This window comes from Vanessa atalanta, chromosome 10 (assembly GCF_905147765.1).
Source record: "Vanessa atalanta chromosome 10, ilVanAtal1.2, whole genome shotgun sequence".
In the NCBI taxonomy this organism is placed as follows: Eukaryota; Metazoa; Arthropoda; class Insecta; order Lepidoptera; family Nymphalidae; genus Vanessa; species Vanessa atalanta.
Window position 1 is genome coordinate 3,860,036 of NC_061880.1, and position 72,089 is coordinate 3,932,124.

The following is a 72,089-nucleotide window of genomic DNA, read 5'->3' on the forward strand; positions in this document are numbered from 1 at the left end:
AAATCGTATCAAATTTTGTTGTTTTTTTATTGGAAATTAAAAAACATATTATTAATTATTCGAGTAGGCTCATAAAAGAACTTTCAAATTAATATGTGCTCTACGTATCTTTTTTAATTTGATGTAAAGCTATCACGAGTTCGGAGATCGAGAATTTATTCTGCAGTTATTTGATTAATATTTACAACACCTGAATGTTTAACGGAGATTGCGGTTTGAGTTCCGAGGAACCGCTGAGTTTATATGTGTTTATAATTTCGGCTTATGACACATATCGCGCTCGGTGATGAAGGAAAACATCTAGAAGAAACTGCTTGTTGTAATATAAAATTTTGACTCACGTGGTGTTGTGTGTGGCTATGTGTCAACGCGGTGTAGTGGTATTAAATCCAAATCTTCTCTCAAAGAGGGGGGAGGGGCGTCATGGGCAAATTTTAAAAGATGTTACTTTACTTTTTTTTGGTCGGACTTTAATCCAGATTCTGATTCTAACTACAAATTCCTAGCTCTTTTTAAACTTAGGTAGGTATATATCTAACAGATATCTAAAAAAAATAATGTATTGTTATATTCTTTTGTGTTTGCTAAAGATTTTAGTTTGCCATTGGACTGCGAGCAAGCATTGCTAAGTCTTTACGTGCATGCTTAATTTATTTTTAACATTCATCAGTGACGAAAGAGTTCGAGAGCAAGGAGGTAGTACACCTACTAATATAATATTTTTTTTAAATATAACTGAATTATTTAAGTACAACCAATTACCGAGGTACTTTTGAATAGCCCTTTTTCATACTACCACAAATGGTATACCTACCCAATAAACTAATACTATTCTAAGTCATACAGACATATTATTTATTGTATGTGAAATAAGAGGTTTATTTCATTGTTTTTACTTTTAAGCATACAAATATTTGTTTAAGCCCTTTTTAAATAACTGAAATAAACTTTAAGAGACTTATTAATTAACAACGTAAATCAAGGAACGCAAATGAAATCGTGTACCTATATGTAGACAATGCCAGTCACAAAATGAAACGATTTGCTCTCGCCAAATCTACCCGCTGTCAAAGTTCACATACGTAATAATTAATGTGGCGACAAAACCTCATCTCGCAAGTAGTTAAAGTCAATTCCCACTGAAATTTCATCATCGTCAATCTAACTTGGTTTAATAAGTAATCCTTGAGCTGTGGGCCGTCCCAAAGCAGAGCCTGGCTGGTCCAGAGAGATGTAGTATGTCTCATCTCCCGTTGTCCTTTACCCGCGCGCTCGTATGGTAGTCTCATAGGGAAACTTCGTCGGTGACCCGTCATTACCGACCACTGAGCTCACTAATAAAATTCCCTTGCGCATTTAAAAATTCGAATCAAAAGTAAATTGGCCGTTTTGTTATTGAGTGTCGAATAATAAAATATTTTAAATTTCGAATAGTAATGCTGAAGAACGTAAGTGGCGCCACCTGCATCAGTCGCGTCGTCCCGCTCTTGAGGCGAGGGCGTGTCCCTAGGGCACCTCCCACAGTCCGCGGGGACGGACGGGGGCACCGCGATGCCCGAGCACTCGGCGGCGCGCTCCCGCGACGCTTGTTAGTGTTCCGCAAATCCACAGCGGGATCGCCCGTACAACCGGGACTCTATCCCAGAACGCTCATACGATAACACAGAGCCGCCTATCGGATAGTTATACAAATAATTTTTCAGGACGAATTTAAAAATTACTCTGTTACATTAAATATTCCGTCACTTTTATAAGTTAGATACAATTTTCGTATTTTATATAGTGTTATTTCTTTATAAATAATATTTTCATAATAAATAGTGTTTTTTTTTATTTTTTTGGTTGTAATTGATTATGCATCGGACATTTGTATAAAACAAATATCCGTTAATTTATGAAATATACAAAAACAGTGCGCGCTTAAATTTTTGAAAATCGAATCAAAACTTTAGTTCGAACGTTCGTTATTTTCCGCGAGTGTTCGTGCGCTCTCGGGCGCCTTCAGGCGTCCGCTCGTCGAGATTCGGTCGGACGAGTTGAACGCGGCGGCGGGCGGGTACACCGGCTCGCCGTGGCCGCCGCTCGAGCTCGACCCCGTGGGATGGGGCCGCAAGCTGTACCCGTCTGGAGCGCCGAGATCATCAGGTAAAGTGATGAAAAACTTTGTACAAAATTATTAAGATATTTCTTGTATTTTTTGTCAGTATTTCATAGGCACTGTAAAATATTCAAATTAAAGCTAACTATTAAGTAGTTAAGTTCCTATATTATTTGGTTTATATATTCACCAATAACACTTTGTCAGAAAATATAAAAAGTTCTGCATAGTTCTGTATACCATCTCAAGTTGAGAAATAGAAATCGAAAATAAAAAAAATTTATTTGCACAAAATTATTTAAAAATATTTTACTTGAATTCAAAAAAGTATGTTAGTGTTAGGTAGGTGGGTAGGTATTTACTTTATTGACATAAAAATAACTTCACGAAAAAAAATTAAATATTCAGATCCTTATTATACCTAAATATTTCTATCACATAATAATTATTTTCAAATTCGAAAATAGAATTTTTAAATTTAAAGCAAAATGTGTTCAAAGTTTTTTTATATAATTTTTATATAATTAAAAAAACAATACCTATTGGTATTGTTTTTTTTTATTGTTGTTAATTTTGAATAAACCTGGATGGCAGACAATGTAACTTAATATTTTATAAAGTAAGATCGCGTTAAAGTCCCACTGGTTGCGAAATGCATTTCGCCCGTTAAGGCCAGGAATTTGGAGCTTAATCCACCACTCTCAGGTTGTCGGACATTTAATTTTAGGATGTTATATACTTTCCATTAAAGCTTTAAGAGTCCAAAATGAATAACTTCAAAAATGCTATTCAGACAAATAAAAATATTATATGTAGACTACATTTTTTTTTCTATTTGACATTGTAGATAAAAAATTAAAATAAGTAAAAATAAGTATCTATTGATTTTACAAGTTAGTATGACTATTTCTAAATTAACTTATTGATATAGGTACTTAATCCTACAACTGTAGATATAACTAATGAAAATAATAGGATGAAAGTCTTTAAAAAAATATAGCCAAAATTCGTAGATAGGCAGCTACTAATTATTTCTTAATATTACCAGAGACGAATAATACAACAAGAAAGAATTACAAACTTATATTTTTTATTCATAATTAGTTTTTAAAACAAATGGAACACGTTCCATGCTTGAAATATTCTATGCTTTATATTTAAATCAGTAAAATAACGATTCAATATTGATTATAAGAGAATATACTATTCGAATAAAATATACTTTAATTTATACTCTGTGCACTTATTACTGTATAAATAATTTTCTAGTTTGCTAAAAATATTATAAAAGTAAGTTTGTTCTCAGTTTGTTTATTCTAACAGTAACATGAGTTACTCTTTGTCCTGTAAAAAATATTTACATAAAAACCTAATTTTTTTTTATCTGCCCGACCTGAATTTTGAATATAGGACCTAAGAATTTGCTGTCTTACAAACTTACCACTATATCAACGATTTCTTTTCTTTCAGTCAGTCAGTTTCTTTTAATCATGTTATAGGTATTAGTCCGTGAAAATAATAGCAAGATCGATAGAAATTTATTTCGTTATAAGATTATTGAAGGATGTATTTTTCAGGTGGTCTGATGTTTGGCCTTCACCACCAAGAGGCGGCGGGGGTTCACGCTCAGCCGCGAGGACCCGTCACTTCTCTGAAAGAAGAGCCACTCACACGAGCTTGGATGACTCCCACTTCTTTAGTTGACAATACCAAGTGAGTCGATAAAAACAGTTATGTAGAAAATAAATTGATTTATATAAATAATACATAAATGTAGAAAATCGAGACAAATATATGATATCAAAATTCTTAATCAGTACCTAAGTACGTGCTGTTGAATATAAATTCACGAATTTACACATGTAAATGTATTTACTGAATTATTTTTATTACCTATATAACCCGGTAAATATAACTAAAAGATGGAATTAATTTTTATATAACATATTTTATATTTTAATCGAAATGTGATAAAAGTGAGAAATTCTTAGAAAAGGACTCCGTCAACAACAATATCACAAGACCCGGCTGTAACGAAGCTTCTTTCGCTAATATGTTACGTATTAAATAACAGAACCAATTAAAAAAAAAAAGATTCTGAGAGAAAAAATTTAAAATAAGAATATAAATGATATAATAATAATAAATACTTTTTTTACTTGACTTTTCAAATCATTCCAAAATTAAAGTATAAATATAATTAATTCGGTAAAAATAATAGTCGTAGAGTTTTTAGTTATTGCAATACATTTGATTGAATCATTAAAGGGCAACTCTGAGCTTTTATTAACGGTTTTGATAAGCCTGTTAGTGAAAAGAGCAGCGAGCTAAATATGTTATAGCAAATTGTATTAGAATCCACAAACGGGCACAAATGTTCAGCGTTAACTGAATAGGATTAAGAGTGGATTTGTTGGGACTCGCGGTCTGTTTAGTATTAAATTGGAGTGTAAATATATTTGTTTGAATATTACCTATATACACGTACAGTGTTCGTTGTAGTATATATTTATTTTACACTTTAAAATTATGAAATTGAATAGACTGTATACATTGAGGTAATATGACTAATTGACGTTATGACTTAAGTAGAACTTAAAAGAAGTTAATTTTATTATAAAACTAATAATAAGTATATAGTAAATTCTTCGTCGCGTCATAAATATACTAGCTATCCTATATGTAGAATAATTGTCTATATAAAGTGTTTTAATCTGAGGACAAACATAAACATGAACATATAAAAGAATCATTGATTTTATTTATTTAGGTTTTTTTTTTTAAATTAAGCAGTCTTTATACGAACAGAAGAATCATTAATGTATTGAAACAACACATCATAATACAACCTGCCGATACACAATAACGTTATTACCGCATATGGGGTCCAATCAGGGGCGAGCAAATTTCGCACGGGCGATAATGAAACGCGTAGCAATAGCAAGTGTGTTCATAAACGCAAAGGGCGTTATAAATCATGACGGGCGAGCGCGGGCGAACGCGGGGCGTTTTACAGTTTCGCATGCGACTGTAGATAATGAACGGTCTATAAATTAAAATTTCAATAGCGATATATCATTATAGCGAATGATACGAAAATAGTTGCGGTGACCATGTAACGTGGCGGTACGAAGATTGAAGTTTTCGTTTAATACGATATACATTAATTTATATTTATATTAAAATATATATATTTTTAGTAAATTTACCAAACAATAAATACGAATGTTGAATCAAACAAATTCCATACGTTCGAATACTTTATTTATGTAAAACTTTTAGGTTTGATTGGAAATACTAAAACCTTAAAGTCAAATTTGATTTCAACGTTTTGATAAAACGTTTCGGAGTTCTTTTAATAATTTTTAATTATAAAAAAAATATATAAAATACAATCGAAAATATATTGACATACCTATTATTTATTTATTTTATACAATTATGCAGACACTCGACGAACCCTTAGTAAAATTGTTTACCATACCAGTAATGAAGTTGTGCAAGCCGGCATTTGGTTCCGTATAATATGACGTATTGATACTCGAATTAGTGAGCATTGTTTGCGGAGAGCTTCTACATCTGTCGTGTTTTATTTAAACACTCTTTGTGGTATATTGGGTATAGCTAAACAAATATGGAAAGAAAATATGGCTTAATAAACATTTATGTACAGTCTGTTTGATGTTTTAAAATTATACTTTTATTATAACTGGTGTTCCATCAATGTTCGAAATTCCATTGTAATTATTATTATTGAAATTTGAGGATTGTATTTACTTGCCTATAGGAATCTGCATGTTTTAAACATTAATTTATTCTAAATTTATATTCTATGTTTTTATTGATAGCACTAAAATGTATGTAGATTATCTGTAAAATCAAACAGAAATAATAATATAGATTGATAAGAAGAAAAAAGGGTAATCAGCTCTATGCCTATTTAAAGGCTAGACTTTTAAACTTCTAAAGAAAAAGATTATAATCATTATATCAATACAATTATTAAATTATTAATTCATAATATTATTTGCATAAAAATATGCTTATATTTAAAAAATCTATTTTTAAATTTTCGTATAAAATAATAACTTCAATTTTATTATGAGTTGAAAAATTAATGAAGATATTTTAGAAGTTATCAAGTAAAGTATTTTAAATAATTAAGTTAATTGCGCAGTCATCAGGAATGGGTTTGACAAATGTAGACAGATAGCCAACCGACACCACGATGACAACCTCATTCGTATAGTCGATTGTAAATCATTAACGTGCCCTAAATTACACTTACTTTTTAATAATTAGAAGCCCCTTGATTGATTAAACAATTAATTCCCTAATTGATTAAAATCTCTATGTCATAGAGAATTTATTGTACTAAAAATAGAACATTTTTAGTTCCATATGAATTTTAACACGAAAATTCGTTCTATATTCGAAAGCATATATTTTATAGTGAAAAAAAAAATCGTACAGCTCCAAAGATTGATAAATCTACAGTGATCTGTAAGCGAAAAAAGCGCTACAACCTAATCGCGGGCGCGCTGCCGAAACTGGTAGCGATAAATAAAACAATGGAGCGACGCGAGAGTATAAAATGGCAATCGCGAAACCAATTTGTTTACGCAAATTCTGCAGCGGGAGAGATGAATGGGCGACCATAGCGTAATACAGACCAGGCGGGTAATGCGACACTAGTGATGTGTAGTTTTATTGATTATTATCGATGAAACAAATTTCAACTTCATAGAATGACTATTTCTAACATTTAATAAAAATACAGTTTTTATCTGTAGCTAGGTTTAAATAACTGCAAAAGATCGTCGTGTATAGAGAGACAAATGTGTCTCACTATTTAACGTATGTCTCATCAATTTCTAAAAGATTTAAAGTTATGCATTTCTGGAATATTTCAATGACATATTTATTGTTTTTGGTGAAAGAATTGTCAAACTAACCAAAGAAAGATCATATACCATTTGTCACTACGAAATAATTCTTATTGGCGAAATGTTACTATTTTTGAAACGTTAAAAGAACTAGGCGACCATATGTCGAATTCAATGTGTGTGGTATTATTAATCCATCGTCACTTAATAAGTATTATTGATAAATTAATATCTTCGACGTCATTTTTTTTTTACTTTTGTTTAATAGTCTGAGTTTTGGACTTTGTACTTTTGTGTTGTATCTATAAACATTTGAGTTCGAAGTCAGCTCGTGGCCGTGAGAGATGCAATTTTGTTGAAATATCGGGATATAAAAAATAGGTAAAATATATTTATTGAAATATTTTTTTTAGATATCACTTATGTGGCATAAATTCAGTGATAGATAAACTTGTATTTTTTATACATATATCTACTTGTACTGATTAATTCTCTAATGTCATATAACTTTGTCCTTTTCTCGTTAAGTAAGACAGCATGTTTGTTAGAGAGTGATAGAACATAATAAACTACGGAAGATTTTACGTTCAATTGAGATGAAACCGCAAATACACCGTTCTTTTTACTACGTCCCAAATGACACAAAGTTGAAGTAAAAATCATAAGAATTTGCAAATAATCACACGACCGTAAATTATAGAAGGATTATTATCTATTCTATTGTTGTTTTTGTAACCGCATTCTGCTATCCGTGCAAACTATTAGTAATTCCGTCGAGAAACGTCTGCGTCTATTGACAAATAGGGATAAATAAAGACAACAGAGGGGTTTCAGATTTATGACTGTCTCTGTGTCTTTATATCTGTTGTCACTCAATAGAATACGGGTTTCTGGTTTATGTAAAAAAAAACAATTAACTGCCATTGGTTTACTGTTAATTTAGTTATAGGATTAGTATAAGTGGTGTTATTTTTATGTTCTATTTTAGCTTAACTAGAAGAAAAATCAGTAAGCAAGTGGATTGTAATGGTGTCGATTTTGACCTGATTTTAATTATCACGTCGATTTGAATATTACCAAGTACATTTTATTCAAGTGGCAGTACAATAATTTGGTAGTAGTTCCTATGAGGATGGTAAATATGTCATTGAATGGCTATTAATAATTTTAGCTTTAGTTCATTCGGTTTGTTTTGATGCGTCCCAAATATAGCACAGACTAAATCATATTTTTAAAAAATAAATATTATAAATTACGATCTAATATTTTTAGAATCTTTGTTTCGGAATTTAAAGAAAATGTTATCTGATTTTCGATACGGAATTTTGTTCGATGTTATCTGTCTCTATATATATATATATATTATGGTATAGGTTGGCAGACTTGTATATGTGCCATCTGAGTAAGTAGTAAGTAGTCACCACCGCCCAAAGACAATGCTGTAAGAAATATTAACCATTCCTTTCATCGCTAAGGCTAGGAACTAAGATGTTATATCCCTTGTGTCTGTAGTTACACTGGCTCAATCATCCTTCAAACAGGAACACAACAATATTAAGTCCTATTGTTTGAATATTTTATTATATTTATTTAGTTTTAAATATTCCCAGACGAATCAAATGATTGTATACTAATTGTTTTTCTATAATTTTTTTGTGAAGTCGTAGTTATTTTATTTATCTTTGTCCGTTATATAGCAGTGTGGGCGTAGGGCGCGCCCACTTCGAGAAGCAGCCGCCCAGCAATCTGCGCAAGAGCAACTTCTTCCACTTTGTCGTAGCGCTCTACGATCGCGCCGGTCAGCCGGTAGAAATAGAAAGGACCGCGTTCATAGGCTTCATTGAGAAAGATCAAGTAAGTTTTATACAACAATAATATTATAATTTAAAATAAAAATAATAATAGCACTGTGTAATTTTGTTCGAACGATCACAAATTGTTAAAAAAAAGAAAATTTCAAATTGCTATTAGATCCTCATAAATGAATAAAAATAAAAGGAAAGTCTATAAAGAAATCAATAATTTAAATTCGATTTGAGTTTTGACGAGATTATTTCAATATACATAAATTCTTTGTGTCACGTTTTAATGATGCGTTTATCATTAAATCCTGGCTGATAATCAGAATCAGTCGTTCCATCAATCAGGATCGTACGGACATCAGTTCATTGTGTACAATGTACATTTACATAATTCAGCTGCGTTGGTGGCGTGTTAAATTAATGTTGTTTTATTGTTGCGTCTCAGATGTTGATACGATATTCCTGGCAACATTCATATATTTATCTTACTTGACTTTAAATACAGAAAGAAGGTTTTAATTACCATTATTATTATTTAATGTTAACCATTTATCTTTATTACATTAGGCAATTGTTTTTTATTTTTAAATAACGTTAATAGGTTTAATTTAGTTTAATTATAGACGCTTACAAAGGGAAATAAAAATGGACAGTTATTATAACTTTATTAACGTGTTTTAATTAGCTATGTAAAATTACGAGTTTCACGATAAAATTTTGTTCTACGATTGCGTGTCACCAGCTTATAGATTTTTTTATATAGCCTTAAATGCCACCGAATACGTATGAATTATGAAAGCCTGTTAGTAGGCTACAGCGCGCGTGCCGTTTACACATCTTGTGTTTACTCCTTAACTATTCAAGCGACCGTTTTTAGCGTTGGCGGTCAAAATAGGGTACGGTATATGTATATATTTACACTCTATTCTAATTATTGATTTGTTATAAACAATTAAACTGTAACAAAAGTGGTCTCATTTTTTAACTTTTTAGATATTATCATTATTTGAAAGAAATCTTACCAAGTCAAGACTACTTTTAACCAAAACTGGACGGGAGTAACTTTTAACTAAGTAAATAGGTATATGTACCTATGTTATATGTTAACGCACACTAGACTGATTTGATGATTTAGGATGAAACCAATATAGATATATACCTACCTATATGTAAAGATAAAGTATCAGTTTTTGAATGATGGAAATTTTTAAGTCTATGTCGCCTAGTCTTAAAATCGCGAACACTTTTCATATATTTATAATAACCTGACTAAATTAAGTTGGTTGTTATAATTAAACTTACAATATATCAAATGATAAATATGAATACGTATATATAAACAATTTTTAATTGGTATCGTTATGTAAATTATTTTGATTGTTACAGGAAGCTGAAGGTCAAAAAACAAACAATGGTATTCAATATCGACTACAATTGCTTTATGCAAACGGTAAGCATAAGGATAAACATATTATTCATACATATATTTATATAAGTATATACACTCATCTACACCTAAACAATAATATTATATACAAAAATTTTTGATTGATGTTGATAGGTATTACTTGTTAAGGATTAATAGACTTCGACACCATTTGACCGATTACCAGGAAAGTTGGGACACGTTGTATTTTATCACGGAGAAGGTTTTTATACTAAACTTTGTTATAAGTCGCCGCTAGATGGCGCTGTAGCAGAATTTCCACACCGTTCAACCTATAACCATGACAATTGATATATAATTATATATATATATATATATACACAGTCGGCTTCTGATGTGTTCCACTTTGGAGAATTCCTTGCCTGAAATACCCATTATTTTTTTTTATCCGGGATTTGAATGCAAGTAAAGTAATAGACTGTAAATGTCCCACTGCTGGGCTAACTCTGTCTCCTGGAGAAGACTTGGAGCTTATTCAACCACACTCCATTGCGGGTTGGTAGATATCTATGAAATCAACTGTACTAAAGTATAAATAAAATATGAAACCATATCTAAACTATTAATGGTATACGATTAAAATGATGCTGTTAGAACTCACTTACCATCTCACTCGCGAAATCTCGAGACTGACTCCAATCGATGCGTGTGTTCTTAATTTTTCTATTATTATAAACAATGTCGCATATTTATGTCTGATATCTGATGTTCTATGTTGAGTTACGAGTTTGATCATTTTCCATTAGGTTCAGGTCAATGCACTCCTATTGTAATTTCATTGGTCTTGGACATAGTTATTTTGTTTTTTGAAGCGTAGGTACACAGGCATTTATATTTGTTGTTCTTAACTAAAACTTTGTTATTGTTCGTATAAATTATATTGTACAATTATCGGAGAACCTTCTCGCAGGTGTGTTCCAAGTATTTATGCATTACCTATGAGATATATTATGTTCAAATTATAAAAAATGCATTTTCTTGACAATTTTTAAATATTCGTCAAATTGTAATGGAAAATCAAAATTCTTCTTTATTTTCCGTTATAAGTTATTATACCTAACTTAGAAGGAGCTGAGAAGATTTACCCATTTCAAAATAATGGCATTACACAGACACTACGTTACGTTACATTTGTACATTCAAAATTCAATCTTATCTAATTGCAATAAAGGTGATAATAGATGTAAGTTAATATTGTATTCAGTATGGAGACAATGCATACGACGGACGCATTGTAAATATTTGCCGTCTTGGCCGTTACCAGGATAATGGAAAATTGGCACCGAATAGACAGGCTCTTAGACTATGAATGATCATTGTCTCAAGCTCTTAGACTATGGAGCTGAATATAATAGCGTTTGTTATTTAACATAACTACCTAGATTTATGTTAAAGATCTATAGAATAATTTTAATATTGACCTTAAGATATTATTAAGTTTAAATAATTCGTTTTCAACTAAGTTATGTTGTTAAATTGCGAAATTAATTTTCTAAAACTCGTTCATTTAATTTCATTAGCCGTTTTATTTCTATCAATATTATTCAATTTTAATCCCTAAATTCGTTTTAATTTTCCACAAAAACCCCCATAAGAGTAATTTTAATTTCGCCAAAAATTTTCCCGCCATTTTCGCATTTCCACCCCATATAGGCACAGATTAAATTACATCCGAAATGAATTTCAGTTACTTTTTAATTTTCTTGCCGTTTTAATTTCGGTCTAAGAAAAACGGAAGATGCGAGACAGTTGACGGGTTCATTGTTCTGGATATCCAGGGGTCGTCTTAATTATTATTTCATTTGTACATTTATTATTAATTAAATTAATCTATTATAATAATAACCGCACTCAACGATTCTACCGCCAAATAAAGCAATACATAGTTTATTATTGTAACTGGCTTAAAAAAAATATCTTAGCTTTCATGTAAAGAGCTGAACTTGGCAACCGCCATCAAATTCAAAAGTAAATATCCTTATTCAACACATATTTTTTATTTATATACACTTTGTTATTGATTGATAACATTCAGTACCTTTTCGGAAACAAACATCTCAGACCTGGGAAGAACCGGCGAAGGAATATATAAAAAGGGCTAATAAGACCTTTTTAAATATTGGTAAAACCAACGAATTTACTAAAAAAATTTAAGTATTTAATGGTTCACTGAAACTGAATAGACTACTGAATAAATATGAAATAGTTCTCCGTCTCTTTCTTTTAACATATTTTATCATTGAATTAAGTAAGACCATAAACTTTACGCGTATTCAGATAGCAGATAATATATTAATCCTTAAAATATAGAACTACAGAACTGTTCATTTGTTTCAGGTATACGGCAAGAACAGGACATCTTCGTTCGATTAATAGACTCTGTCACGAAACAGGTAAGCAAAAAAAAACAAACTATAACGTGATGAAATCTAGATTTTAATAGTTAATATTCCATTCAATACGAAATATAACAGTTGTTTGTTTATAATTGATTACATATAGTAGTTATTAGGACAATGAATAGGGAGTTGAAATCATATTAAACTTTTTTATTTTTCACACATAACTACGGATGCGTTCACACAGCGCAACTTATTTTAAATCGAAGTTACCTCAAAATGAGGGTCGCGCACGTGGCGAGCACGCGGCCACGTGGCTGATTGTCATCGCCGGCGCCCGATTAGACCTCATCCACACGCCTACCCGCCTCCGGTCAGCGGAATTATGTATCTGGTAGCTGGAGGCTGGTAATTAGATGCTGCAATGCATTCGTACTTAGTTGCATATTTTGAAAAATATGTACACCAGTAATCCTAAAAAATAATAGGTATATCGCGAACAATTTTTCAGGTGTATTTTTTTGTTTTATTAGAGTCATAATTTAAAAAAAAATTAATATCTCTATGCGATTCTTTGTACGAAGTTCCGTTACCATCTTTCGTAGAGTTTTGATTAAAATAAACTAGCGCATTCATAGACGCAATCGCAAGAAATATTCATGAATTTTAACTAGAACAAACGTTCATCTATAAATATGTAAGAATTATTTATCGTTATTTCCTTATAAAACGATTTTTATTTTTATACAACACTAAGATCTTACTAAACGTACTCTATGGAAATATCTACTTATTAATTATAATTACAAGTACTATAAAGAAGTATCTACATATACCTATGCTATTTCTAAACAACAAAAAACTACTAACTAAAAAAATTTAATAGTAGGTGTTTTATTCGGCCGTATCATATATTTTAATATATGTTTTGTTTATAAACAAATTTTTATAATTCTTTCTGCGTTGGAATCAATATATCAATTTTATTGGTATTGGACATTATCAAGTATTCATTTTAAGCGTAAATACAGACAATTTTTTGTATTCCATTTTTATTACATACGAAATTCTATACATAGAATTCATAGGTAAAGCAATAAAGCGCTTAAACAGCGTTATTGTTAACACTTTATATATTCGTGAAATTTTCATAAGTGTCAAGTTCGGATTTCAATGGAGCTTTGTTGGGAAACTTTAAATTTGATTGACATGGATTAGAAGGGTGACCATGCTCGATGAAATGTGAGATCTGGAATGATAAACTTTAATCCATTTCATGTATAGTGCAAATTACTATTTATAATAAAATTGCCTATTCTTGATTATTGCTGTGTCAGATTAAATAAACTTCATACTTCATCCTATAAAATAATGTAGGGTTACAGCAAAATCGTTAAAAGATCTTCTTATGGACTTTTGAATAGTCACGTGCAGTTTTACAATGTGTATACTTTATACTCTGACTTATCATCCATTTACTCACAAATTATTTACTATTGTTATTACTACCTGCAACGAGGACATAGATTATTTTAATTAAATAAAAAAATATATATATTTGTGTAAAGAATTAAAAAAATCTAGTGAATATTAACGCAAAATTTGATAATAATGTTTTAAGCTGAAATTAATATAGATATACTTGTGATAAACAAAGCCGTTTTAACAATGGCGGTGGTACACAATTATCACGTTCGCCTTTATTACATAAATAACAATTTTACCGTAAAGCCATCATGAAACTTCAGTGTACCTCACATATATAATTTCAACACGTCCCGAGCTCTTAGTGTTGTGTAACAAGAGGCCAATTACGAAAGATTTATGCCGTGAACATAATTAACTTAGGCCGAACGTTGTTAACTAAGAAAGGAATTGTGTGTGTGTCTGTACATTTATAGTGCATAGATCGTTTTTCGACTAATGAACATATGTATGTTTTGTCAAAATATTATGTAATATATTCGACACTAATATTATATGTATTGAAGTTTTGTATGAACCATTGATCAAAATTTCTGACGTACCAAGTGAATAAGATATTGGCGTGCAAAAGTTGATTTTATTATTAGTTTACGTTCGTAATAAAACAATGTAATCATTATCCTTTCTAGTCACAACAACTTAAAATTTCAATTGTAGTAACGAAAATAATAGTAACTAATATACTTTATTCTAATTTGAATATAATCTTCAAATTAAATCGTAGGTAATTGGGCAAATATTAGAGGTATTTTAGAATTCGCTCAAATACTAAAACTAAAAATGAAATATTTCGAATATGAAATGCTACCAATATTAAGCGATAGGATATCAGTTTATAACTTATAAATAATATGTGATCACAATTATTACATAGGTTTTTTATTTCATTTTATATAAGTAGGTATGTAGGCAAATGCTTAGCAAAAATACTAAAATATTTATATACGTATCAAAACTTCACTTTACGTTTTCCAATTAATACAATATAATTATTTTATGAAGCTGATTAACAATTAAATTAATATGATTACAAATTAAAGACATCAGTGTCTGACACGCAAAATAGTCGTTCACTAAAATGTCCGCAAAGATGGCGACTAGATAGTTGCGGCTTATTTAATTGTATTAAATCGTTAGGCTGAGGGCACACCGCCAATCAACTAATGCTGCATGCGAACACAGCACGACACGCAACTGTACCGAAAAAATTAGCCTGTCTTAATATTTTATGAAACTATGCACGATTATCGAAAGTGTAATAATAAATATAGGTAATTACTAAATTTATCATGTGGTCCGTTTACTCGTGCGCCATAATATTTATAAAAAAAGTGTATATTCAAATGTCAATGTAAATATCGCATATTGCTAATTTGCGTGTCCGTAGCAAAAGAATGGACGTATTTGGTATTAAATAAAATGCCAAAATAAAACAAAAACAAATATGTTTAATTATTTTAAATAAGTATGTGTATATCATATCAAAGAGTTATTATCACGACTTTTGTTGTTTAAAGAGCGGATTATTTCCGTTCACACAGTAAATCACTATCATATCAATATCTAAAATATCTGACCCTCTATTTGAGTATAGTCTTAAGATACTGATTCATGGTACACGAAATGAGATTCTGCTAAATCCTATAGAACTTCTATAGAAAGTAGCGCTGTTTGTAAAGCGGAGCGTGCGCGCGCACGTGCCCCAATGATTATGTTTACTTAACATCGTTCAAACAACATATTAATTTGGTACTTTTTGTTGGGAAAATGACTTTCGGATGCTATTTTAGATGTAATTGCAGGTTATATGTAATCCTACAACCAAATCTTTTTATCAATAGTATCGTCGTACATGTTTTTAATTGAATTGATTACGAACTAATATTTATTAGTATCATTTATATGGCATCACATTATATTACATTTAGTAGTAGTTTAATTTTTTTAATGTATTTGTATAAAAATATCTATAAGACATAATATTACAAGAACAACTTTATACAATGAAAAAAAAAATATATATTTTTTACTGTAGATGAACGTAATAGACGATGTTCTTTATTTCACTTGTTAAAGTAATTTTCATAAAATGATATTTCATATTATTTAGTATGCAAATAATATATTTCTTCCCATATATCTCGCGAGCAGCAAGTACAATAATAATAAAAATATCTACACAGCTCCTTGCCCGCTTTGTCGCGAAAGTATAAATCACTGCACTTCTGCCTTCTTTATGTCCTTCGTTTTATTTTTATTCCTTACATCTTTATTGTTTTTAAGAAATATACTTTAACGGAGTTTGTTAGTACTTTTGCATATATCATGAAAAAATATTTTGTTAAAATTTTAATTATTTAAAATTATTTAGTTATATTTTGCCGTTTTAATAAGAGTAAATTAGTATGTAGTAGTATTAAATTTTAGTTCAATTATCCATTTTAAATAGTATAAACTAGATAAATTATTATTTATATTATTACAAGTATTACTATTAGTTTATAAAAATATTATTAAAGTTTTAGTTTTATGATTTGTATATATTATAATTTTGTTAGAAATTATATTAATGGAAATGAATATAATTAATATTATTATATATTCCTTATATTCATTTCCATTAAATTTACATTCAATTAACAATACAACGATAAAATTTATACACTAAAAATCATCAGTTTAGTGTGTCCAAATAATTTTGAACTTTTCGTCGGTTAATTTATAATGTTATTAATATTGTTTTAAATATAACTATGCTTAATTGTTTTTAAAGATATATACCACTTTTTTTAATAAACGTTTTTATCGTAGTCTTGCCTTGTTAGAATATTTTAACTTCGTGTACAGTACAAATTCGCAGTCAACATTCGTTGTCGCTCATGTAAATCACGGGACAACAAATTTTCTGTGATGTTACTCGTTTTCTGTTCTTTGTGTGTGTGTTAATTACTATTTCAATATAAAATACAACAGATATTTATTTAAAAAATCTTATAAATTATATAAAATTGAATAATTGTATACCTTAATCTATTAATTTACAAAAATAATAACAAATACGAAAACATATGTACTGAAACAAATTTAAAAAATAAATACCTCAGATTACTATACTAATTTTATACCATTTTAATACTTTTAACTGTTGTGATGTTTTATTTTATTGAACTTCACGTTCAATAAAATAAAAAATTAAACTAATTAAAAAAAAAAGTTCAAACTTACCTTTCTTCTGCCCATTAGTCACAACCGCCTTTAATTCTAAAACGTGGTTTAGCGTCTGCCGTAATTAAACAATATTTCTCGCTATGTCATCGTTTATTTTGAAAAAAGATCACACATTGAAAAAGACGCATAGTCTACCTTAACATCCCTATACAACATTTATAAGTAATGGCAACTATATTTAACTGTTTTATATACATTTATAGAACCTGGTAGAGTAGCTCTGGTTTTCGGTTTTTTTTTTAAATCTCCACAAATTCCCTTGAGATTGAATCCCAGGCGACGATAGTGCATAACGGTCGCGTCGATCCTGAGGGACTCACTTCTGAGTGAACTGAAAAAATGCCCACTACTACAAGATTACTCTCGTCTAAGAGTTCTCTTGTTCATTTTATATCTCTCCGACCTATATTCACGGGTATTTTTAAAATTTCCGTACATTTTGCGTTAAATATACTATGGACTTATTAAATTGACTATAAAGATTTTCAATAGAATGAAAACGCATTGTTTACGGCGAGGTAGATTATGTAATAAAAAAAGTTTTACAAATAAATAAAAATATATAAAAAGTCATAAGTCATACTCCAAAAAAAGGAAAACATAATGCTCTTGTGTAAGAATTCACTCTGTATCTTATTTGTGAACCGACTTACGGTGATACGCAATTTGGATGCGTGTATCCTTAAAACGTATCTATACAATCTCGCATATTACTTTCAAACATTTCACGAACGTGTTCTGCGGTGATATTCGAGTTTGTATAACGTAATATGACTACAGTTTAATATTATAAAAAATGCATTTCCAGACGTATATTATGAAAAGCCCGTTGAACTAAACCATCAAAAGTAAGTCGATAGCTAATCACATGTCTACTAGCAGTCGCATATTGCTCCACACCTGATGCCATTCCCTTTTCTAAAGCCGACCCTCAAGCTATTTAGTTCCTTAAATACTTTCGTATGACCCTTGAATACATATTACAAAATGCCCTGCTTACAATCCTGATAAATCCTCTGCACAAAAGATGATAATACCCTACTATTTCATATTCAATTAAATATTTTGTTTAGGGTGAACAATTTATTTTAGGATTTTTAGGGATTTTGGCGGCTAATGTCACCCATAAATAAAAGAAGTAGGTGTAAGTAGTGCTGACTTATCCGCAACAGAAAAAGTGAGATGAAATAAATTCCAAGACATCTCCTTAAGAGAACAGGATACAGACAGTTTTACTCAGAAATACTACTTTCTTTATGACTTCAGTAGTCTTTAAATGTTTTAGTATTCAATTGCTTTGACACAAACTTTATTATTATCTCTAATAGACCGGAAAACTTCCTTACAATTATTATCAAATCAATTATGATGTATCTGATCTTATTCTAAACCAAGTAATCAATTTCAAGATTAATATATAACACTGTTTAAACCTATCGCTTTTAATTAAGGACTACCTCTTACATTTTAGGTATACTTACTTACGAGTAAATTTTTTTAGAGTGAGAGTTTTGACTGTTACAGTACCAAAACAAAATGTTTGGGGCATTGATTTCTGTCACATAAGTATTCATATTTTTTTTAGAGTGACGACTTTTGACTGTGACAGTACCAAAACAAAATTTTAGGCGCATTGATTTTTGTCACATAAGTTTATGTCTAGCTAAGAGCCAAAGACTTCACCTCACCAGTTGCAAATGCTAAGCTGTGTTTCCTGAAATAAATAATTACAGTTAAAAAGTTGAAAATATGAGGAATTGAATATTATACCGATATTAAGAGAGGTTTTGCAGTAAATTAAAAAAAAAAATGATAATATTTTATTGCTTCGTAAATACAAATTATGAAGAATTTCATGTTCAATTATAATAATATGCTTATTATTTTATAAAAAAATCATTTAATACTAGTCAATGGTAATGGTGAAAATACAATGGAAATTCGATAAAGAGTAAAAAAATGCGACTAGGATTAGCGCACACCCTGAGGGCGACCAGTAATTAGATATTAATAGATAAACGGCAGACACGTGTAGGGTACATTAAGTTACTTTGGGGGAGAAACTATGAACGTAGAGAAAAATTGTTTTGCAAGCCTACATTAAGCTAACTTTGAATTGCGACTTAATTGATAATTTCTAACATTATCAATACGTATCAAAGTAACAATTAATTATAAAAATCTCTTTGTTCATTTTTATAACAAGGTATTTTAATATTGATAGTCAAAGTTAAACCAGTAGCGATTCATAAAAGAAATATCCTAAACACGTAAAAATTTATTTAAAAATAACAGAATTAAATTAAAATATGTACCTACATCATTTTACTTTCTATATGCTAGGCTTCATAATATCGATGCTTATACAAGTATTCGATTTTCAAATATAGCAACGACTAACATATTTTTTTTTTAAATCTATTGGGGTAAGTCCTACCTATTAGTGCCAAATATCCGTACAATCGTAAAAATCAAACTCTATTGAAAACCATAATAACGATTTTTTTAACGTGTAGTGAGAGTCGAGATGGCCCAGTGGTTAGAACGCGTGCATCTTAACCGATGATTTTGGGTTCAAACCCAGGCAGGCACCACTGAAATTTAATGTGCTTAATTTGTGTTTATAATTCATCTGGTGCTCGGCGGTGAAGGAAAACACCGTGAGGAAACCTGCATGTGTTTAATTTCAACGAAATTCTGCCACATGTGTATTCCGCCAACCCGCCTTGGAGCAGCGTGGTGGAATATGCTCCAAACCTTCTCCTCAAAGGGAGAGGAGGCCTTTAGCCCATCAGTGGGACATTTACGGGCTGCTAATGCTAACGTGTAGTGTAAGAACCGCTCTTATATTTTTTTATAATACCTATCTATTGTCTTATTTTACAAGTTTATACGGTGCGTGTAAACAGCTAGTAAAAAAAGATAGGTTTCGTTATGGAACTATGCAAATGTGTTTTGGCATAGATAATAAAGCTTGATTATGTATTAAAGGGTGCATAAATTAGCAAAAAGTAATAACTTGATGAAGACGAAAAATTATCTTATCTACACGCAGATTTTTAATTAATTTAATACGCTCAATAGTATACGAGTTTCTGTTATGACGCTATCAAGGAGGACATGATTTAAATGAATAAAATGTTTTAATGTACGTGACTCTAAGTGAATTTTTCATGTTATTTTTGCTTTCAATAGTGAATAAGCCAATACGTAGGATAGATTTCTTAAGGTCACGCGGTATCATGTACATATCTTGGAGGGTATTGACCGAGAGGGTCTGAGTAAATATTCATCACTCATCATATATTTTACCATCAAGCAATACTTAGCATTAGGTACAAGGAACATAACAACGTAGTTCTCAAGGATGGTAAAACATTGTCGATGTAAGGAATGGGTTGCCAATGTCTATAGGCCGTGGTGACCACTTACCATCAGGTGGCCCATTTTCTCCTTCACCTACCAATCCCATAAAAAAACATAAAATATACTGAAATCCGTTATATATTTTTCCATGCCATGGAAAGCCGTCAAAAGTTTTCATTTAAAAATAATGTATATATTTATATATATATATACATATATATATATATATATATGTATATATATATATATATCTAGTACATAAGTCAAATCAATGATTCATCAATTATTATACAGTAAGTTGCCTTTTTACCATTAAAGCGAGAAAAGTACGGAATTCCACAGCCTTGTACTTAAATGGATCTTGATGTTCTTATTTTGTTTCAGCCCATCGTCTACGAAGGTCAGGATAAGAACCCGGAAATGTGCAGAGTGTTGCTCACACACGAAGTTATGTGCAGGTAACATATTATTATTAGATATAATTGGTTTTAATGCGCAAGTAAGCCCCTCCACTAATTCGTATACAATATTATTTTGTATACGAATTAGTGGAGTTTAATATGAAAAATAAACCAAGCGTAATTCCAACAAAGAGCCATAAAATTACATATTTATAAATGTCATTTTTCAAAACTGTCAAATCTAACTGAACTTTGCAAGTCATTCTAAAGGTTCTCAGAAAACATCACACACATCGTAGATGAATCGTCGATAATAACGGGGAGTTTTCATAGAATACAATCCCTTTTTTTTTGCTTTAACTAAATATATATCTAGCGTAAAATAAATAAGACCAAATATAATTTCCCAGCTCAAATATTTATTGTCAGTAAAATTTATGTCACGGCATCACTTTCTACGATGTTGTGGAACACTTACGTTCCTGTGACAATAACTTTCAGTAAACAAAGCGCTTCATTTGCTGTACTATATTTCAAACTCAATTCCAGCGGCTGCGTAATTACAAAACTCTAGGAACAGCCGTTGCGAAACGACAACAAGTGAACGTCCTTATTAATTTAACCATTTGTTTGGGGTGGTTTTTCCGGTCGTAACAGTAACGCGTCTCGCCACTGCACGCATGTGTGCTGTTGTGTTTGAAAACACAACGTGCCTGTGTGAGCAATTAAAATTTTATTCCACCTTAGACGCAGTATCTCTATCTCGTTGATCGCGATACATGCGTCCCACTCTGACGTCTTCAGGGGAGGAGTCTCGAGGGAGTCTGTCCTTTCAATGTCTTTGCCCTTTGCGTCAAGGAGCCACGATAGGGCGCGTGTACTGAACATCGTTCACTTAACTTAGATACGACTTCCTTGTCTGGATTTCGTTTTATTAATTTTGAAAATATTATGAAGTTAATCTAATGAAATTTGTTTAACTGTATATAACTTATGTACGACATATTTTTTAGCGGTAATTTTTACCTTATAATCGCATTTATATTACCAAATAATTTAATATGTTTATATTAAATTATTTGCTTGTTATTTTAAGTTAGTAGTTATATATTAAGATCGTTTAATACATAACTTTATGTTTGACTTTGTATAAATTCATATATCGTGCAACCATTGAAATAATTATGTAATGTCTATAATATTATTTATTTTTTTTGCCAGTCGATGTTGTGATAAGAAAAGTTGCGGCAACAGAAATGAAACTCCATCGGATCCTGTCATTATAGATCGGTAAGTCCTTATCATATTCGCGATCATGTTTATAAAATTATAATATAAAATTTCTTTGTGTTGAGATATCGTATACTAAGTGTAATACTCTAGGTTTATATTTTAGGTCCAAGTGTATTGAAGAATTAAATATTTATTGGAATAAAAATTACTCTGAACTGTAATTACTAAGCAGTCTATTGTTTTATAAGGACAACGAACTAATTATAATTTATTTAATGTTACGTTATGTTAGAAATATTATTATATATCTACATGTCACATCTATCATTACTGGCGAGCAACGTTAAAATATAATTGTTATAAGTTGTGTACCTATTCGCAATTACATATATAATATCTGTGAATTTGTTTACTCTGTGCCGCGGATAAAGCATAAATATCAACCATTTTATAAATAAATAATTCTACCACAATTTTGTAGAAAAAAAGACACTCTTTCTACATAATATAAAAAAAGTAAAAAAAATATCCCTTTTTTAAATTTTAATTCTTACGTTTTTCCTATATTTCTATCTCTACAAAAATACAGATATCAGTTTCAGCTTGCCCTTTTAACACATTTCTTTATTTATTAATAAAACTATGAACTGTTGAAGTGAAATCTTACAAGTAAACCCTAAAGTATGAATTTAAATTTAATGTACTTAGTTAAAAAACAAAATTATAAAAATACTTGAAATAATATTATTATTAGGCGTTATTATTAAACGTAAAAAAACTTACGACTCGTGACAAATTATTCTGCAAATACGAGTAAGCGTGGTGTAGCAAGGTAGAGCACTACCGGGTTGGTCTGCTTGACTTTAATTTCAGTTAACCTTGGGTTGGTGTTAGAAATAATAGGCCTACCGAATATTTTCGGAATTACGTTTATCGTCTACACGTGTATTTGATTTACATCTTATTTTTAGGTCTTATTTAAACCATTTGAAATATTTCATAAAAAAATATATTATTTGGCGTCAACTTCTTAATCATACTTGTATTTTTTGAACATTCATCAAGCGTAATGTCCGCGGACAAAGTTTGCGTCGACAAATGCATTTTTGTGATAAGGAACTTTTAACAGTTTGTAACTTTTTCAAACGTTTTTGTCACGTCTGAATATTTTTATTTTTTCTATTTAACGATAACACGTCTATGCAAAACTTATTAATATAATACTTATATTAAATATTTGAAATAATAATATTTGTATTAAAATAAACAAATGAATGTACCTATATCTTACACAATCAATTTAGAAAGCTTATTCCAAGTAAATCAAATCGAAAGAACTCATTAATATTGAACCAAACAATCGGTCATGGCTATTGTTTTGAAAAAAAAAAATTAAGCCACAATTTGCTCTTATGTCTATACCCGTAATTGCCTGAAGTCTCACGCTGAGTCATTCACTCGGATTCGATAGGGAATTGGAGGAAGCTAATCAGAGTGACAAATATCGAAATTTCAATAGAGTGAGCACTATCCAAAGGTGAGGGTAGTGAAGATCGTGCTGCTTTTATTTCCTATCCTTTTTCGGGAATTCAATTGAGATAGGCGTCTCTCTTTCCGAACGCTCGATATTTCCAATTTAGGGTTGTACCTATATCGTGCATATTAACGACAGAAATGTATCATAGGTTTATATATACTTGAATCAGTTTTAGTAGTAAAAACATTATTCTATAATTATTTATTCAAAAAAATAACTTACCTACCTACTTCTATCACTAAAATTGATTTATTGTTGTTAGAATCATTTCACTGACATTGAGCTATTACAAACGCAGCCTTATACGTGTACATTAAATTAATACAAACAAAAATTTACGAAAGTAAATATTACAAGTTTGGCATAAAAGCGTTGACAACCCTACCAATTCGTTTGTCGGTTTTGTAATTCGTTCGATTCAAATTTTTTGTACCTTGGAAACAAAAAAATTCAATGACGGCCTTTGTGCGCGAACTTTCCTTTGGTTTTCGACGGGGCATGAAGTTGATCCTGGAATTTCGCAACCACGAATAAACTTGCGATATTTATCGTTTGATGTGTCCAAATTAACCTCAACACCGTGCGAGTTATTTATAATTAGCTGTAAAAAAGCAAAATATAAATGGGAATTGAATATTCATAGCCTATTATATCTTTGAGCAACGGTAGAATGTATATCAAATCAATTCTGAAGGTCCGAACCAAATTGCCGTATACGTATGACATGATTGGCAAGTCAGTAACATCATGGAACATTAATCTATCAACCCGCCTCGCCCATGTAACGTACACTCGTGAACTAATGCGATAATTGAAATTGTGCAATTGCGTGCAAAACGTTGCTACCGAATTCATTACGGCTTTTGTACTCATGTATGCCGCCTTTCTGTATGTTGTGCTAGTATTTGTTGATGGATTAATTATTTATACATTTGTTTCAATTTCTTTTATTATCTTTTCTTTATAAAATGATGACTAAGATGTATCTTAAATAAAGTCTTTATATGAATGAAGTATATTTTGATTTGGTTCTGTTTCAAGATACCAAAAGTTCTGTTATGTTATGTCTATGTAAGTTGTATTTAGCTAAATTTTGACTTTATTGCTTATCAAAATACAGTTCTGGAATGAAAATAATTTGAATTTCAGTACTTTATGCGCGAAATAGTAAGTATCCGTGGTACCTACTATGTTAGAAATATTCACGCATATGCATCAATAATAACAACAAAGTTTCAATTATATTGGATGAAAAATGCGTTTACGCATACAATACTTTGTAAATAACATAATATAAAATAAAAAAAGTTTTTATTAAAGTATTTTATCACTAATTTGTAACGAGTAATAAAAATAAATAAAACTACTCTGACGAATGGCTCAAAACTATCGGTAGTTTTGAAGACAGATTTTCAGGCTTCGTTAGTGAATGATGAACAATTTATTCAATTACGCGTAATAAAATATCTTAATTGTTTCATATTTTCTTAGTTAAATATTTAATGGTGAAGATTATCTCGAAAGGAGCCGCGGTTGCGGAGAGAAAGCGTTTGAGTATCGATAACCAGGCGAATAACTGACGTAACGGTAAAAGCAGCCAACAATCCTGAACCCTTCGAATCAGCAGCAATTTGTTAAGTGGATTTTTGCCCGAGACACGATCGCGGCTCGTTGCGCTTCTGTACACAATTTCATTATCTCTGCCCGCCTGCCCGCCCGCCGCTGCTCGCGCCCGGCTCTACTATTAACTTATGCGATGCTGTATTCTATGGAAATTTTCACCGAACATATCTCTCACTGTTGCTTAAAACAAAAACACGTTTGCTGATAATTAAAACCGCATTCGTAAAAGTAACTAATATAAGGAGTTTTTTTATAAAAAAATAAGTTATAGCCGGTAATGTAATATTGCTGGTTGATGTCTACTTTTAAGGAGAAGACTTGAAACCACGCTGCTCCAATGCGAATCAGATTTCCTCGCTACGAGTTATAAACACAAAAACATAATTCCGAATTTGAACTGGCAATGATCAGTTGGGATTAAAGAGTTCCATGCATTGAACCTTCTCGACTTACTCACTTAAACAAAGAGATAAGAAAGAAAGTTGTAAAAGTTAAAAATTGAACATTTCTACCAACATGTCCCCTTTAAAATTGTAGCAATCTATAAAGGTACAATTACAATCACAATATCGATAGGGTGCAGGTACTTTAGGAGATGGACTTTCGAAATCAATTCCGACCCACGCAATCTGTCCCTTCTACGCAATCACTTAAGGATTTTATGAAGCGTAATGATTAAGATGTTTTGTCGTGCTTGAATTTAAAACGTTAGTTGACCGAGGGGTGGGAGTCACCCGCATTAAACTATACTCATAATAAGCATATTGTGATCGGAATAGCTATTAACGGATTAAATGGTAGGTTTAAAGGTTGTTTGTTTATTGAAAAAGGGGAAGAGATAATTGATTACATGCATGGGCACTTACGGTTCTGATTCTATTTTATTAGTGACACAAGAAAAACTCGTTCTATTAGAACATACCTTTTCCTTCGACTACTAAACGCTATGGGCTCACTCGACATATGGATGGCATCCATATTACAATGGGATCTTTACACCCTATTTCGGGTGCGACAAAATCGATTTCCAATTCGATATGACCCTCTTATGCTTGTTACTGAGAAAGAATATTTTATTGACATTAATAATATACTACTCCACGGTCATGTTTAATGTTTTTTTTCTTCATTTCATTACCTCGTAGTTTACGCTATTTCCGCATATGGTATTGTTTAATTAATGTACACTATTGAGCCTAAAAAAACAAACTAAGTAGATGTCAGTCTTAACAGAAGATTATGAGTTCAAATGTGTGGTAGCATCATTCAATTTCATTCCTGAATTGGTGTTATGAATTAAGAACGCCAGTTGTTTAGTCGATAGTGAAGACAGCTGACTTAACGTGGTGTTAATTTATACACTTAGTAGTAAATAAAGTACTGTTTTAATATTTTAAACTTTTACACGATACCGCAATGAAAAATCTATTTCGAAGGCGAAATTCTAATTTTACATTAGGGAAATGTAACGTTCTAAAACCGAGGTTTCCCCGCCTGCAGTTTTCCGGTAATTTTCGGTCCTGTGAACAGTGGTAGGAGCGAATCACGGCTATTATATTATCTCATTAGATACGCCGCGGCGCCGTGCGCCTCTCTTTTCTTTTCGCCAAATAAATTTGTTTCTGAGCGGCTGAATCCTCTATTACGTTTTTGGTATCTACTCGTTTTAAATATAGACTTTTTGTTTCAATTTAAAAGTAAAATCAATGATATCGCCTTTATACCTACGTTTGTATTTCATTTTCAGTATTCATATTAAAATAAAGTCTATAAAACGAAATATTATTTAGATCTTTTTTGATTTTTGAGATTTTTGAGATTGTTCCTTGTTTTAAGTTTGAAAGATATTAAAGTAATTTTCAAGATTTCAGAAATAGCTAGTTGTTAACACGAGCAATAAATTTATATTACAAATAGTTTGCAAACATAAGTTTGTTGGTGCGCGACCCGAACAGGTTCGCCGTTCTACTGGTAAAGTTTCGATAACTTCATAAGTCTTTATTAATAGGTTCTGCACTCGCTGTTATAAGTAGAAATAGGCGGAAATAACTTTTACATACAACTTTACCGGTGTTTAAAATAGATAATCATTGCAATTGAAACGAATAATTTTGTAGATTACTTTATTTAAAGTAAAGTATTTTGTCAAATGTTTTAGTAAAATATTAAATATATATTTATATATTTAATATTTTACTAAAACATTTGACAAAATCAGCATACAAAGTGAGACATAACAAAAAATTCGACACACTTTCAGCGTAATGTAAACCAAAAAGAAAACCAGTCCCAAAAGCGTACCCTGGGGAGGGCCGCGCTCCGCAACGGCCCGATACAGACACGACGACTGGTGATTAGGCTCCTTATCCAAAAGATAGCGACAGAAACTGTACAAGACTTAACAACTAGGACCGCTTTCTTATTCCCTCCGACCAAGCATTTTCTTGCCATGGACTTTATCTAATGTCTTCTTTAAGCTTAAAATTTGTACATAATGTTAGCGTGTTTAAGTTTGAATTTAAATATACATAATACGAGTGGTTTTTTTTTTTCAATTATATTTTATTATATGCAGAATATCGTATTCCACTTAGTTCGATAAATAAATCAAGGCAGTAATGAGACATCTCCTTTCTGATTTATATCGACGTAGGTACTCAGTGCCCCCTGATTTTTCTACTCGATAAGTCCGGGTGACGATCGTAAATTGAAATATGATAGAGTCGAAGTAATAAGCCTCGGTAATCGTATCGACCCTTCGACTGTAGAAGCTCAGTAATGACAAAATTCCATGTTAATTTATAAGTATTTTATTTTCTTTGCTATCATCATTTCTTAGCCATTTATTATAACCTAAACTTTTTTTAAATATGATATTTGAATATAGCATCATATTAAAGGAATAATCTCCTTTATTATGTATAATCAGTTTTTTTTTTAATGCCAAGTTATTAAACTAAAGGAAATCCATTGCTTTTAAGTATATTACTAGCGGTATAGTTTGAATCTGCCTACATTATTCTTATATCCACTTTTATCCTAAACCATGTACAAGTCTTCTATCTCAATTTCGACCTCATTTCGGATTCCAATACGTGATTCGTCGGTTCGGAAATTATTCGGTGAAAATTCACCATCTCGTTAGAATGTGCGATCCGGTCGGAGGCGAGCCAACCGCTTGATAAATTGTCTGGAATAATAATGATGAATTGCAACTAGTCGGAACCTCGTGTTGTTTCTAATCTATGAAGCGGTTTTTGCATTACCATTTTTATAAGGTCGAACAATTGTATTTCTGTCAATGTGGATAGTTTTATCGTTACTATTTTTATATTTTTAATATTTAATTTTAATATAAGTGTATATAAGTAAAACATTTTTACTCCTTATTTAATATTCACGTATGTAACAAACAAAAAAATGTGACACTGACAATTATTAAAAAACTAAAGTTCTAAACCTAAGGTACTTTACTACGTATTGATATGCATACAAGATACATGGACGTTTATCTTTTGATCTTTTTCTCCATCGATGTACGAGACGAATTGTAGACACAATGCTTGGATTTAAAAGAGCAGCTAGCTTTTTTTTAAATCCTCCTATGACATTTTAAGTCAATCATATATTAATTTAAATCAACCCAAGCTTTAAATATTCAATCCATATAGTTCATCTTAATAAACTTGTAATAAAGACGAAAAAGGATTTAATTTTTTGGCTGTGTTTAAATTTAATTATAAGTTTTTCATAAAATTATTTTTATTTCATTTCAATTCCAAATTAGCGAGAAATTTAATAGGAGGAGGACCTCGGCTCGGGATCTTTAATTAGTGACAGGGTTTTATCGTCCGTTTTTTGCCTTTTCGTAAAAATAATCAAGTGCTTTGAATATTTTTTACGAAAAGGCCGACTTAGAATTTTCAATATTTGAAAATGTATTATTTATATATAGGTGTAATAAGACACAAAATATACTTTCTTTGCACTAATTTCGTATATTTTATTTTACATATATTATTTATTTCACTTAAACTCACCTAAATTGTATCGTGTGGTTTTTAATGAAGTGGAATAGATTCCATCTCAATGTCTTAATAACCAATAGATATGGTGGCAGAAACCAACCAACCTGCCAACCAACAACTAAGATGTGTTAGCACAGGATGTTGGCATAAACAAGTTGGTCGTTAAAATCTGCCCAGAGTTTTTATTCTTGTTTGAAACACTATATCTAACCGAGATACATGCGATATTATTAAGCGAATAAAATAAAGAGTGAGTACCTTTTTGTAGCTGATGGTCCTACCCACTCCTCGGGTCTTGAACAAAGACAACTGGTCCACGAATAAAAATCTGTGCAAAAATAATATTATTATTCCAAAATCATTTGAAATTATACAATCATGAAATCGAATCCCAAAAATTATTAAAATGTTTGAAAAAATATTTCAATAGTTTAAATCACTTTTCAAACTTTATTAATATTAAAGTCTATTTATTAAAGCATTGTCGCTTTATCGTGTCCAAAATCTATTTCGAAGCAAAAAGTCCTCATTCAAGTTCAATTAAGACGAGTGCCACATTCAATTAGTCATCAAGATTTGGGTGTAATCATGACTTTTTATTTGATTAATGGCTCTTCAATTTCACGTTATAATTGAGGTTCTCGGATACACTAATATCATTGTTTTAATATCCATTAGCTAAATGTCAGTTTTGGTTAAATGGATTTATTTTTATCAGATACTAGCCACCCGTCTCGACTTCACACGGGTAGAATAAGTGTCATATATAAATTGTTTATACATATAAAGGAAAAACAATGTGCCTGCATCTTTCGTGCGAGTGTCTAAAACAAATCAACAAAGATTTATCACAAACGGATGAATATTTAAGGATAGGGTATAGTCCAAATTCCATTTCTTTTTTTTAATTGACACTCGCCTTTGCCACAGACAATTTCGATTTATATAAGTTTCATCTCTATTTTAAAATATAACTTAGTATGGAAATATTTTAAACGTTTTGCTTAATGAGTTTCTAAGCAATACAAATAGCAATAGGTTTAAAATTTACGTAATTATATAAAGAGTTATCATTGTATACTTTGGAAGACATAGCTTCGAAATCTTTTTTTACTTAAAGATACTTAATATTAATTAATTCATAAACTAGATGCTTTAATATTTTCTTTGACATTGTATGATATTTAGTAATAAAAACAGATAGTATAATTTAACTTATTAATAGGAAATCAATCTCAATGTATCGCGTATAGTTAGACAGCGAGCACCACTTACGGGGCCATATGCTCAGCTGTTAGTCCCCTTTGAAGCGCAAGACGTCAGCGCATTTAAGCATCAATTAATTATTAAGGAGTTTCCTTTGGCTCTTTGACGGCGTCTGTACAACAATGTGGTAGTCTTGATTGCCTGCTTTGTAAATTGCATTAGTGCAGTGCGCTTATGTTTTCACTTGTATTTTAGTAAATTTACGCCACACTTTGTTCAAAATATAGGAAATGCATATGAAAGTTCGTTCGTTAACATTACTTATTTGTTTACATTGAGAAGCGTGGTGGAATAAGCTTTAAAATCCAGAGGTGGGACATTAAAGAGCTTATGCATTTAAAAAGTAGACATTATTTTAAAAAAAAAACTTTAATATTCATATTTATGTATAATATAAATTAAAATATTTTTTCAATAATAGATAACTATAAAATACGCCAATAAGCTACGACGTAATATTTTATTATTATATTTTAAAGAAGAAAATATGAATAGCTTGCAGAGTTCTACAAGAATAGAGTGTAGTTTCGGGGAGTATTTGGGCAAACATATCGCGGGTCGCCTTTGATGGCAGCGCCTTCGATTGTCAGTGTGAATCCAATTTTCGCTTTATATCGCTTGTGTCGGGTCGAGATGCAGTAATACACCAGATATAATTCTAATTTTAGAAAAAAATCCATTCACATTCAAATTTATTGAAAAAAAATGTACATTTGACAATGAATATGTTATTTATAGAGAATGAAACAAAAATATATTTTTTGGCGAAGTTCGTTTTGAAATTATTCATAATTGATACAAAATTTAATTTTTAATCGAATTCGTATTCGTCGAACCAAACGATTTTGCCGAAAAGCAATTAGAACAAAACTATTTTTAATTAAAAAAAGTGTTTTATGTGTTAGTGAAGAAATACTGTTAAAGGAAATAGCATAAAGTTGCCATTTTTTAAATTTTCTGCTTCATAAAATAAAGTAAAATATAAATTGAAATCGAAAAGTGCATTGTAACAGAGTCACGTTGATACAAAAAAGAAATTCGGTTATAGCCGGCTGGGGTCGCTTAAATTGCATTGAGCTGGCCATTAACGCCTTGTCAGATCCGATTCCGATTTATGTTTTGATAAATGAGATAAAAATCATTGAAAGTACAGATACTGGGATTAGATGTAGACAATATCTGAGTACTTTTATTTATATTTTGCCATTAATCCTTGAATATTTTACATAAATGTATCCAACCTTTTATCCACATCTACTTTATTTAAAATGGATAATACTAACATGAATTGTACCTAGTATTTATATAATAAATTAAATTACAATGCAATCATTTGTATAATTATTTCATATAATGTTACCAGATATAAAAAAAATATATTTATTCCTTAAGTAGTAAAGATTGTTTTTTGAATAATTATCACAAATTCTAGAGCATTTGTTTCCGTTACATTTTCTTTTTATTTTAATAAATCAATGAATTAAAGTCACAGAACTCGATTAAGCCTATGCTTATGTATAGCTTTGTAAATTACAAATAAAACTACTAGACATTCATTTTCGTTTACCTTACACTTTCTCCCATTGTCACGGGGAGTTAATGAAAGAATTAGCCTTCATTACAAGTGATACGATTCGTTAAAGTGCCCCTGATCCGAACTTCACTGGAACGTGTGCCCTTCTAATCTGCTATTACAACGACATATAAAATGCCATTAGAACAAGAGATAGTATGATTTTGGCGACATTATATATTTAAACAAAATCACTCGCTGTTATAAATTTGACTTGAAATATACATAATGTAATAATAGATCACATCATATAATAACATTATTAAATCCTTCATTTAGATTTAAAAAGCGAATTTCATAAATGCAGATAAAGTAAGCGGCACTTAGATACTTGGCAGTATTAATTAGTATCGGTACATGAGTGAAGACTTACGACTTTAATGCATTAATTAAGCCGACCTCGAGTCAAGCCCCGAAAATCGTCTGGAAACTCTCTCTGCTAAATTAGTGCAGAATTCATTTTCTTTTTAATTCGTCTTCCAAATTCAAACAAGATCTCTTTTTTTATTACGCCGCGCCACATAAAAGGGTAGACCAGGATACGCCGTTCTGCCATTCACTTTCAAACGCTAATTTCTCCTGCCCCAAGATACTGATTGGACGATATATTTAACAATGCTACCGACACGCTTCTCTGCGAAAAAATATATCTAGCGAATTTACTTTTTTTTTCTCAGCGCCGGGATTCCTTATTTTCTATTTGTTTGTTCACAAAGGTCGGAAGGATCGTGACTAGTGCACGCGTTAATGACTCTAATACAAATTAGGGGAAGGCTTCGTTTGGCTTGCACTTCCGGCGGCATTTACTTTGACGTTTTTCCGGTTATACAAGCGTATTATGGGTACACTGCCCATGGAAAGCCTTAACGGGAGGTCGTTTGCTGCGCTGCCAGCTTTCTAAGATTAATGACATGACGTCAAGACGGTTTGTAAGAGACCAATTCGAAAAACTAAATGGCAATTAAGTTAATATGTTAAATTAGATTAACAAAGAGTTTTTATTTGACGTTGTATTGAAGTCACATTCGTATGAAGATCTGTATCATTATGCTAATTTGTTAATTTGTCTAAATGACAGGCGTCTATATTAATGAATCTCCGTAATACCGATAAATTTATCGGTATTACGGAGCGAAATATTAAAATCTGAAAATATATAATACATCTCGCGCTACGGCCAAAATATTATCGACTAGCCTATAAAAATTGAGAACTGATGCCAGAACAAGAAAGAATTAGATATTACAAGTATGTTAGAGAAGGACGTATATATTGTAGGATCTTTGGAAATTCGATGGTAGCGTTTGCTTTCTTTCCATCGTTTTATCGCCGTCGTTATATTTTGATAGAGCAGTTTTGTACGAGGGATCCTACCAAACGTTTATATTTTAGTTGTCCATTCGTAAAACACGAATTTTATTTTGGCTTGCTGTTTAATTCGATTTTACATTAATAAAAAATAATTCAAAAATTTCGAGCGTATGCAGAAAATAACTTTAGACTTATTTTTGTACTACTACGAATGTTCTTTGTATAAATTATAATTATTTATATAAAAATGAATATAATACACATGGAAAAGGTTTTATATAAATTCTTAAACAGCTAAAAGTTCTTAAAACACGGTAACGCCAAATGTTACTGTACAGATATTACATATTTACGTTATAATAGATGTTATTATGAATCGCACAAATATTATCACCTAGAATTTAGTGAGAAACCAGGTACCAGGACCTAAATATGCTTACCTTAAAAGTTTCCGAGTGATAAATGTACTGTAGGGTTCTCGAATATAAAATTTGTACATTCGCGATGAAAATGACTAGTTTTTCAAATTTTTAGTCTTGTCTTTTTTGGTGATTACATAAATTTTCTCTTGACTAAACTACGTTGGTAATTTATTTAATCTTAAGCAAACATTGAGTAAAGATAAATTATTATAGAAGAATGATGTCGGTGGCCTAGTGGCTAGTTTATAAGGCTGCATATTTCAAATATTCCAAGGTTCCAATTCCTGGTTGATTTAGTAAAAGTTAATGCAAGCATTTTTCTATTAAGAATTACATAAACAGCCAAAACTGGAAGTGTTTTACCTACTTTTTTCAGATATGTAGTACATTTCAGACTCTCCGGTTTTGTCTGATTGTCATAGGCTATGATATGATCACAAAAGTACTCCTTACATCACTGTGGATCTTTAGTCCGTCACTACAGCCATAATATTTTCAAGAGGGTATTGCTTTTATTTCTATATTGCGATAACATCAAGTTAATCGATCAAGTTAAAAAAAATTATGTACACTCTATGTCTACTATTTCGCTGTATTTTATTTTTATCCAAATCTCTTTCTCGCAAAATACGCTTAAATAATAACAAAGAAATTCGAAGAAATATCAACGTAAACTATAATTAGAATAAATTCGTATAATTCATTCATATATATAAATTAAGGATAATAATATTACATTACCCGATATATTAGCTGAGTTAAAATGTTAAAACGTCTTGAACGTGAGTGTAGCCTTCCTATAATAACTTGGCGAGACCCTCTTGCGAAAATGATACAGTGCGCATTGCAACTATATATTCCGTTCCCCGTTCGAACTGAGGTAACAGTAAAACATTTTAAATGTTGCTACTATAATAAAACTTTTATAGATAAATTATTAAAAAAATCTTTATGATGATTTGTTTTTTAATTTACTAATACCAAGAATGTGTGTTGTCAACATAATTTTAAAATTATAATTTTTTTACTAGTACCATATTCATTTGTAATGACCACAAATAAATGTATAATTGTGTCCAAACAAATATATTGTCTAGAGCTATGAATACAATTTTTGCTGTATTTTTACTTAAATTAATCATCTCACGCAAACTTAACTCTCGTAAGTACGAGCGGTACTCATACTAAAGCACGTCGATAGTTAACGCGAGTGAATAGAATTATGCAAAAAAAATACGCACCCATTACATAGGTACCCATTCATATTTCCAATATTTTTTTATTGCTTTACAAACCACCTCTGACACTGTTGCATTAAATGCTTTTATTATTATAGGTAGGCCAAATGTAAATAATGCAACTATGAACAAAAATCTTTGTTATAGATTGATTAATAATAAATTAAATAATTAAACGTAATTCAGGGATGATAGAAGTCGAAAATGCAAAGCGGCTAAAATGAAGGACAGTTTTTTTAACAGTCCGTTAGGTCCATTCCATCCGGAATTTCCACCTTATTTGCGATAATTTATTTAACACTTAATATGCAAGTACCGTAAAACAAGGGCTGTGAATTGAGGCATAAATGAAGCAAGCATTTTAAAAGTCATAGGTGGTTGCCCGGATCTGACATCGTGACCTTTAAATAAGATCCACATATTCAATCTACTCAGCCATCTCGGTTCTCGTGTATGCGTGTCAATAATATAATATACTGTGAGTCATCACCCTTGACCATATGTCAAATCAAGCAAACAATATTAATCCTTATTACTGATAGTAATAAGTGTCATTACATCCAGAATTTGGATAAAACAAACCCTTTATCCTCAACCCATTGTGATATGATCAATAGAGCATATGAAAACGCGTCCGAATTTCCAAATAATAAATTATCCGCCTTGTCCGCTTACCTCGGGTTAACCGGCTTTTATAAACTACCCGGGTAATTTATAACTATTACCCGGCTGAAAACGATCACGTGATATCACTTTATAGCATATTCACCCGGTAAATATGAACGCGGCGAACGTAAATACTGCGTTTTGCATAAAATGGTATACAGTTTTAAAATAGTTTTAAATATAGAATTTAGTTTTTTTTATGTTTAGGAAACATTGATCAAGATTTTAATAACAACACCTTTTTGAACGTCGGTAATAGATACATTCCGTATACTTTAAATAATATTCTCCAAATAAAACTTATTAGTATGTATAAATAAATTTGTACATATGGAGTTAATTCGTTTAAAAATAATATATTTTGTTGTAGTAAGCAATAGAGAACTACCTCTACAATTGTTTATTAATCTTTATAAGTATTTAGAGTAAGTTAATCGTCATTGAAGTTTCTAAACTTATGATTAAAGTATTATATCTACTGTTAAAATAAGTAGTTTAGGCGTGAAAGAGTAGAACATAGATAGACACAGTTAATTTCGTATTTATAATAGTAATAAAAAAACAGCTACTTTTGAAGTCAGTGTTAATTATTGATATTTTGTCTTGCCTATCAAACACCGACTCCAAAAGTAACTGCGATTGTTATTTGTAAAATCTAAACATAAATGACCATTATTTTAGAATCCTCTTTTTAATTCTAGCCGGAAAGCCTTAGAAGAGGTTTAGATGTTCATTAATCTTATTTTAGTCGAACAGAAGTAGCAGCTAATGTAAATCTAGAAAATGTATTTTTAATGACATTTTTAAGTCGAATGTGAAAGTATTTATGTGTAATGTAAAGTTATCGTATTTTTATTCGAAATTTGTATTTAAGTGAAAACTTGATATTAAAATCGATTGTACGTTTCTCGTTAATACCGAATCCTCCAAACCGAAATTTCAACTTTAAGAACTCAATAAAATTCAATTCTTGTACTAGAAATACAGAATAGAGTAATAATTAAAACTACACAACTAAGACGATTTTTGGTCGAAACTAAAACGAGTTTATTAATACTTAAATTTGCTTATCTAAACATTACCGAGGAAACAAACTATCTTACCTCGCTACAAGTACGTACTTAATGTAATCGCGCTCAATATCCTTTGTTCACTTTCAGACTCATTAAAAAGGCGATGCAATTTAATGAGTTGATAGTGTGCGTTAACCCTCGCTACGTTTGCAAATACGGTTAATTATTGCAATCAATTTAGGGCCTTAAGATACTTGAAATAGAATCGAAACTTGTTTAAAAAGATTCGTTTGTGTATTAGTATGTAGGGGTCGAAGATTAGTGGCCCACGCCTACTATCGGGAGCGCTGAGCGGCTGATGGTACCCTGGAGTGTAGTTACAATTAGAGTGGTGCCCACAATGAAGTGACGCGTAATGTTGGACCTTGTCTTTGTATGTTGATTGTGCCCGAAAGAGGTCGAGCTGAATGCGGCATTTTAGGGCAAGCGGCTCAGTACACTAGTACATTTAGATTTTAATTTTGTTATATTATTTCATAATAATATGACCAGAGTTAGTGTTTATAACATATGTTTGGAAAATGGTGCTTATAATATTTTATAATAATATATATAATCTGCAATATAGAGATTAAAATATCATAATAAACATTTTAAGTATTCGCGATAAAGATGTTTAATAATAATAATTTTATCTACTTCTAAATCATGTTTCCACTTTAAATTGATCTATACTAAGTATGACAATAAATGCTAATTATATGTCATCTAATCGTGCTCCAAGATTCGTAGAGCATTAACTCGTAGCTCATCTACGTCACTACATATAATAGGTAAACTCGTTGTAAAAAGCGGATGGTCGGGAAATATAACGTAGGTATTTTTAGCTGAGCTCCGTAGCGGGGAAAGGCTTACAAGCCACGAGCGATTGGACGATGTCAGCGAGTACTGTCAATTGGAAGATACGCCGAGCACTTTTAGACTCGGCCGTACCTCGAGGATATAGAAAATGTTAAAAATACGTTTTGGAAACGAACGTTGAAGTATCTTGTTGTGCCTTAAATTGAAAAAAATACTTTGAAAGACTTTTATAAAAAATATTATTTTAATATAGTACCTATTTATAATGATTATTATAAAATAATAAATTTATGACTTTTTTTTAATTTCTTATCTTTTATTCAAAGATGTGAAACGGAAAATTTATTTTTAAATATTGCTTGTCTGTCGTTTCCTAGTAAAATATTATCATATTTAATATTCACGAAACTGAAACAATTATCAAAATAATTGAGGCAGGATGACTGATGATATTTATTGTGAAGTTATCTCAAACTGTTACGCTTACTGCGGGGCTCTATGAAAGGAGAGGTTTTATCGCGTTACCATGACAACGACTCTTCGTCGCGATATCCTTCACTCGGCACAAAGAAAAAACTATTTTAGCTATAAAAGCTATATATACATATACCTTCTTAAGGATAATTTACGTACATAAAAAAGTATCGTCAGTTTCTCTTAAACTATTCAAATAAGTAGTCAAAACTTACGGTTATAGTATATTTGAAAAACTGTTTTGTAACCGCTCAGTTTTAATTTACGTTTGCATTTCTGCTATTTTTATAACAAATAAGTCGAGGTGATCTAGTGGCTAAAATAGTAAAAAACATCTCTATTTAATCTACATGTGTTTTATGGAATCTACCATACGTCATTCGCCAATCTGCATTGGAGTAGCATGATAGAATAAGTTCCAAGCCGTGTGTGCTTAACTAATAGTAAAAGATATTTTCTATTACATAAATAAATAATAACATTTTATATAAACAATAAAGTAAATTATAATTTATAAGCGTATGTGCTATATAACTAACTATACGTAGGTATGGTTGAACTTGAATACTCGTAACACGTAATACTAAATACGCAAGTTTCAATTTTTTAATTTAAACTTCTTAAATTCCCCAACACTTACAGAATTCATGCACATTTTCCTATGAATGATACGTATGGAAATCGTTGTTATTGTACTCTATTTACGCATCAGAGACGGGGACCAGTTAACCCTTGAATTCGTACGTACTGAAATATTAACGCTCGCTATAGGCGCACGCGGAAAAACAAAGTCGAAAACTGGGTCCGTTATAGGCCCGTCGCACGTAACCAAAGATTATTTGCCCGCACGGGTAAAGTTCGCAGAGCGGATATAACTTAACACTTAAATGTTTACGTCACAAAAATTAAATAAATTTATGGAAATAACATATTTACCCTTTTGTTGTTGATGTGTATATTATTAATGAACATATTTTTGATAAAATAAATATTTCTAAAAAAATATATTTTAAATTAAAAACATGAAATGATACTCGTCATAAAACGAAAATTATATATTCAATGCAAAAATGTTTTTTATTTATTCCTAATTTTCAAATTAAACAAAAAAGACACACCTGAATTTGTGTTTATAAATTATATTTAAATAATTCGTTCGCACATGTTTTTAGTCAATCTTCCGGCTACTTAATCTTTGGCGTCCGCATGGCGTGTCGGTATTGAGTGGAGCGGGGCGTAGGGAGTCGCGGGCCCAGGGGACCGCCTCCCGAGGGAGCAGGGGGGCGAAAGGTTAAAAGGGAAAAGTTATAAGAGACCGCTTGTTGTCAGTGCGAGTTCTTCGCGAACGTTCGATTGCCGAATGCGGTTTCGGGTTTGAATGTTTTCTGTTGCTCCAACATTTCCGACAATCGTTATTGCTCGAGTTAGTTTAGTTCAGGGTTAAGTGTGTTGTGAAAGAAAATTCAAATAAAAATAAATTAATTTTATTTCAATACAATTTGTAATGAACCTTATACTTTTACATTTGAAATGTTTTAAAAAATAAAAATAAATCTTTAAGAAAAACCAATTTTACTTGTATTTATTTTTTATAGTTAAAAAATATGTAGGTATTTTTAAATATTCAGACGTTTCTATAAATAAAAACGTGTTATATGGATTTCTTTTTAAACTATTTGAAAGGAACATCCATGCAAATAAACATAGTATATAGAGGGCGGGGTGTGAGGCGGGTGGCATTCAAGTGTACCGACTTGAAAGGCCCCTCTCCGCCCCCTCACCGCGACTTAATGCCGTAGTAGATTTTTTCCGACGTATAGTTGGGAATATGCGAGTAAAAATAAAACTATAAAATGTAAGCGTTTTATACAAAATAATGAACCAATTTAATTGTTATTAAGCCCTTTTCATACAAATATATACCAAAAGCTTAAAAGACACAGAATAATTATTATGTATAAAACATTTAAACAAAAAAATAAATGAAGATAATTATAATATTTTTTTATTATACATATTATAAAAAAATCTTAGCCCACTTGTTGAAGATATTAAAAAAAAATACCTTTCCGTAGTTCATGAAATAAATTACATCCTTCCTGTTATCCATCCTTGTTATGCTTAAAGCCTCATAAATACCCGCTCGCTTTGATTCTATCTTTTTACCGTTACTGTTGTAGCCTTCGATATATTCATAATTATATGATACCTACTCATAATAATATTTACCTTTTTAATATTATGCCAGATATAGTATCTAGTGTCCTTCAAAAGTAATTTCCCGCTTATGTGAAGGATAAGTGAGTCAGTGTTATTACATAAGGCAATAGTCTGTAAGTGATCGACTGTTAAAAGGCTAAGGTTTCCTCTGCTTGACAAGATTTTGAGCTTATTATGTAGATACACATTTTATATGACACATTTATTCACGATGTTTTTTCTTTACAAAACACTATTAAGCATCAAAATATTCAACATTGCTTGCCTGTATTTGAACCGGCAATCTTTGGGTAAGATCCGCGTTGTTGATGTTTTGAGCCATGTCGGCTTTCGTATTAATATATACCAAAGGAATAACGTTATGGCTTGTAGCACACAGCCCATGTTCTTAGTATCAGGAGGTACTCGCTCGTCAGTCTTCCTAGTATCAATAAAAAAATCAATGTCGCTTACGACATTTCGTTTGATATCAAAAGATAAGCCTTAACGGATAGGGCTATATAATATACGAGAAGGGATGAAAACCAGGGGTAGTTTTTACGACGAAAAATACAGTTACCTTTCTGTTCGTGATGCGATAGGTAAATATTTTCTATATAGGCGGGCGCTTTTATTGGGAACAGTTTGATTTTGTCGCAGTGTTTCTTACGCAACTACGAACCAACTACGGTTAGAAGTTTTTTTTTTTTCGATTGCAGTATTCCATATAAAATCTTCTTGTGTTTTTTCCAGAAACACACACAAATTGTATAAGGAAATATAAGTTGATAAATTTTATACTATAGATATTTTAAAAAAAAAACTGGTTTAAGTTTCGTACTAAAAGGTTTTATTCATATCAGACAATGTTTGTATATCTAAGTTAAATTAAACAATACATCATATATATCACACTTTACAAACCTATTAAATTTTCTATTATTAATTGTATAATATCCAAGTTAAAATAGTATTTCAATCTATCTGTACAGTTTTCATAAAATAAAGATACGATTGGAGCGTGTACATCAAAGTTCCATTGCTGGGCTAAAGTTCTCACGTGAAGAACGTTCAGAGTTTATTCCAGCACGCTAATCCAATGCGGTCAAGTTGATATGAATTATGAAATAATTACATCCATGGAAGGTTTTCCTTCTAATCCGATTAGACTTAATTCAGATGTTTCTACGTAAGTATTACTCACGTACACATGACAGTCATTTGAAACAGCAATAATTTGAATGCCTTTGTTCCGGTTTGAAGGTTAATTGAAACAGTGTAATTACACGTACAAGCGACATAATATTTCTTGTGATATTTCAAACGCTGCAATTGTAAATTTATGGATGCATGTGACCACGCTGTTATCAAACGTTGAAATAGAAAGCACCAATAAGTACGGAAATGCAGTGGTAATTACGCATCCGCGGTTAAGATATTAGTATCTCATCTACTGGGCCATCTCAACTCGATGCGTCATAAGATCATGCTCAATCATTAATGAATAGGAAATTCATGACTTTTGAATTATAAAAAACATTTCATATCAATTGTTTCTTTTTGTAAAATAAGTTTACTAAAAAAAATGTGTATAAGCTCCCTGTAATAATAAACCAACCTTTGCTCTAAGAGCTTGGAAATTAGTAATTATAAATATTATATTATAAATATGCTTATAGATGTAGAATTTAAAATGAATAAACACAACAATCATATTAAAAATAACTTTATCTACAACGATACCGCGTGTGATCATTTTTTTTAATAGTATTTGTAAGTGTACGATAGTATTTGTGAGCCGAGATGGCCCAGTGGCTATAACGCGTGCATCTTAACCGATGATTTCGGGTTCAAACCCAGGCAGGCACCACTGAAATTTCATGTGCTTAATTTGTGTTTATAATTCATCTCGTGCTCGGCGGTGAAGGAAAACATCGTGAGGAAACCTACATGTGACTAATTTCAACGAAATTCTGCCACATGTGTATTCCGCCAACCCGCATTGGAGCAGCGTGGTGGAATATGCTCCAAACCTTCTCCTCAAAGGGAGAGGATACCTTTATCCCAGCAGTGGGACATTTACGGGCTGCTAATGCTAAAAAAAAAATGTAAGCGTACGGCCAAATTGACTACTTGATGGACAGCACTGCCCATAGACAATGTGCCGTAAGAAATTTTTACCATTCCTAAATCCAATGGACCGCCATAAAAACTAAGATGCTTTAATACCCCTAGTACCTATAGTGCAATGATTTTCCGTCTTACTTTATTTCAAACTAAACCTAGATGGAACTGATTATATGTCTCTACAATAGTAATGGTTTGATATCATTATATTTGTAATTACTCAAACTATATTTAGATACAAACGTTAAAAACTAATTAGATATGAAATTGAGTATGAATTGGTAAAACTAAGTAACAAAAATAAAGAGTTACACAATGTTTCATTAGAGCAACCTCATTCAGCGGCACATAAGGCGTCGTAGTCGTAAATTACGACTTGCCTCGTATAAATTAGCACCTGTCGAGTCTCTAGTATTGCGAACAGTGCACCATGTCTAAGCTAAAGTTAGTATAAATAGTTAGTAGACTCCGACATTTTCCCTAGATACAATTTTAGTTAGTTTTCTAGTTTAACGAACGAATCTTTAAGCGAATCATCAATCAAAATATTTGAAAAAAATATATATTTATTATTCAAGTATTTTTATGTGAACTTTATTGGTTAGGTTTTTTTTATTTTTTTATATTATGTACATTATTTTAATGATATATAGTATATTGGTACCAATGCACGATAGCTTATTCGTGATAAATAAATACATTTTTAGCCTATTTATTTCTTGTTGAGAAATAAGCAGTGTCCGTCTAATAGATTTTACTTAGCGGCATTCGCTATTATCCCAGGGCTTAGGGCTGACCGCAAGAGTAATTTAAACGTACAACCGGTGTCAGTTGACCTTTGTGGATTCCTAAAGACTATACCGATTTTATATAAATGTTTCACGTATATTTTGCTATCTTCAAATAAGTATTAGTATAATTGAAAAAAAAATCTAATATGATTATGACCAAAAATTCTTATTTGAAATCTTGTTTAAAACAATGATTCCAATACAACTATTAATATTTTTAATATGACAGATACCATTCGTCTTTCCTTCTAAAATAAAATCTCCATACCTCTATTTGGTTGCGTTTGACGTGTAAACTAACTCGCAATATTGTGACATAAGGTGTTTAACATAAATAATGCGGACAGATGTGCGATGCCGCGGGCTCTACAAATACGTTCGCGGCACAATGTTCATATCTGCCCCGTGTTGACTTTTATTGAGGAGATATCACACCTCTTTTTAAACATATACGTATTATTTTTAATACCAAGATTTTATTTAAATGTTCTTTTTTTATTTAATTACAAAAAAACATCAGTGATTGTCGGTAATATGAGAAAACCGATCTAGAACACTCTTCCCTTATCAATCTATAATTGAAGGCACTTATGAAGTAATTTATGCAATGAGAACTCGTCTTAGCCATTTTAGGTATTAACATTCATGTGAATATTTATAAAGTGCGTGTGTAAGTTGTAGCAACTCTCGCTATATCCACATCTGTTGGCACAGCAATATTCGGCGTGGCGGCATTGCCGGTGCCGGAGGCTATGTAAAATATTTCTGCTAAAGCATTCATCGTGATCGCCTGCCTGATCGCGCGCTCTACGTTACGCACCAACCAACTTACTCCTCCATCCCGAGAGATCCTTAACACAACATAACAAAGCCTATTTTTGAATGTCAGAAACGTACACCCAATATTGCAAAGATCAACTATTGTGTGTAATCCGATATGCCGGTAGTTGAGCCTATAGACTTTCATTGAAAATTGTTTGATTTAGTTTAAAGCTAACAGTTTCATGTAAAAGGTTCGTAATATTTTTTCTCTACTAAATTTAGACAAAAACTTGTGAACTTCGCACTCGAACGCTTAATTGCTGTTTCACAAAAACGGGCGTGAAGGAGCGGAAGATACAAATTTGTGAACGCGAGAAACAAATTAATACTATAATAGGGAGTTTACGGTTTCTACTGAAGTGGAAACAGCTGGGAGATGTGCTCCAAAGCGATTTCGGTGCTGCGACAATAAATTGAAATCATTAATAAGTAACTTACCGAGTTAGTAGGATTATTTTTTTTTTAAATGTAAGTTTATTTTAAGCTTAAGCTTATGTTACATTGCCGGGGAATGTAGCTCCTCTTGAGGAATACGTTTGAAACCTTTTCTACCACGCTGCTCGTTTGCAACCCGTATATGGAACACACACCTGTAATTCCATCCAACTTATGCAGGTTCTTCACGGTATTTTCCCATTATCTGCGGGTGCGATATTCACTATTAATACAAATTAGGCAGATGAAAAACCACAATGGCCAGAGTTTCAATCCTGAAATTTCAATTTAGATACACAGTTAATCACTGGGCTTTCACGGCCTTAGTTTAAGATGTGCAATGTTAAAAAATATAATGGTTTATTTTTATTAATTTGTAGCTAAATATATATTTTTACTTTAGTATGTTACTTAAATATGTTTGTATTTAGACTAATGAATATCTTCCGCCCAATTAGACTTTACAACACAAGTTCACATATTTACGTTCTTAAAACCATCTTAAATTATCAACACATTTCATCATTTACAAAATAAGAAACATAAATATAAATAACGGTTTGTTTTTTGTTTCAGATTTTTTCTAAAATTCTTCCTGAAATGCAATCAAAATTGTTTGAAAAACGCCGGCAACCCGCGGGATATGAGAAGGTTTCAAGTAAGTTTTTTTTTTATTTCACATGCAAAGTCAAGTTAGAAATCGATTATGAAACAAGTGATAAGCTCGATAGCTGATTGTTTTGCATGAAAATAAATACATTTTGAAACCAATTGACGATGGAAATACTATTAATAGTTACCTGAAGCTTTGGTACTTTATCTTCTTAAAGAGAAGTATTAGAGCTTATGACACGACGCGTCTTCTATACTGGTTTTAACCAGTTTTTTTTTTACGATAATATTTAATAAATTTGATAATATTTATAAATACTTTACTATCAAGCACGAGATTAATTTTATACACAAAACGATAAACTTCGTCGTCTCGCCTGGTTCCATCCATCTCTCGGTTCCTATCTCAGTTAATAGATGTATGATTATTAAGTAACTCAGATTTTTTTGTAAATACCAGACATGGATATATAATTTTTTTTTAATTCCATTCTATATTTCTTCAAATATTGAAAGAACATGTTATTTGAATTAAAAAAGATACATTCTAATTGGAAATTCAAATTCTTGCTGTAAAATTTTTGAAATATATATTTATTTTAATAAAATTTATCACGTAAAAGTGCCGATCTTGTTTTCGACTGTATTCCTTTGACTTTGGTCTAAGTTAAGACGATTTATAAAATTATATAATGCTACGACACTATTTGAATGAAATAAATAATAATAAAATGATATATTGCTAAAATAATTTATGCGAGAATTATCTTCGAATTAATATGGTTAATAAGTGAAGTAAAGTTTTGTAAAAGTTATCAGCCATTTCTACTCGATTATAATTTATATTAATCCTAGTATAGAGACATTCGATACAACATTTTAAAATATTCGTATGTGTAGTTTTCAAGATATTATTATTTGTTTATTGACTATCTTCGAAGCTAAAAATGTATTGACAATTTCGTGCTTTAAATAGACTACATTTTTAAATAATCATCAGTTATATTTTTATATTATTTACAGATGATGATTTTAGATTTCCTTAAGATTTGTTATATTTTTCATACACACATATATATATATATATATATATATATATATATATATATATATATATATAGATATATATATATACATAATTAAAAAAATAATATCTGAAGTGACTTATACCGTTTGTAATTGTACCATTCACTCGTATCACCCTCAGCTGAAGGAAGGGTTGCATTCACGGCTGCTGAATATTTGAAGCGCCTCCAATTTAGGGGTAGGATTAAATTAAATTTATTTATGTGAGTTTATCTATTTACTCGAGATCTTTTCGTCTTTGATTTTTACTTCGTATAACCAAATCTAATTTTGGCAATTTTAAAAATTTAAATCAATTAAAAGTAAATGTCAATAATTATAATTTATTCCTTTAAGGTCTATTTTTCAATCGTCTATTAAAATGTTTGAAAAATTAGTTATATAGAAAAAATGTCAAAACATAAAATGAATATCAGATGCCTTTTTTTATTTTGACACATTTCTTTAAAAATATATTTTGAATTATCTTTAGTTATATAAATATAATTCAAGATATACATACTTACAAAATATTTTCGGCACTCTGTATAAACCGTAAAGGTGCATTCAGAGTCTACTTATGAGTACAAATTTACTTCCTCACATGCCTTCGATATATTTGTTTTACGTGTCCTCTAACCAACTTTAAGCAAATATAGAACTTAGTGTTACTTGCATATAGTGTTCATTTTAATATGCATAAGCGATTGTACATAGAACGTGTACCCTGTGTTTATATTTATCTTTCTGTGTGTCATTGAATAATTCATTGGTCTTTCCCCAACATTTCAAGGGTAAGGAATATAAGCGAGTAATGTAAACCGTGCGTTTATAATGTCTTGGATACTACGTAGTAATATTGTAGCTCTCTATAATATTTATAATTAATAATAATTTATGATTACAAGTAAATCATAATTTCAAATGATTAATGATCACACTTTAATAGTATTTACTTTTATAGGTATGAATTAAAACGACGTACTATTAAAAACAAATGATTGTATTTTCTAGAGTTATTTTTTTAATCGCGATTAACAATAATACTAGACCTAAATAATTTAATCTTGATACCTGAAGGCGTTATTGCTTTATCATTCTAATTACTCTTAGCTCACACACACAGAGCTAAGTTGAAATATTCGTTATATTGAGATCAGTAATATGTTTTTTTTTTTCATATTTTGTTTTTTTACTATCTCTATATTAATTATGATAGCAAATGGCACCTTAATATAATATTGAACATATATAGATAACTAATAAGACCACCCACATCATACACGTTTGCACAATGCACTTCCTTGCATACCTACTACTTCGTCCATTTCGAGACGCTGGCCCCACCTCCCCAGGGACTCTCCCTTTCATCCCTGTCCCTGTGTGGACGTCCATGTGTGTGTTACGTCGGAATGCGCACGTTTTTGTACGATATCGATGCAGGTCGAAAATTGGTGGGTTTTATTTTCGTATCCCTTCGCTATGATCTTGAACTTCGGGTTGAAAATAGATGACTCGTGTACGATTTCACGTAATATTTTATAAATAGAATGAAATTAACTCTGGAATGACGTTACCATGTTTTTGTATAAATTATAATCAGAGACGAAGTACAAAACAAATAAACTCTTTAGTATATCTTATTTATCCTTTTATATAAAGTATTTTCATTTATTTATTGAATACGTCATAAATGTTAATATTAATGTGAATCAAAATAAGATATATTTGCTGCTTGGTAATGTAATTAAAAGTATTTACTTCCCTATAGTGGAATGGACAGAATTTTCATACTTGAGAAGGTATAGTTTATTAATACGCAGGCTTTCACGCTTCTGAAGGATTATCGATTTGAACTAGTTGTCTTTGGTTAATAAGCAGTTGTAAAAATCATTCGATTTCACAGGTGGTGATATCAACGCAAGTCATGGTGGACGGTCCACTGCTGGCGATATCGGATAACATGTTCGTCCACAATAACAGTAAACACGGGAGACGAGCGAAGCGACTTGATCCGTCTGAAGGTACTGACGCCGCGCCCGAGCCTAATTGTACGTTTTGTTTTGTTTTTTATAATTTTCATTTTAATAATAATCTGTGGTCACGAGTACAATCGAGAAGCGAGTGAATTTTATCTAACGCTAAACCAAATGGATTATCTTTATTATTATATATTTATGTTTTCTTTTTTATTTTTCATTTATTTTAATTACATTTGTTCTTTTTTTTTCTAAATCGTGATTTAATTAATTACTTTATTTGAAATGATCGTTACTTTTAATTTTTAATTACACACAACCGTCTTATTTTCGTCGATTTTATCAGCCGTTTTTATTTTGTCACGTTGCTTTTAATATGTATAGCAGTAGGCATGTTTTGAAGCGTTAAAGCAAATATGTAAAGTCATAATACAAGATTTGAGGATGTAATTTGTATGCAAGGAATCACAGTAGACATTTCGCTAGGGGGCGATGGGTGGTTGAGGCGAACGTGAAGAGAGATAAATTAGAAGAATAATGTCTTGAAAAAACTATGGGTCAATAGGAAACTAAGTTACATAACAGTTTCTAGTGTATACTTAAACGTGCCTCTTGTTCGTTTGTGCCCGAGTCGCATCTGTAAATTTCATATTGTATATTAAACGTATTGTTGTATATTTTTAATGTATTTATTATAAAAATACCACGGATGAATAGAATAAAATTAGGAATACAAATGATAAACGTTTCGATGGACATGCATAAGATTGAGGGACACATTCAACTTGGTGGTAGAGCTTTGTGCTCTGGTCAGGTACCACCCACTCATAATTTTTTCTACCGCCAAACTGCAATACTTAGTATTATTGCGTTCTGGTTTGAAGGGTTAATAAGATACTATAACAACAGGCATAACGGACATAACATATTAAATTCCAAAGATGGTGGCGAATTGCCTATGTAGGGAATGGCTAATATGTCTTACAGCACCAATGTTAATAGGCCTATTGACATCTGTCTGTCCAACTCTTTATATGATGCTTCATTAAAGATTAATGCAATATACTACATAATATTATTATGTAGTATATTGAAATATATTTTTATTAATTATTTATATATAATTATTAATGAGTGAAAATTTAAGTTTGCCAATTACAATAGTCAGATACAATAACTGCTTTGTCAGATACAAAGAGTCAAAAAAAATATGATAATTTATTTAAGATATACCTACCTAATTTTTTTAGGTAAAATACGTTGGGTACTACCATTGATTCCTATTATTCCACAGTGTATGAAGACAAAAATACATACGGAAAACTGTTGAGGTTATCTTCAACCCTCATTATTTACCGATGAAACTAGACGAAGTATATAAAATATTAATTACTCACTCGCAGGGGAAAAGAAAAAAAAAATGTTTTTATTACTTAAATTAAAAAAGTACCTCCGACGTAATCTTCTTTCGTCCCCTTAAATTCACTTTCTCTTCTCGTCTTTATTACCGAGTCGTTTTGTTCGCAAGATTTCAGATTCACCCTGTTGTCTTCCGACGCGTGTCCCCCTCACAACCTTGCAATTGTAATAACAATTCGATAATGTCATAACAACCGTTGCATTTCAATTCTATCTCCGACTTTATTTGAATCGTGTTAAAATTTATTATCAATTATCAATATAGTTGACAATGGTAAGCAAGTGTAACTTTAACGAGGTACGATTGTCCCTTTTCCGATACAGCGAAAGATAAACGTCCAAGTGGGACGGCGTGAGTTTTAGCAGTTTGGCGTTTATTCAAGTTTATAAGTTGTTGGGCATAAAATACTTTTACTAGTAGTGTAACGACTTCAGTAAGGCTTTTATTACTTTAACGCTATTTATATGATTTGAAAGTTTTCAGTTTATTTATTTCAGTAGTAACTGTTATTTTAAAATTTGTATCTATCAAAGAAATTTCAACTTTAAAGTGGATGGACTAGTGAACAGAATTGTTTGTTTTATCAATAGCGGGGCTATACCCACCGTTGCCTGTAGCAACGCCATGCATCAAAGCAATATCTCCGAGCGAAGGCTGGACGTCAGGGGGTTCTACGGTCATAATAGTAGGGGATAACTTTTTCGATGGTCTCCAAGTCGTGTTCGGAACTATGTTAGTTTGGAGCGAGGTGAGTAAATACATTTTACAAATCAATACTTATTACGACTTAGTCACTTCAACTTCAAGCACGAAGTGAATTATAATTGAGCACGCGATAATTTGCAATTAAGATCCTCGGTTGAGATGGGCGTGTTTTATCCACGGAGCCATCTCCATTCCAATTGCACTCACGGTCATTCATATTATCGATCGTAAAAAAAAGTATTACTTTATTGCAATAAGATAAAAAGCTACTCAAAAACAACTCTAATTAAAAAGAATTATTTAAAGTTAACTTAATTACTAGAAGGATTAACAGCAATGATAACCTATTTGTATCAGTAAGTTTAAGACGATTGATAGTAGGAGGCGACGATAGTGAATATTAAATTTATTTATGTAATAATTAATTTAGTAAAAGCTTTAATCGTGTATTTTGTCAACAGCTTATAACGTCACACGCGATTAGAGTACAAACTCCACCACGACACATACCCGGCGTCGTGGAAGTTACTCTTTCTTATAAGAGCAAGCAATTCTGTAAGGGAGCACCTGGAAGATTTGTTTATGTTTGTGAGTAAATATATATATATACATACCATATCTGTGCTAATATAGACCATGCCGGCACGAAAGTAGAATACATACAGCAAAAGTGTGCACGTAAATACAGTACAATCGCCATTCTTTTATTCTCATAATTACTTGGCAGAAAAATCCAATTAGGTTTGAATAACTGATAAATGATAAATGAGGCAAATATTATTTTATTTATAACAAAGAAAAAATTTACATTTCATTACAATTTTAGTGACTTTTTAACTTTTCTAAAATTTTACACAATTTCAACTTTTAAATTAATATAATTACGTAATAAAATATAATTTATTTTTTAAGTTGTAAGAATAAAAAATATTTACTTAAATAGAAATAAATGATTTCAGTTGTATCCGTGACGACACCGTTTCAATTAGTGCCAAAGAATGATCACGAAAATGCTGTCAGAATAAAAAATAAATCTTACAACTTCAGTTCGAATACAATACATACAATTAATCATTTCTAAATTAATATATATTAAATGTTAAACTTGAACTTTTGGTATAATATACAAACATACAAAGAAGAATCGAGAACGACCAAAACAGGCCAGAAAGTAATCCCTGATACGCAATTTCTTTCGATAGCGATCCATCAATTAGGCTTTCATTTGTTAGTGGGGCAGCTAATGATTGATTTTGTTTTTCTTGTTGCGCATAGCAGCTCTCAACGAGCCGACAATAGATTACGGATTCCAGAGACTACAGAAACTTATACCGAGACATCCGGGTGATCCTGAAAAACTGCCCAAGGTAAATGTTTTATATAGCTGACATCGTAAAATATACAATGAAATCTGTTTTTATGCGAATGATAAACGAGGACCGTGTGAATGGATAATGAAAGTTATGAAGATACTATTGTGAATTTTGTACTAGATTTTATTTATTTATTTGGAAAAAAATCTTAAATGTCGTTTGTGGTACTACAGTATTTCTTAAGAGTAGTAAATATGAAACAGCACGTAAATATTTACTACCGGACTTAGTCCATGACTTTTGACAAATGCAGGGTTCCTTGCGATGTTTTACTTGGTGAGACTCGGTAGGTACCACCCACTTATCACGTAGTTTTCCGCCAAACATCGATACTTATCTAGTATTGTTGTATTCCGATTTGAGAGTGAGTAAATCAGTGTAACTACAAGCACAAGGGACATAACGTACTAATTTACAAAATTGGTGGTGTATTAAACACAAATACCTCCCAAAAATCATCCTTCGGTTAGGATATTAGACATTCACAGCATTTACTTTAAAATAAAATTAAGCCTTCGTTTTTTTTTTTATAAAAGGAAATAATACTGAAGCGAGCGGCAGATTTAGCGGAGGCTTTGTATTCTATGCCTCGTAACAACCAACTGGGACTCGGGGCGCCGCGCTCGCCGCCCGCCAGTATGCCGTTCAACTCTTACACGGGGCAGCTGGCTGTCAGTGTACAGGACACTGCCGCATCGCAGTGGACTGAAGGTGAGTCTTTGTTGATTGCCAAAAGTATTGTTTTTTACTAAATAATAGGGTAAATTAAAAACATCCAGTAAATGCTCAACTTGCTGGTAAGGCTCCTTCTGAGAAGGATTGAATCTTATACCAGCACGCGCATTAGCGCGTTAAAAATAATTGTTCAAAATTATTGAGTCGAGTAATCATAAATACTTTGAATGAATTTTGAATACTTGATAATCAAATTATCGAGTATTCAAAATTCAGGATCAATTCGAGCAGTTACAAATGTGGCAGATTTTCATCCAACCCTTGTGAATTTTTTTACGACGTTTTCTTAAAAAAATCTGGTGAAACACCGACCACGAGATGAATTATGAATACAGATTAAGCACATGAAAGTTTAGTAGGTTCTGTTTAGTTTTGTACTTGTGATGTTCACTTCTCGTTTTCTGACCACGGGGTCATCTCGGTAAATTATAAATAGAAGCGAGATAATAACAGCCCCTAAATATATCACTCCTGGTCAATCATGTTTAGGCAAATTTTCCTTTTACAGCTAGTAGAGTTTTTCGACTTTCAGAAAGTTAGTACCCGAAATACTTAGCGGGTTCAGATTAATTTATGTTGTCTCATTTTTTTAAGCAAATCCGTTCCTTTCAATGTTCCATTGTGGTATTCGAATTTACTTAGGAGATACAGTAATTAATGTTGCATAATGTACAAAAAAACAATTTAACAAAACTCGATTGCATTGTTTCATGATTTTTACTAAGACTAACTACAGAAGTTATATAATCGGTTCGAATTGATTCGGTGGGTAGCAGCTATATAGAATGACAATGTAATTCGACTGTATTTTGTTTTAAACATGATTAATGATCAATAGTTTCTCATTTATGAGGCCGACTTTAGCAAACAAGCTTAGATTAGCGACTAACGACGAAAGAGGCTAACCATACTTTGGTGTTGACCCAGGATTTTTCTTTTAGAGGAGTACGCGCGCAGCGGCGGCTCGGTGTCGCCGCGCTACTGCTCGGCCGCGTCCACGCCGCACGCCGCCTACGCGCCGCAGCACTACCCCGCGCCGCCCTCCTCGCTCTTCAACTCCTCCTCGCGTGAGTACCACTGCGCTCTACTCACAAGTCTTACTCAGAAACCTCGCTTGAATCATTGTATTTGACAAAGTCACAGTACGTACGAGCTTGTAGATATAATGAACGATTTTTATAGTAAGTAAACATTTATGTCTAAGATAATAATTTCTTGGAGCCCGGTTTGCACATAACAGCGCGTGCGACCGTAGTTGAGGCCTAATACCAAAGATTTTGGATCAATTATTAGTTGTTAGCAGTTATTTTTTAGATCACACTGACTGGCGAAAATAGAGTACAGTCCATTTACATTGCTCCATATTTTTAACAAATGTACTGTACTACCTGATAACCTTTTACGCTAATTCTATTTTCTGTTTAACAATCCCGTCATTATAAAGAAAAAATATTGATTTAAAAAAGGCCTTAATTAAAATGTCACTCAATATCTTCCAATTTGATCATTTGTCTGAAGAGACAATAATTCATACACTTAAAGCTCAAATCTAAAAACAATCAAATCTATATTTTTTTTGTAAATAGAAAAATGTATGTTTTTAAATTTTGTAATCATAGTTGAATGTTTTATTTATTATAAAAATGATTCTATAAAAATACTTTGAAACAAAGTTCATTTAATCTAAGCTCGCTCTTATATCCTGGAACACAATTAAGTTTTATACCACATTACAAACGCTTCCGCACGCCATGTGTATGTGTCGCTTCGTGTTAACTCCTGTTTTCTTTATCCCGTCCAGTGTCTCTAGGACCGTACCATCCGGCGAACATGAACGGACATATATCCTCCGAACACTATAACATGTATAGCACGAAAGATAGCGAGTATTACGCTGAAAGAAATGGCGAGTGTAAGAATGAATGTCCTGTAAACACTCATACGAAATGCAGTGACGGGCTTGGCAAAGGGAAGGCCAGAAGTGCGTTCGCAGTCGTCAGAAATAGTCCACCTCGTAATTTACAACATCAAAATTGGCAACATCTCGCCGTCCAGTGTTAGTAGTTTATTTTTATTGTTTTGCTTCTGTGTCGCCTTTATTTGTTGCTTACACGCTTTACACACCTATGACATATTTATTTTATTAATTTTTAGTTTATGTTTAATACCCATGTGTGTGTGTGTGACGAATTACGATCTTTGGTCAAATAAAGTTATGGCTCGATTTGTTTTTCTTAATACGAATAAGGAGAAGTTTGTTAAAAAATAACTATTTTAAAAAAAGTTTATTAATGAGATATATGTTGCTTTTTTAATCGCGATAATTGTATTTTGAGTATAAGATTTTAAATATTTTTAGTTTGGTTTTAATATCAAAGGCCTCAATCACCAGTACAATTGTATATCGAAAAAGATATCTATGAAGTAATCATCAAGAAATATATTGAGAAAGGTGCAAAAATGTACTTAATCACGGTTAATTTAAAGTAAACAAAAACTGTCTTTGTCAAGAGAAATTAAATAATAAGATTGTAGTCGCGTAATGTTATATAACTTTTCACGATCCATGGACGGACTTGGTAGTTCTTGAGATTGCAGTCATTAATCCAAAGTATGTAGTCTCCAGCTATTTAATAAAGTAACCCATTTCGGTTTTGCACGGGTAACATACAGCGCTTACTCTTCCTTAGAACAGTTTGAGGGAACAACCGTGGGTTTTGTTATTATATATAGCATTAGCATTAGCAGCCTGTAAATTTTCCCACTGCTGGGCTAAAGGCCTCCTCTCCCTTTGAGGAGAAGGTTTGGAGCATATTCCACCACGCCGCTCCAATGCGGGTTGGCGGAATACACATGTGGCAGAATTTCGTTGAAATTAGACACATGCAGGTTTCCTCGCGATGTTTTCCTTCACCGCCGAGCACGAGATGAATTATAAACACAAATTAAGCACATGAAAATTCAGTGGTGCCTGCCTGGGTTTGAACCCGAAATCATCGGTTAAGATGCACGCGTTCTAACCACTGGGCCATCTCGGCATATATACCTATAGATTATAGAGTAATTAGTGTTATCTTGTCAACAGGAATGAGCGGTCTGGTGTCGTCGCCGTTTAGCGTCAACCCGTTCTCGCTGCCCACGTGTAGCGCGCAACAATACGCACAGACCGCCCCGCTCGCTTCCAAGTAACGATTTTTTACGTTGAGTAATTAACTTGCTATACTATAAGAAATTTACTATTATTGCAATATTTATCTTTATTATTTTTTTATTAATGACACGTGACGCATACGTTTGTTGCCAACGAAATTATACATTTTAAATTTTTTATCATTTCATACGGAATACGTTCGAAATTTAAACGCACTGCGTGCTAATAAATAGTCTTGTAAATTCCACAGATAATATAAATAGATAAGAATATAATTATAAATCGGCTTTTTAATATGTCATTTTTTTTTAATTGCAGTAAATATTTTATATACTGTGGAAGATTTTATTTATGTTTGAATTCAAATGATTGTTTCCGTTGTCGCCACGTGTCTTTAAATACGTTATGTTTTAACAATATCAATTGTATTTTTTATAAATGGCACCTGTATTTAATAGAGATGTGATCATCATCAGTTACCCGATTCTTATAATATTATATTTATATTCTGAAAATGATAATCGAATATGGCGGCGTGCACAGGTAATGTCATGTAAATACTATTGTAATTTACCTGTAAATATTAGAATTTATTACCTAAACTCACACATTTCATAGATCGGTTGCTAGATTCAAAATAGTCATGTAGATTTTATAAAAGCCCAAGATTTTTTTTAATCAAAAACCCTCAGGGCTCGAATGTAAAAAGTTTAATCTCTTTCACACATGTGTCTGTTTTATTTGTTTTTGTAAAATCTGTGATATATTTATTGTAAGTAAAGTTGTATAAAAATATGTAAATTTTACGATTCTTCAATTCGAATTGATTAGATTTAAATTTTAAGTTAAATTCATGCGTTATTTGTAAACGTAACAACGAATGTAAGGTAGATATTGAATGTCGAATAATTCTCATATCTTGGAACAATACATATCTTTTTTGTATCACAACGAAACGGGGAAAGAGAGAGATCTCTTGAAATGAACAAAATGTATACGAAAAAAAAACACGTGTAGATTCCTATATAATATTTTTCCCTGAAAATCACACCCAACTCTGTAAACTGTATTTTGAGCAAGGTCTCTCTGAATATAACATTATTATATAGTACATATTATTTAACACTATTGTATATCGATTAAGACTTGTAAATTGTAATTATTAAGAAACAAAATATCACAAAACACGATATTAAAAACTTACTTATACATAATGCGAAGTTTTATTTTAACCTATATCTTTTTTTTAATAGGTACAAAAAAAACTCCTACGATTAAAATATAAGATAAAAGATAACCTAAATTATATATCCAATACAGATAAAATTACCAACAAGGGTCATCATCATTCCGTAGTTCTCGATCGAAAGGGTCGGTACACACTGGGTGCAACCCATCCATCATACTCGTAACTCGAACAAAAACATCAACTTAAATAGTTTAAGCTATTGTGATTTCGCACATGCTACCTTTTTCACCCTACTTGTAATATTATACTAACAATTTTTGTCCTCCAAGGGTAATATTTTTCATTGTTGCCCACGACTAGATAATGCATGGGTTTATCGCTGCTCCTAATTGTGTCAGTAAAGAATGGGGATTGTATTACTGAATTAACATAAAATAGCGGACGGTAATGTTTAGTTCGAGCTGTCTGTGTAATTAATTATCATAATTTAAATTTTATTACATTCAAAACTAGAATTATTTATCATCTATTTTTCTGAATAATATTTGTAAACATCGAACAAAAATATTCCTAATTGATTTAACTGTTATTTTAAAATATTTTTGCGCTTTTTGTAAAAACCTACAAAAATTAAATATATATGTATAATAATGTTTGTAACCTTATACCCAATTGGATTAAGATATTTATTACAAGGCCTACCGATTCGAATGTACTCTATAAAATTACTTTTAACAAAATTGTCTTTAGTTTCACACAGTATGCAATTTGTTGTAAACGGATTACGTTACAATAATCCAAATGAGTCTTTAGTTGCACTCGTTTGTCGGCGTGTGCGGCGCACGCGGCCGGATGTCACTCCGCGCGACCTTCCGCGCTCAGATTAGGTTAGTTTGTTTTTATCATTGATTATTAAATATCTTACTTGTATAATTTGTTAATGTTGAGATAAATTAATTTTCTATTTGTTATATTTATTGTTATTTCCTTCAATTTTTTTCCAAAGTAAAGACAATTAATATATCTAATAGCCACTTAGGTACTAAATAATTATTAACAATTTAAATTTTAGATATAATGTTCAATGGCAAAGGAACCGGGCTCAGTATATCTGAGTCGAAACACTACTTTGCTATTGGTCCACTATGGAAATTATGCCGAATTAATAAACAATTATGTATACAAAACAACAAGAAATAAATTGTATATTTGTAATTTATATTTATAATTTTTCTATAAATGAATTTTAAAGTAAAATTACACATAATAATAAGAAAAATGAAAGGATTTGAAGATTTAATTGAAAAGAAAAAAGTGATCTAAAATTTTGAGATATTTTCGTTATTAAATATTTGTTTAATCGTAAAATATTAAAACACATGTTTGAACAGATATAAAATTGTATTTTTTATTTATCTTGCAGTCATTTGTCTACCCTTCATGATAACTAAGTTAAGTGAACAAATCGCACAAACCCGCTGTCGCGTGGCGATCGCGTGCCACGTGACGGCGCATTACCAAATTAGCGTCCGGTGTGCATCTGCCCTTAAATCACATTAAGTGTGGGCGGATCAGGTTACGAATTGGAATTATTTTTGAAATAAATTCTCGTACAATTTATTTCTATAATCTGTAATAACATTTTTTCAAAATAATCTGTTAGTTCCAGCTTCTTACGTTCATATTAAGTAGGTACTTAGTTTTTATTACAAACTGTAATTTAAAGCCTAAGGTAGGTAGGTAATTCTAGCCGAACATACCCGTCTTAATTATAGAAAATCTTAGTCGCGATTTTCGTAGAGATAGGTAGATTCGAATTCCACTGCATCCAATCATATATTATCGTAAGTATATTTAAATTTATATAGTATGTTAGGCATTTTTATCATTACAATGCAGTAAGTGCTTAAAATAGATTAATTTCAATATTTAATGATTCCGGAAATTACTTGTATGGACTGTTAAACTGTTATAATCTAATTTAAAAAAAAAGTTCGCAAGTTCCAGCTTGGAAATCTTAACTAAAGATTGCTGGTTCAAACTCGGGTAAGAGCCATTGAGATTTCATCCGTGATTGCTAATATTGTGCTTATCATTCATCTCATGCTTGGCGTTGAAGGCAACCATCGCGAGTAAACGTGCATAGGTGTACCGGATGAAACTCAGCCACATACATAACCAATACGAATTGGAGAAGAATAGTGGAATAAGCTCCAAGTCTAATGAACATTTACAAGCTGTTAAATATTTTTAAACATATCTATTATTAATATTTTTATAAGCTACCATTACATACTTAATTCCAACCTGTGACGTCATTTCGCTGTAACGTCCCGTAAACTGTTCGACTATAGAGCCATAATGAAAAAATAAAACAATGTATTGGTGTAGTAAATTGATTGTTTAATATATCGTCAATTTAAAAATTTCTCGCAAAATATAAATACAATAAACAAATTCAAAAATAGATCAACCGAAAAGAAAAACGTACAAACAAAATAAAACCCCATCACGACACGACAAATTGATGTCATCCATCCCTCTCTCGCTAACAGTCGCAACATATCACTCCGCACACGTCCTCGGCATTTTTCCTTTATATATTATTAATACATAAGTATAAGTATGCGCCGTTTACACTCCACAGTGACATATAAGTTTGTCCTTTTCTATATTGTAGGGTCTAGTTTTCCCAAGCGACCGAGCCTCGAGGGTAAAACTCCCTAGGGTCGGTATTGACTCTACTATGGAAGGAAAGTTATCTGTACACCTATTGTCGGCCACCACCCAGCCACCCTGCCACCCACCACCCGCTGAAGGACTTTCTTACGCGTTTTACGTTTTGTTTTATTTTTGCGAGCGTTCTCGGTTTAAATCAACGTTATTAAATGAATAGTTCTGGGAATTTCATTATATTGATGATACACTAGAAGTTTTTTTATAATTCCTTGAACATCTCTACCGTCTATCTATATATATTATTACTAAACTATAAATTGCCTTTTTGTTCGAGAATCACGCTAGTGCTACTAGACCAAGGCACCATTATATATTTTTTGTTGTTTAAAAGAATCTGCGTTTATTAACACGAATAATAAACCTCGTACTAAACTAAAATCATGAGCGATGTCGCGGGCATTCGTAAGCTTGAGTAAATATTAAAAATATTTATTAACTAGAGCCACTATTATGAAATACTTTAATATAAACATACAGCTGTAACTATTACTTAAAAAACAATTGACATTAACCAATTTATAAAGTAAGTTATCAGTGCAAAGTTTGAGCTGTAAAACAGTTATAAAGGGATATCGTGGCGTCGGTACACCGAGGCGTGTCAACGAGCGGCGTTAAGCGAAATTGAGTGAGAGTCAAGTTAAAGTATTAAAAGTTTTCAACGCGATCTTCGCTGAGCCGACGACGCCGCAAACCTGTCGGCTAGTGTTGTGTGAGAAAAATATCGATGCCTCACATTTTCAACCTCTATGCAGCACGAAGCCGCAACCTGTTGCCTAGTGTTGTATGAAAACTATCGATTTATTATATTATTGTTTTCACTACTTAATTTGAACATAAAATTAGCCGTATACATATTGTAAATAATAATATATGTTATAAAGTAATTGTGAAAATTTAAGTAAATTAGATATACACTGATATAAAATTGTATTAAAGTATATAAATGAGCCACTTAAAAAGAATGTTATGCTTATTTCATCAATTTGCATTACTACAAATGTTGGTAAACTTACAACCATGTAGCAAAATTTTATCCGATACTCAGTAAGCCGCTCAAACTCAAATAAATTCAGTAAGAAAACTCTGTACAGCCATCATCCAAGCATTCTATCCACGAGGTTATTTCGGCCCAACAAGATATAATTTTCATAATAACCTTAAGCAGTTTACTTGAATTCATAAAATTCACCTACTTCAATGAAATTGTTGGAAGTAGAATTAAAGCATTAAAAGTTTTTATTGTAATCATTGCTTAAGAAACATGTGACAACTGGAAAATCTCTGCTAGTGTTGTCGTTACATAAAACTTATCGACTTCTTGGATTTTTTATATTTGATAACAATTTTTGTGTCTAATTTTATAAAGTAATGTGTGTGAAATAAATAAATGTTTCAAATATTTATTTCTTAACTAGCTGAAACTGCAGCTTCACCCATAGTATTTAGCATAGTATTAATTAATTTGTGATAAAAAATTTATAAAATTTAACCATTTTAGTTTAATCATTTTTAATAACAATGTAAGTATGTTAAAATTATAGATGCAAAATATTTGAATTATTAAGAAGCACTTGCTGGTAGGGCTTTGTGAAGCTCGTCTGGGTTGGTATGGGTAGTTCCTATATATTTATCAGATACCATGATATCATGATATCAGATATCAGATATATATATAGGGTCATCCTCCTCGTGGGAAGCCAGTTGTCAAGCTGGTCTAATTTGACAAATCAATCAGATGAGATTTACTCTAAGATTAACAAACTATGTCAGCCAAACGTATACTCAGATATTCTACCGCCAAACAGCAGTACTCAGTATTGTTGTGTTTCGGTTTGAAGTGTGAGTGAGCCAGTATAACTAAACGCACAAGGGACATAACATCTTTGTTCTCAAGGTTGGTGGCGCATTGGTGATATCATTAAAAAAATATGCATTAATAGTGTTGAAATTATTAGAGTGTCGTTACACTCTTGAAAAGTTCGATTCTACGGCAATCACTTCATACTTTTCGAGGCTGTCCTCAAATTAATGAGTGATTGTCGTTGTTTTCAACTTATATTTGACATAAAATCCGTTATTGCGGCTAATTTATTTGTAGCTTTCGATTTACTAAAGACAGTTTTTTATTATACATAGTATTTTCTTAAACGGACCATTTCGTAAGCGAATGCGAATAAAATAGCTCGCTAGCGCCATTTCTTCTGGCTTATAACACAAATAGCATTATTACATTAAATTTACTATCGTTTATATCATTAAAGCTAATTATGTTACTCCTGTATCAATTAGCTTTCTAATGGTAAATTAATTATTAAAGTTAGTTCAGACGTTCAAACAATTTTTCTGTTCATTTTTTATGAAAAGTAATCTTTGTGCTATTCCCGACTATAATTTTTCTTTTTGCCAAATTTAATCTAGATCTGTTCATATATTCTAATCTGTTATATTCTAATTTGTTATTGTAACAAACATCCATTCATGCAAACTTTAGAATTTATAAATATGTAAGTTTAATAAGTAATATCGTATTTTATATGAGATAAATAATATTTAATAAATTTATAGGTATTTATTAGAATTCAAAATGTTAGAAATTTTTCACCTAGCTTACCTAAATACCTTATTATTATAAATATACCTTAGATCCATAAATAATATTGGTATTAAAAAAAGTTTTTAATCTATCGACAGTCGATGGAATCAAAGGGACAGCACTACTTCCTTGACACGGTGTAAGTTAATAATGTAATAGAATTACGAGGGAAAAACTGTTGAACTCTGTCGGAGCGGGACGCGGCTTAATTGTAGTACTTTGTTTTGTGTGTCCATTCACGAGAGCACACATAAAAAAACCGTGAAATAAAAAATAAATATCTAAGCCGTTAAACTAGCTTTCCATTAACTTCTTTAAATAAATAAGTTGCATTGTAACTAACAGAGCAATTTTATTAGTAAAATTCATCATTTATTAATAGTAAAATTTTAAATCTTATATGATATACTATTCGCCCAGATTGGGGGGTAGTGGGGGTTCTTCGTTTGCTTTATGGCCTTTCTTGTATTTTAAAATTGCATTTTGAATTAAGACGTTGGTTTGTAACAAAAAAACTCACTTTTGCATTAAAAATAAGTAATATTAGTAAGCACCTTATATTTATTTGAAAATAAAACTTTCAATACGATAAGGCTTATGCCAAATTATTTAAAAAAACTAACTAACCAAGCTGACTTTTATTCTAATCAACGCTTAAACATAGAACATAAAACCTTTGATTTCAGTGCGAGTGTGGAACGTATAGGCCAATATAACTCATTCAAATAACAAAGAACAACTATTTGAATATGCATAGACGTTAATAAAACCGGGTTCGAAATTGCAACGTCGGAAAATTTCTAAACCGACGCCTCCGTGGAATGGCAACTAGCAGACAGAAGTTTGCTTCAAAAATCAAACGGTTTGCAAAAGCGTCTGTACGAAAAATTTGGAATTCCTGTCTAAACTCGTACTAAAACAGACGCGCGGAAAAAGTTTTGTTACTAATTATAGTACTTTTTAGCGCATTTCAATATAACTCTAACGCACAATCTGCATACATTTTTACGAATACGATACAGAATGAAGTTTTCAGTCTGGTAACTTTTGTTTAAACGTTTCATATAAAAAATTGTAGTTTGTATTTTATAATTGAAATTAGTATTCAAACACATTATATTAAATATTAGGTAATAAGATTTTAAATTAACATGATTATTTTTATTACTATAAGTATTTGAAACGAGTGTGTGTGTCTTTCTCGTGAGCAAGACATTCGTAGATAATGTCGAAATAACGAGCTCCATCAAAAAAAAATAAAAAACATGGTAAATATCCCGTTTCAAATACTTATAGTAATATTAGGTAATGTCTAACGGTTTTGTTTTTATTCAGCATTTAAGAAAATATATAAAGAATTCGCAGCCACTTATTTTAAGGCGATGGTACTTTGACATAGTTTCTACATAATCGGAATTATAAAGAAAAAATCTTTGTTTACAACTTTTACACATCGCGACAGATCGTTGTCTGACAACCGAATATTTATTTAAAACGAGAGCAGACTTAGACTCAAGCGTTTATCTCAATAAGTGTAGCAAGAGTTTTAAAAGTTTAGTGCTAGTAAAGTTTTTGTCCTTACAAATTTCAAAATATCTTAGAAAGTATTTATAACACCTACAGCAGGTACGTTAGATAGGTTTGTTAGCAATTTTCGCATCCCTTATCAAGATCGCATCGAGTTTTATGGGTCTAATCGCGGCCGCAAATAGGGCCCGCGTGGGTGATTCCTATCCTGACCGATTATGGGATTCCGGCTAATTAGCTATTACCGATATAACGTTACTTAGTACGCGAATTTGTATGGACTTGTTGCGGGAAAAAAACTGCACTTATATCAAGGCCCTGGCATGCGTTATGGCATACAGCATTATATTCTAAGTTCAAATATTTGTCACATTTAAAAATCTTCAGTAAATATCCCTCAACAAATATTCAATTTGATTGATTTGATTTTAATCAAGTCTCATTTTATAATCTTAATAAGTTTGTACTTAACTACATCAGAGACAAGAAAGTGATCAAGAAAGTTTAACAAGAAAGTGATATTTTTTCTTTTTTTATATCGGTAGGCGAATGAGTCGTCTGATGGTAAGTCACCAACGCCCATATACATTGGCGCTGTAAGAAATATGTGAACTAAGAAATAATGATCATCTGAATATTTGATACATGCCGGAACGTGAGTTTAGGCCCTGGGCTAGTACTACTTAGGGGCCCACCTATATATAAACACCTGAATGTAGACTTTAATTAAATGGGTTTGATTAATTGCAGGATTAGCAGGGCTGCAAAACATACGAACTGTTTAATTTAATAAAATTAGCTCTATTTTTGACTTTGACTTGACTTAGCTGGGCCCTTGATCCACGGGGCCCTGGGCTGAAGCCCAAAAAGTCATATGGTAGATCCAGCCCTGGATATGTGACATTGTATATAATTATAGTATCATTTAAACGATACTCTTATTAAAATCGTCACTAATGCGTATCAAGGTAAAAGTGGTAAAAAAATCTGAGGTATAAAGTAAGATGTTTCGATTATTTATATATATGTTCTGAAAGACTTTCAAACGCGTCGATTGTGGCCAACAGTTGGCCTCTAAGTACGCGCACGCTAGTAAAGTAGCATGATGTTTGGCGAATGTCATACATCAAGGTAAGCAGTTTTGTCATATTAGTTTGTGGTGCGACACTATCTAGATATATAATAAAAAAATCTAAGGTAAATTGTTACAAACTAGCACAACTAATCGAATCGATACATAACTAATCCATTTATACTACTTATTTATTACTAGATATTAATTTATAAAACAATCTTAAACATTAATTTTATATCAGTAGAAAAGCTATGTGTATCACAAGATAAACCTTAAGAGGCTCGCTAAACCTCCCTATAAAATTGGTAAGCTACTTATGAAAGATCGATTTTATGCGGCAATATTTTAAAGAACGCTCTTTTGTATCGACGAGGATTGGAAAGAATATCATATTTGGCTATTACTCTGTCTTAACTTTTTATATTGTGAGGACTGATCATTTATTTTTAACATAAATGTTGTGATAACTTAAATTTAATTGTGCGTTTATTAAAACTTCTTTAATAACATATTATAAATTTGATTTGAATAGTTTGTTTAAAAAAAACTATCAACCTTTTTCTTTAGGGTTCGAGTGTGGCAGAATTTCAATTGACACCTGCATTTCCGTTAGATGTTCTCCTTCAACGCCGAGCACGAGATGAATTATAAACATAAATAAAGAACGTCACAAATCGGACATACCCGGTCTTGAACCCGCAACTTTCGGTTAAGTTTTATATATTCTAGCCGCGCTACAGTGTTATGTAAAATGTAATAAATCTGTATAGTGTTTGTATGATAAAAATATATATAATGTTAGTAGGTGTTTCGAAAATTGTAATAAAGAAAATTAAATTCCTCAAGTTTATATTAAGATTCATATTGGCGACCTAAATAAAAAATTAGGTTACATTTCATTCTAACAAAATGAGAAAAAAGATTAAACATATTTCCAGCTCCTTGAAAATAATATTCTTTCATTCTAATTATTTTTCGAATAGTGACCAAAGTGCTTACCTACTATGAATTTTGTATTATGTAGTTATGTCAAGTATGAGCTGCCAACCCTAAAAATAGCTACGTGTCGTAACGATTGCTAATTCTTATCTAATATATAAATTATAAAAAAAATATTTGAGCACTTTTTAATTTGCTTGTTAATTATTTGATAAAATGTTCATTATTTTTTTTTATTTCAGTTCTTACCTATCCAAATTTATCCAAAAATAAGTAAGTGCAATTTGCTTTTTACTATTTAAATTGTATGAATAGAAACAAAAAATAAAATAAATATTTTGAATAATGTAATAAGCTGGTTTCTTGGAAAAGAAATTATTATCATTATTTCTGCACTAAAAGGTTGTAGCTAATAAAACTATCTGTATGATCTATTTCATTAGCAACTTTTTAAATTCAGATGCAACCTTTCGCTATTTCGCTATATAAAGTCAAAAAGCTACTCCAGTTTATTATCCAATAATTAATTTAAAAACTAAAAAATAAAATAATATTACGACATATAATTCAAGTCAACTTCTCTCATATAAATAAACAGAACTTATCGAATATTTTAATATTTAAAATTATATTTGAAAAAAGTTATCTAGAATACTAAACCAATTAATTATTTAAACTCTTAAAGTTTGTGACAACTACAAAGCTCGCAGTACAAGCGTCGCCATCTTGCAGAAACATGGCTTCGTAGTTTGCACTTCAACTGATAGATGGCGTTGATTTCTCTCCCGGGACTTCGATGCAAACCCATATTTCCTCCGCACCGTCCTGAAACACAACAAACTGACTTGAGAAAGGGAGAGAGAAATTCTCAAGGCTCTACCGCGAGCGGTGTTCGGGGACTAGCTTCGCTTTACTGAAATATTCCTTTTTGTTACAACAGTGGGTGTGTTCTAACCGACCAATGGGAGTGTTTTGTACAAACTCGACCACTCCCACCCAGTTTTCGGTGCCTACTGGGAGTTGGATGGAAAAAATGTTGGCAATAGGTAATTTTGAATGTCGTTTGTAGGTGACGTAATTGCCGCTTTATGTAGACCGTTCGTTTGTTAATAAAACCTTCCCAGAGGCATTGTGACGCTGATTGAATAGGAAATTGGATATGAAAGTTGTTTACAGCCAGCGATCGCACATGCAGTAACTCCAAACGCGCTAAATTGATCAAGACCTTATTAAATATAAAATTGTTGTGGTTTGGTTTAACATATATGATAATAAAAATAAATACATACTTATTTAAAAATACTAGGTACAAAGTATGTACATTGAGAGAGGTATTGTGCGAGTAGGGGAGTAGTTTGGAGGTAGGTAGATACCTATACCTAAATATTTTATATGTCCTTTCTAGTGTTGAATGTAACTATTAAGTTAAATTAAATATATACAAATGTTTCAAATTTCAAACTTCCTACTTAACCAGTTTTTAAAATTAAACAACTAAACCCTACTAGGGTAAGTATTTATAAGTAGGTATATTTGTATTTATTTATTTTACATTTATTTATCTTACAAGCTATTTTGATCCACCAATTTGCATACAAGTAAACACTTAAATAGATATATTCTAAAATTAGCTAAAAAATTAAAATACAGAAATCGGTGTTATATTTCAATTGTTTTAAGAATAGAATTGATATTTATTCTATAAATACGAATATACTGACCCAAATACCTACATCTACCCTTAGATAAGTAGTAAATGCATTTTATATCATTATACCTATAGGTAGGCAATTGTAATGCACTACCAACTATCTAAATCCGTGTGCAAGGAGTGTTTTGCCGATCTAAGAAGATTTTAAAGAGGGGCGCTGGGGCCTTTCACCGATGGTTCAAGCGATCACCATCAGCGAGGTCCAACACGCGGCGCCAGGATTTTTTTGCACCCTCTACACCTTCGATTAAGACGGGCCTGCTGTCAACTATAAGCTAACTTATTTTAGATTGAAACCCTTTTAATCGAGACAACACAATAGGTACATAATATTTGTCTTTCCATGTTTGACTATGGCAGGTGGTAGAATAAATTATAGACTGGTAGGTATATCGACCCAGGCTAATACAAGGTACTTTGCAGTATATGCGAGAGTCAAAGTTAAGGTCAATATATATTAGGCTTAAATTTTCATAACGGAAACCTAATATTATAAAAAAATAAAGGTTGCATTTTATTACATTTTGAGTACTAACAACCTTTCTCGTTGTATAAATTAAGTATATTATCATGTCATTTGACATTAATTGAAATCGTTGAACCTAAATTACGCTTATGCAAGTTTTGGTCAAATAAGGGTTTGACAGAAGGGAACCGATATAGACCTATCGCTACCTCAGAGCAAGGGACATCTACAAAACATGCTCAACTCAGATAACCCACTGTTTAATTAGAATATAATGAAAAATCAATGGAATATTGCACCAGGATATCGTTCGTTCGTTTCTATTCTGTTTACTATTAGAGGTATTGAAAAACCCACCATTGCACTGAAATCTACATCTGCAATATACTTGAACACCACCATAACCTTAAAACACAAAAAATTGAAGACGTCTCACTGTTGCTCTGCGATAGAGCTATATAATTATGATGACGTAACATCGACCTTGATATTCGAAATTTAAAACTACTTGAAGACAAAAATAAACGATTAAGATGATGTAACAAGTATGCTCGAAATATGTTTAAAATCTACATATGACACCTACCCAAACGTACCTATATCCCATAGAGTAGAACTAAAAACTGCAATCTACCTACATATGCAAATATATTGATGGATAAGCTCGTCCCGGGAATACTCGGTCTCAACACGGCTTAGCACTTTTAAGCCAAGAACTTTAAAGTAAGTGATGGGTTCTTATATGACACCCTAAGAATAGTGGTTTGTAGTTTTGACAAGGAAACCGCATTTGTTTATCACATAAATACTCTTTTAATAATGTGAAAAATTGCAAAGTATTTATATACCTAGGTATATGTTAACCATGATGTCTACTAGATTTAAATTAATAATGGTCTTTATAATAAGTACTATTTTAAATATGTTGTTAATCAGCTTATTAAGTCTATGCAGAAACATAGTGAAAATATTTCGAGATATAGATATAATAAAAATATTTGCTTATATATATAGATATAGATGTTCATATGATTTTACGAACGTTTGATTGATTGCAAAGATATAATTTATAAAAAATACATTTTTGCCTTGTTGAGAATAAACACACATCTTGAGAATAAAAGACGATGTTGACTTTATAAACTAATTCAAGCTACACGTAAAATTACATGTAATGGAACTGCATAATTTATTTTTAATTTAATTCTATTTATTTGTTTTATCATAAAAAAAACTGCTCGACATTGAATGACATGCCTTCGTGTCCTTTAAATAGACAGTCAATAGTTCGTACAGACATATCTTACACGGACTAATATTCCATCGTTAAATGTGACTACTTTTTATGGTAGAATATAAGGTAAGTATTTAGTCTTGTAATGTGTTATGTAATGCAATATTTCAATTAAAATATAGGTATTAAGAAATTCTAAATTAATTGTCATTTGTAACTAAATATTATTATTAAAGCAAAAGTATATTAGAAATTTAAATTAAGTTAGCGATTCTGATATATGCTAGTTTTTCCTACTATTATATAACTTCTCGTAAATTACATATAATATAAAATAGACCATTATACATATATATTTAGTAGATACATATTTATAGATGACTTCGCGTACAGTTATTCAAGAAAATATCCTAATGTACTTTCCGACATTTGTATAAGAAAAATCAGGTCGATCTGTTTCTCAGTTCCTAGAGAATTTAAAGCGAAAAAACGTACATACGTTTTTATAGACTACTAGTTTAAAAATAAATAAAAATGTAATTATATACCTTCCTATAGAATACGAACGAGTAACAATGAACGGTATAATTTTCGAATTGTATTAATATTTTATTTCGATTCACCCCTTTACACCATGTGTCGCAGTCATTACCGGGAATAGTCACCACTACAATGTAACAAGTGAAGATTTGACAAGCAATAAATTGAATTTGAACGGCAGTGTTTTCATTGACGATCAATGGTCGGTGAAATGAAGACATTAACAGTTAGGGTTGCTATTGTGTTCTGGTTTGGGTAGAATATAATTTATTGTAACGTAACTTTTATAAGGTATGTTCTGTTATCAATGCTATTATTTAATTTATAACAACTAAACCATTACAATTAAACGATTCTAAATCGATATACGACTAGCTTTTTTTTTAATTGCTAGGCAATGATATTCTAATAAACTTACTAGAACATCACTGTTGGTAGGTAAATGAACCTGCACAAATTTAAATGAATAATCGAATATTTGTAATATACAACCCAAAAGTAAAATACGAACAAAATTCAGATTCAATTTATAAACAATTGGTTAGCATTCCTGAAATAGGTATTAATGACGTGATTGAAAGATGTTTTGGTGAATTATTAACAGGTATTTGATATCTACTAAAAATAAAGGAAATATGAACAAATTGTCTGTGTTATAAAAATGTTTTAATTCAAATATAACATTCTTATTTCTTAGCAAACCTAAACAATGTATAAACGGAGAATGCCCATTTTAGTTTGGACGACTGTACTGAATTCAAAATGCGTAAAATGACTGCTACATTACTTTATAACACCCCTAAATATTTCCTAGTAAGTTTTGACGAAGTGAGTTTCGAGGTTCAGATAATATTGAACAATGTAAATGATATATTTTAAGTTTATGTTCGACGACAGTTTTGATAAATAGATTGTAAACATATTTACAAAAAAAACCATCGTATGGAAAAGGTCGAAGACCCTGAAATATTACCAATAAAGTGTAGAGTTTGAAATTAATTTGATTTGGAACAAATATCAGTCATTATATTTAATAGTCTAGTCTAATCACAGACATTTATTTTACCTATGAAAGGTATAGTGGTTGGTAGTCAGTTCAGTTCAGTCCGTAAAAATTCAGGGTATTAAATCAATATAAGTATGTGGCTGTTCCCGACGAAATACCATAAAAACATCATTCAGCAGCAGAATTGTAATCTTCATAGTTAACGTTTTCGCTTCCAAAAAAATAATTATGTTGGTATGTGTGCTGCATTTTCATCATAATTATTAATTTGATTTGTAGTAGATATATCGTTTACTGTCAATTCGAAACCTTGTCGCGAAGTCCATATGTTTTACTTAAAATGAATTTGCAGAGAATTATAATTTTATTTTTTTCTAAATTACGAATATATTAATTTACGTTGAGACACGATTACTCATGAAAGATACTCTCGTTTATTGTCCGCTTTACTTTCCGTGGGCTTCTCGTTTAATCTTTATTTATGCAATATTTAAATGTGTATTCGTTTGTATCAAACGTCTAAAACACAAAAAAGATAAATAGCATTGCGTCATCTCAGAGTCTTCGACGTACAGAGTGAGGGAATTCTGTAAAACCATTAATATCAAGCAACTTGTAACGAATCTTGACAGGTAAATCTCGAACGCGATGAGAAAATTCTTTTACGATTTACTTAACACACGTTTCAGATTTATTCCCCCCTTTGTGTCTTAACGCCACATTAGACTCGGAATTTAATTTAGCTTAAAACAGGTTACTATATAAGTACAAAAAAACAAATCTTTTTACGTATCGTCTAATTGACATTTATATATTTTTATATGGTATCACTTTTATCTGTTGTCTGTTAAGTAACCGGTCTTTGAATGGATTAAACTGACATTTATTCTTGATATTCATTTATAAGTACTAAGTATTGTCGTGTTCCAGTTTATTTAGTAATTACACTATCTAACATATATAATAATCTTTCTTTTCCTTGTAATTAAACCTACACGCATGAATAAATCATCTTAGTTCCTATATAGATACGTAGGGCAATAATTTACTTCCAGAATACATTGTCACCTTAATAAACTTCAACTGTTTTTGAATACCACAAAACTAAGTAATATCTTCATGTACCTACTGCGTAAGTATAGAAGAGTTTTCTTTAAAAGAATGTAGTCCCCTCATCGTTATTCGTTTACTTCAACACCTTGTAAATTTAATTTATTGCTCGTAAACACGATGAGACAAGATTCAGAGAGGCTGTTGGATAAACCGCGTACGCTCCTGTTTCTTTATAATATTTTGTAAATTTCGCTTACGTGTTTTCTTTCTTGCTAAGTATTTTTTTACTACATATGAATAGTTTAT

The 72,089-nt window shown here is 31.2% G+C and overlaps 1 protein-coding gene across 1 annotated transcript; it reads left to right on the forward strand.

The window, feature by feature from the left end:
• Positions 1 to 2,049: 2,049 nt before the first annotated feature.
• On the forward strand, positions 2,050 to 55,953 carry LOC125066892 (transcription factor collier). Its single transcript, XM_047675205.1, has 15 exons — positions 2,050 to 2,145; positions 3,676 to 3,811; positions 8,685 to 8,838; positions 10,173 to 10,236; positions 12,571 to 12,626; positions 21,036 to 21,109; positions 22,274 to 22,342; positions 45,248 to 45,329; positions 48,255 to 48,399; positions 50,338 to 50,495; positions 50,914 to 51,040; positions 51,728 to 51,819; positions 52,362 to 52,536; positions 53,502 to 53,627; positions 55,646 to 55,953. The coding sequence occupies exons 2-15, from the start codon at positions 3,684 to 3,686 to the stop codon at positions 55,747 to 55,749; spliced, it is 1,554 nt and encodes a 517-aa protein (XP_047531161.1). The 5' UTR covers positions 2,050 to 2,145; positions 3,676 to 3,683; the 3' UTR covers positions 55,750 to 55,953.
• The last annotated feature ends 16,136 nt before the right edge of the window (positions 55,954 to 72,089 follow it).

What these genes read in the sequence shown, in the direction of transcription:
- LOC125066892 (XM_047675205.1), top strand. Translation starts at nt 3,684, where the DNA reads ATGTTTGGCCTTCACCACCAAGAGGCGGCGGGGGTTCACGCTCAGCCG. An exon ending in TAGACTCTGTCACGAAACAG is followed by an intron (nt 12,627 to 21,035) that starts GTAAGCAAAAAA and finishes ATTTTGTTTCAG; the next exon opens with CCCATCGTCTACGAAGGTCA. An exon ending in CTATGTTAGTTTGGAGCGAG is followed by an intron (nt 50,496 to 50,913) that starts GTGAGTAAATAC and finishes TTTTGTCAACAG; the next exon opens with CTTATAACGTCACACGCGAT.